We start from the raw sequence: 70,842 nt of genomic DNA on the forward strand, positions 1-70,842 counted from the left end.
TAGTGTGCATGCTCACTCACTTGCTCGGTTTGCTGAGATACTTAAATCTACAATGACTGATTTCTTTGGTCACGCGGGGGCAGCGGAAACAAGTTGCAAACACAACACTGACGTATGATTACCTTTTCAGTTGATATGGTGAACTTGTTTGCAAACATTTACAAAATTGTACACTTCCAGAAGTTACAGCACAACATTATCATACATTTGGAAGTGTGTCACTGGCTACCTGATGAATGCAAGTCCAGTAGTCACTCTCTTTTATCTCTGTTTTGGGTCTCTGCCAACCCCTGATGGAAATATCAGGCTTTTCAGTTGATAAATGCTCAACTATGTTCGCCAGATAGTTGCTAACTGTTTGGTGCTGAGCAGGTTTCACATTGTTTTCATATGGTTAATTGATACTTTGTTATTATAAAAATATCCATTATAGTTGCTCCAAGTGAAACAGAGACACCATTGATTAATAGTATCTTTACTGTTCATAAGATTTATAACAAAATGAGAACAGTTTGAAGAGCTGTGATAGACTGGCGAATGTCCATACCCGGCTAATTGCCCACTACATGCTGGGAAAGGCCTCAGCCCGCAGTGACCCTGAACAGGATCAGCAGATGTAGAATATGAATGGATGGACCAAACCTGACCTGCCAATGACCCACAGGAGTTCATTTATTAACCTGTGCATTAACCAGGCACACTGGTGTCGAGCATCTGGGCAGTATCCTCATTATTTCGTGTTATTCACTCCACACAGAATAGGCTCCAGCGTCCCAGTATTACTTTGAACTTTATCAGCAGGTGTAGTGAAACTGGAAAACCAAATCCATAATCTTTTCAAAGCGTAACAGGACTCAGCCAGGGAACACTTCACTTCTTATCCCAATTATTCACACCACTGAATATTCATGGCAAAACACTGTTCAGATCTTTAAACTTCCTCCTAAAAGCTGTTTAATTCACGGAATAAATCAGCTGTGGCACAGGCGTAATTAGTGTCGCACTAAGAGACTGGGAAAGTTGAGGGTCTGAGGTGGTTCATAGGCAGATACATGTTGACAAACACACACAAACAAACAAAATGCAGCAGATGAGACAGTTAAGTGTGGTTTCTGAGGGCAGTTCGCTGTAGGGACCACTGACACACATGTGGATGAGGTCCAGGGGCCACTAATGCTAAGTTGGGATCAGAGGGCAGTAAAAGCTACAGAGTCACATCACTTTACTGCGCGGTTTTGTTTATAATGCTGTACAATCTGCAGTTCATATGAAACCAGTCCCATTCTGTGGCCATTTCCTGATTATGATGTTCTTTAGTACTGAATATGCATTTATGTCCTCGCTATCTAGCATGGTTAGCAATTTATGCTCTCCTTATTTTAGCTTTCAAAGTCAAACGGCGTGATCCAAAGGCAGGACTTTAAGCACTGCTGGGTTTTAAGTGGCCAAGTGTGCCAGAATGACTGAAATCAGCTGTTTTAAAAAGGGATTCAGAGAGAGGAGAGTTAGGGATCAGCAGGGCAGCGGGGTTTTATCAGTCAAAGCTTCAGCCATAGTCTCCTTAGATCACGCTTCTGTCTGACCCTAATATCCTCTGCCCCTCATGTTGGCCTCTGGGCCACAAGCCCAAATGGACAAACATAACTGTCCAGAATACGCTGAGTCTCTCAATCCTCCCGCCACAGGACACTGTGGTTGCATTTGAAGCAAATTGTCAGACATGTTCTTCTCGCTCATCAGTGCTTCCTTGCATGTCTAACCTGTACCGCTCTAACCTGTTGTGTTTCCGAATCTGAATCTGTAACATAATGATTCACTGTACATTGGATCAGCTGACTTCACAGATGCAGAGATTTTATGTAAAAAAAAACAACAAAAAAAACCAAAAAAAACAAAACAAAACAATCAAATCTGTCAAGAACAATCAGGATGTTTACCTTTTTACCCATCTACTGCCATCTTTTCTGTGGCAGCAAACAAATCTGAGTCTGACCCTGAGTGGAAGTGACAACATTCTTTACTGCGTGTATCACTCTCAGCAAAGGCACACTGAATCACCCCGCAGAGCCTTACAAGTTGTGGCATTTAAATATAGGATGGTTGCTACTTGACTGTGGAAGCAGTTACAAATCGTAGCTTGACATTCCTTAACTAGTATTTGTATTCAGTGTATTTGTATTTATTTATTCATTACTCCCTGACATTTTTATTGATTGGGCTGTTTGTTATTCTGTCAAGCTCCCAGCAGAGATTCAAACTGAATGTAACTAGATAGGGGATTATCTCCTTTTAACCCTTTACTATGGTATAAATTAACAACTAGAGAATCATGTTTGTGCAACCTCCACTGTTTAATGACTGTTTGAGCTATATCTATATATTACAGTAAATAAAAGTATTCACACACACAGTTTAACAAGTGAACCAGATGCCCTTTATAGAATCTATTTGATGTTACCCTCGCGTAGTTGTGTGCAGGCACATCACAGATCAGGACTACAGAGTAAATTGTCTGTCTTACTGTGAGAAATCCCTTTTATTAAAACTGTCTGAGCCACATGAGGAAGTATCAAACCTCCTTGGATCAGAGACAAGGCTAATTGTCACTTGGCGGTTTTCGACAGAGGTGACTCATCTGTGGTGTTTGATTTATGGAGGGTGGTCCTTCCTCTTTGGGATAATAGACACGTGATGATTCTTCATCTGGAGATGGGGCTAAGATGTGATGTTGCTGGACTTATCTTTTGCCAAATTATTTCTGGTTTAAATGTTTTAGGACTCCCCTGCTCATTTATCAACCCTGATGTGAAACGGAGACTCCCGGACATACTGAAATGGCCCCACTTCTTGAATTAGATGGAGAAAGATATGAAAACTTATGGAGATGTATTTCGATCTAAAGAAATATCACAGAGGAAATTAGTTGCTTGAAGCATCTGTTCATATGCGACTGACTACTTGAAGCACCATGAATCACAACAGCCCTCATCTTCTCCCCTCTGGACATCGATTAATCACAAAAAACAATTTCCCATTCTGTATATTCTGATCTGCGTTTGAGACCACCGCATCAGCTTTGCGTTTGTTTGTGTTGGGTGGATTGCTAAAATGTTTGGAGGCCTCTCATGAATGGTCCCATTGAGAGAGAGCATTTAGCAGCTGAACTGTTTTGAAAGGTCAAAACAAATGCAGTGTACAGTATGGGCATCCTAATGTGCAGCTGTGAGGCAGAGACCTCAGCTGGGGAGGGGACACATTAGGTCCTCCTGTCTCTCCAGGTGCTCTCACTGCTCCTCTGTTGCTCTTGTATGCAGTGTGCCTCTGTCATTTCATCTATTTCATGCTTTCTGGAAACACACCACATGGCTGAGGATTGATGAGACTAGCCTTTGGGGAATTCTTGGAAATTGGCTGCATCCTTTAGTAGCAATTCTTGTGGCCCTTGCTACTATACACACACACACGCACACACACACACACACTCTCCATCCTTGTACATTCCTCTTTCCTCTCTCCTCCACTCTCATCTCCCACCACCATCACCACCCCTGTCTCTCCCTCCCTCCCTGCCTCTGCCCCTCGCTCTGGCTCTCTCTCTCTGCCTCTCTCCAAAGCTGTTGTTACTGTGTGGCTCCCGCACATCATTCCACCGCGATGGAAATTAAATGAAGGTGGCTTAACACAGCTAACAGAGGCATGCTTTGAAGGATGTAACCGGGGGAAGCTGCGCTGCCAGATCCTTTTCCATGGGCTGTGGATTTGCGCTGCTGAGGCGAGGACAAGCAATCACTCAGCCATGCAGAAGCCCAGACAACAGGACTAATCTCTCCACCTGACTTGTGGAAGCTCCACTTTTTTTTCTGAATTATTTATTCCCCGCTGCGAAAGACAGTGTGGGACAATGGGGCCGGAGTAAAAGTAGATGGTGAATTTGTAGCCTTGACTGCAGTCTGCAGCACACATGGATGTGTTCAGCTTTGTGAAGATGCCAAAGCTGTCAGGGTGAGTCCGATGGTTGCTGCTGTGTATTTGCCTGTCCGTGGATGTGCCTGCTTGTTCTTTAGAAGGGGGTGTTTGCCTATGCCCATGTTGAAAGGCAATGATTGAGAGAGTGACACGGGAGTAACGTGGAGCAGTGTGATTAAAAATGCTGAGTTATTGATTGCTCAAGAGAGCAAGTTGTGCAGTCATGTATGATGTGAAATGAATGAGCAAGTGGGGTAGAGAGAGGAGGGGGTGGATGCAGAAGCTGATGCGGTTCATGTATCTAAACTGTCTGTATCTACAGTAAGTTCATAAATTTATCATACTGCAGACAGTGCTTATCGTTTGTTGGTTTAAGTGTTTTGTAATGTCATGAATCCTCCATATACTGAAACACTATGAACCCCCACCCACCCCCTCGAGTTGTCTCAGATTTTAAATCATATCAGTCAAAAGACCGTGGGTTGTAAATCATTTTCAAACAACATATTTTGGTGAGAGATATAAAGATATTCTCTTTACATAAATAACAGAGTGTGATCTGTCATTGGCCATTAGATTAAATATAAGTGGACATTTATTATGAGTGGTCAGGTTCACATACCTATGGCCAAAACGGGAGGATGAATGTTTACAGCTGATGTAGAGAAAAGCTGAAACCTTGCTGTTAAAAACTAGAAATTGGGAGAAAAACCCACCACGTTGCAGTTTTCATGTTTATTTGTATGTTCTTCACTTTGTAAAATTTTGTGTTTGAGAGAATTGAAAATACAGTTTGTTTATTTTTTTTTTTACAAGAGGTGATGGGGACTACATGATATGTAAACTAACAGTCCCGAGGAATTCATTCATTGCCAGGGCAGGCACCTCACCTTATGCACCCTTGGGTCTGCTAGATTGAGTTGATCTGCCCCAGTGGACAGTAATCCTCCTAGGGGATTTGGCTCCACTGTGAACACTACAGACCACTGGTGTTGGGAACACATGATCATAAAGGGGAAATATTAAATCAGATACTGGATATGTCACAAGAATGCCCATTCAGTGCATTTCATTTCATTTATGAGTCATCAACAAGACTGCGTTAGCATTTTTTTTTTTTTTTTTTAGTTTTCTTTTCATTCAGGACCAAAAGATTGTGTGGATTGTGGCGTTCACTGTAGCTTGTGTAGCCTTCGAACATATTATCGTAGTCAGTATTCAGTTCTTTTCTGTCGTATGCAAATCACAGCTCCTTTTGATAACATTCCTGTGGGAAAGCCGGCAGGTAGCAGGGATTCCATCAGATTATAGGGCCGTTGTTTTCCAGTTAGTATCCCTCCATGGCAGCATTTATGATGCAGCTCCCAGTGGACCACCAACGTCACTGCATCCTGTCACTGTTAATAACGCCACACAATGCTATCCCTGATTATGAGTTACCACTGCTACAGTGGCGTTTTTTTTTGTTTTCTCCCTCTCAGCTGCCAGCAAGAATTAAAGTCAGCAGGATGCTCTTCTGCTAAGGTTGATAGAACATTTTACAGAGAAACCCACTGTATATATTTAGAGCTCTACAAGAAAGGGAACATTTCCCCTCTTTGTCTCTTCCTCCTGCCTCACAACGCCCCCAGATGTGACTGCTGTCAGAAACAAAAGCAGCCTCTTTCTCTCATTTTCTTCATTCTTTGATTCTAGCAAAGATTTTCACATTTGATGTTATTGAAAGATAACTAACTCACATCCTCTTGTGTTTAAAAAAGCAAGTTTGAGTCATTTGACCGAAGTTGTTTTAGCTGCTCTGTTTTGATCTTTGTACGTAGAACTTTGCTGGAAGTGCTGTTACACTTTTCCATACATCCTGTAGGGGTTGTGTATGGTTTGTTGGCTACGGCAGTGTGGCGATAATGAACATGAACATAATGTATTTATGTAGAAAGTGCCAATTATCACTCAATCACCACAATTCTCTGACTCAGTACGGTTGCTGAAATGTGTGTATGTGTAGGTGATTGCTAAACATGCTTGTATTGCATGTATTAAAGAAAATGTGTTATTGTATGATGATGTAACTGTTTTTTTTTTTTTAAATCTCCCTTATGTAGAAGATTGACATAGACCATTAAATGTGTGAGTGGAAATGTGTTTCTAGAAGGTGTTGGCAAGATTTTGCCTCTGCATAAATAATATGAAAGATCAGTTGAATGAAATTACATTGGTCTGCGTGATTTTCTGCTGCTGCTTGCTGGCTTCGTTCATTCCTAGCTGTATGATTTTTGTTTTATTGTTTGTTTTTCTTGTTTGTTTTTTTTAATCCATGATGCGATCCATTGTTCGGCATGTTTTAACTGCAAACTTTTTGCACAGGAAATCACTGGTCTGGACACAAATTGATTAGCCTAAATGTTCATCAGAGTACACAAACACCAAAAGATCTGTCATACTTACCCGTTCAAATCAGCAGCTCCCAGGGAAGAGTGGATCAGAAATGGCTCAGGGTCAGAAATGGGAGCCAGCTGGATGGCGGATGAGGTCTCAGGCAACCATTTATTTTGCTCTGTCCTTTAGAGCTTTTAGCATAAAAGCCGTGAGTAGCACAATGAGGTGCGAGAGAATCCAAGTCTAGTTCAGTGCCCACAGGGTAAGTCCATGACTATATTTGGTTAATGTTTTACACAGAGTTCTGTGAAGCAAAGGAGGCCTGGGGACAATGCAGTGTAAGAATGAAATAATAATGAAGACACAAACGTCTTTCATTAGTTTTGTGTCTCTTTTTTTTTTTTTTTTTACAGCTAGATATAAAATTATAAATAAAATGAATGATGTTATACACAAGGTCAAATGACAAATTTAATGTGTGTGTATGCAGTCATGCACTTTAAGTTTTTAAATTTGTTATTTACTATATGTCTTGTGTTGTAAATGTTGTATCCAGCATTTGAACAGTAGCTCTTGTGTGAGTTAGTGGTGTTTAGTTGTTTAACAGGTAAATTAGACAGCGGGACTCTGAGGCTCACTTACACACTGTAAAATAGCAGGAGGATCATAGTGGGTGGGCAGTTTCCCAGATGCTGTTTTATTCCCACCCAGAGGAGATTAACTAACCAAAAACCTTTCTATATAGAGGCACCAGAGAGCTGCTCAGGATTGTGCGGTTGCCCATGGCAACAATATCAGTACTTCCAAAGACAAACAGAAATACAGTATTCAGTTAGAATAATGGGGGAAATAGACACTCCCATTCTGAAGCGAGTGTCATTGTGTAGAAAATTTCAATATTACTGCATACTGCCACTATATAGGGCAAAGTACAAATTCTAGCCACCTAGACTGTCTGATTTGGTTATGTTGCTATGTTACATCATCACTGTTTGCTTCATATGAAAGTGGGTTCTTGCATGCAAAGAAAACCCAGTGTTTTCTTTTCTGATGTCAAATAAACAGAATGTAAAGTGGACAAAAAACAGTGAAGTCTAAGTCACAAAATGGACGAGAACAGCAGAATGACTGAGCAATTATGTGTAACTGCATGGTCAGCTTCACTTTCACAGTGACATAAAAATAGCAGACACAATATAAATAGCAGATTGGGCTAGATTTGAGTATACGTTCTGCTGGGCTACCATACTGGCCACAGGATTAGAGCCAAGGTGGTGGTTAGCGAAGTCAAGCAGAGGGCAGATGTTTTCTTAAACAAAAGGCAGCGCGTTTGTGTCTTCCACAGGACGGAGGCAGTCTAAAAGAGGCGCAGAAATATGAGGCCTTTAATCAGCGAGGTTCCTCTCTGTCTGTGCCACTTCTCTGCTCCACTACCGGGCCTCCTCCCAGGAGATGGTCATCTCATCTGCTGTCTCTCCACAGATTTCATATCCAAACAGATTCACATTAGTGGTCTATCTCTGCATGAATGTCTCTGTTTAACTCAAGAGCTCCTAGAAAGTAGCGTCAAGGACTCTTCACCATGTGCCTCAAGTCATACTTGAAGCATTTCGCTCCCTGTCACACAAGGAAAGTGAACAAGTGCCTTTTTATTTTTAACTTTTTGCAGAGTTGAGTATGTGTTCAGTGATCGGTAATGATGTAGATAGTGGACAGGCACAGAGATCATCACCGATTTCAGACCCACAGCATGCAGTGGACTGAAGAAATCCATGAAGATTTAAGTTATTCTGTCTTTGAATTTCTTTAAAACTCCCAGTAATGTAATCGTGACAGTGTGATTGTATGAAGTGTGTGTTTGAGTATGTATTTATGCAGCAGAATCTGTGTTGAGTGTTGCTCAAACATAAGAGAATAGCTTGTTAAGATCCTATGAGACTATTCAACCAGACACACCAAGCGGGCTGAGTAATGAGTAATGTGATGTTTCATTCACGATGACATATACAAAGAAAAAATTGGAGTAATATTGCTCTCTGGACATGGAGATACCCCCCTCTTCCTCAACCAGTGTATGATGGGAAAGCCGTAAGAACAAGAAGAAAATGCAGCGTCCTCTTGCAATCAGCACATAAATGTGGGTTTAATTTTTCTACCAAGTGCAAATGGGAATTGTTGACGCAAACATTTCTCAGAGGCAAAAAAAAAACAAAAAAAACATCTTTCATTCTCAATATGCATAATGGCAGGCATGTGGCACCAGAGCATGGTTTCATATAGCCCACCCTCATAGAGATTGTTGCTGTAAATTATTCAAACTAACTTGAGTGTCTATGTTGTAATGTGCTCTTCTTAGCTGTGGCTTGTCTATAATGCATAGTTCCTCCCTAAATTAACAGGATTTCAGCCTTCGTTTGACACCAAGATGCTTCTTCGCAACTTGCTTGTATTCAGTGAGATGAAAGCGAAAGTGAACTACTGTGATAAAGCAAGGATCACGTTGTTCATGCAATTTTTATGAAGGACTGAAAAGTGATCTTTTCCCCATGTCTCAGACAGTGCAATTAAAGTAATATCTTCCAAATTATAGTTGCTGATAAATTTGGATGACAGACCATTGCCACTGTTCATCCTAATAAAGATATCAAGATAGATGCACAAAATGAAGAAAAATGTGCTTTAATCTTCAAATTTAGATTAAAAAACCCCGTTGTTAGTTACTGTGGAAGCAAAGGCTTAGTGCTATGGCATTATATTGATTATATTATTAATTTTATGAGCTATAAATCCTTTTTGCTTTTCATTTTGTTGTTAATTCCTTTTAAAGATTACTTTTTGGATGCTACTGAATAGTAAAGTAAGCACAATCTAAACAGATGTGCAAAATACAAAAAAGTCATCATGCATTTTGTAATTTTAATGCAATTTTTCCTGCGAGAAAATCCTTTGGGAACCTGCTTTTGCTTCCAGCTTCTTGTTCTAATTGTCCTCACTCTGACTCTTGGGTAACCTGTTCATGAATTGTGCAGCATGGCTTGCCCACTTGGCGCTCGATTACTTAGTCCGATGTGACTGTGCAGGCATCATTTATTAATGCTAGCTGGGGAAGATCAGTTTCACTGTCCACCAGTGGGTGAACCTTTTCAGTCTCTCTGTTAAGCTGTGAGTGCTGCGACTCAATGGCATAATGCACCTCCCGCCTGCAGACAAAAGAAATCAAAGATCACAGCATCTGTGACTGTGTGGTTAATACAGAAACATTGCGGCTGAGAGACAGAAAATGGATTTTGTGGAACAATTTGTCAGTTCAGAAACATGTTTTGAAGGCACAGCATCCGAAACTGTAAGTACAAAATGCTTTATGATGTTGTGGACCTTTGGAGAAATGTAAGAAAATATCAGTGCTAAAGGTGTAATCCTGGGAAAATATAAAATATTATTCATGTGCTACAGTTCTTTGACCTTCTTTTACTATTGACTAAAAATCTGCGACATCACACACTGCTGGCGTTAACATGGCTGTTAGCTTAATCCCAGGGGCTGAAATGGAGGGTACAAGTAGGAGTCATCAATGAGGTGAATATGGCTCCCAAAGTGTCAGACAGTATCCAGTTGTGTCCACACACACCATTTTAGCTGCAGGGAACGTGTTCTAAATATACACCATCGAGGCCTGCCCCCAGCTAATGTACTGTAGGTCAGATAAATCCATATCCATGTGGAAACACTAATATCCCCCAAACACACCACTGTATTGGGAAAGAAATCAGGTTGCTTCCTGTGCTCAGAGACCAATTTAAAATGTAGTGCATAAAAGAAAAACACCATTTTCAGCTACGCTACTTATTCTTCTATGAATTAATTATGATTTAATGCATCCAGTAGCACTTAGGTGTGTTTTGTTTATTAGTTTAGGGTGACCTCAGAACTGTACTTTGGTTTAGGTTGCATTATTTTGTTGCTAACTGCCCAACTGTTTGCATTAAATAGCTTTGTGGTATTGTGTAACCCTTCTCTCTGTGTCTATATTTTGTTGATGAGCTGGCAATATTTTATTCATATCTCATGAAATGGGCACGTGTGTTCATACAGACGGACATGCTCATGGGCACACCCACACAAACACACACTCTCATACAGATACAAGCACGCTGCACACAATTTATTATCAGCAGTACAGTAACTGGGGAAACATTTAGAGGCAAGGAAAGAGGGGCTTTGAATAATGAATGCGAAGAGCCCTGTTACACGGCAGACAAGCCTTTGAAGTGACATAACTTACTGCCACTGCTTTCATAGCATCACCAGTGTGCAGACACAAAGACAGAGATAAAGGGAAGACAAGAAGAGGGGTGGGGGGTGGGGGGTGGGGGACGTTGTGGTGCCGACAAAAAGACAGATGAAAACATTTTAACCAATTACAGCTCTCCTGAATACTTCAACTCTGCCAACTTGTAGCACAGGGACATGATTTTGCAGAAGTGCGTTGGTAAAATCAGCGGAAATTGAGATTTAGATGGGTGCTGTCTTACATACAACAGGCTACAATAAATTGTTGCGTCAGTGGCGGTCTCAGCTATTCTCTGATAAACTTTATCAAATCATCTTGGCATTGAGCAAATCAAATAACTACTCTATAAGAGAATTCCTCCGGGCAGCTTTTATAAAGAATCTGCTGACATCTAGAAATAAAACCAATTTCATGCCTCTCAAAGCACAAGAGTGAGGCATGACAACTCTGCCTGTGTGGCTAGCTTACGTAATTAATTTGATTTGTATTCACTGACTGAACTGTGGCTATGGGACATTGTTCATCACGCTGGAATCAGACATTCTCTCATCAGGTTTGAATCACTTCATATCAGCTATACAACTTATTTGTTCCTGTTGTGATTTGAATATCTCACTGGCCAGATGGATTAACTGAGCGTCAGTGAGCTGGACACTGCAGATGGTGTTAAGCAAGTAAGTTTGACTAAAGTTGATCTATGCTTTACTTCCTCTGCAGCCACAGGACCAAATCCTCAGGCTGGCCGCCCCCTTCAGGGACCTGGAGTTCTTCACAGGGACCCCCCAATGGATGGGATATGGGCACCAATAGAGAGGGGCGTGACTGCTACATCAAGTAAGTGCCCTGTGTTTAAAGAAACTGTGGGGGAGCTTTCTCTGTCCCAGATGTTTCAGACGCTTTGCCAACCTGTGATTATTCCAGCCACGTCACTGCCTCCACACGGTCTCCATCTGTGCATTCAGAATACTGATTCTCTGTTCCCTCCACTGCTGCGCACACTCTGCCCCTGCCTACTCTCACTCTCTCTCACACTCTCACACACCCACAATACTCCTCATGCAGTCTTGCAAATGCAGGAGAGGGCTTTTCAGAGTGTGAGTGTGTGTACGCTGCCGCTGATGAAGAAATTCACCTGTGCGGGGACTTGTTTTGATCTGAGAGGCTGCACGTTCCTCAGAGGATGCTGGGACAGTGTTATCAGCGTAGTTGATCCTTCGTAATTGGCACTCCTGGATATCTGCACAGGCAGGTAAAAAGAAACTCTCTGTTGGTTCTTTATATATTTGTGAGCACATGTCCCACTGTAACAAGTGAGTGTTTGCTGGTTTCATCTGTTGTGTTGATTCAGCTGGGCTTTCCTCTGTTTTTTCACATCTATGTTGTGCAATATGCATCCGTATTAGATCTAAAAATATTGTTGCATATATGAGCCACTGTGAGATTCAGACTTGCTAATTTTTTGCTTCTCTCATCTGTTCACTAGATTGTTATCTCCTCCCATTGATATCTATTATGATGGAATCTAGCATGAACCCATGCACAGTCGTTTTTGTTCTAGATGCACGTCGCAAATGCAAAAAAAATCCGTGTATGTGCATGGTGTACTGAGTAGAAGGTGAGCTACTTGTCACACATGGGTTACAACATGAGAAGCGTGATGTCAGAGGAGTTATATAAGACGTAAGGAGCAGTGAAAGTGCTGGATGCGCAGTGTGTCTGGATGAGGCAGATCACGGAGGCTGTTTTGGCTCCAGATTTAGCTTTCTAAATTTGAGAAAGGCTCATGAATAATCAAATGACTGTTTCTATGACTGTCAGTGACCATCTGAGTTTATTAGGGCTCCAGGGTGCTGATACTAAATTGTTGTAATTCTCAATGAAACGCATGTTTAGTCTGCGTGACAGGAGCACATGAATAAAGCAGTAGCAATTTAATATTTACATTGTGACAGACAGTTTTTAACAGATGTAATGTCATTGAGGGACTGCTATGACAATATACTGGAGGAGTGTGTGACAGAGTGGCTCAGTGTGTCTGAAAAATACCAGATTTAACAGGGACTTCTTGTTAAATAAGTTAAATCAACTAATTCTTTCACAGCACACAAAGATGTCAAAGTAAAGTGAACAGTGAACATCATTACTTAAATTGATTTCATCAAGGCATTTACCACATTTAATGGACAAAGCTAGATTTCCATTTGGGAGGTTGATAGCCAGTCACCTCAAACAGAGTGCCACAGTAAAACATATGCCAATAAAAACTGGCAGAGATTACATAATTCAAAAAAGAGGCAGGACAAATATAACCCCCTCAGCGCTAGTGCTTGCCCAAAATTAACAGCTGAGTATTTTCTACTGGTATGTTTGCGAGTTCGATACAAATCGAGTTTAAACTGGTATGTACTGCCTCCAGGAAATAGCCGTATGCCCGCACTCTAAATCCAACCCTGACAAAAGCTTTCGTCTTCTCCCGCCTTCTCGCCCTTTATATGTTAGCAGACTAACTGCCAGCCTTATACTGAAAGCATTACAACCCTAGGTTTAAAAACTCGCTTGAGTACTGTGTGATAAAGCCTAGCTTTAAGCAGCGCAGTTAGTGAGTCACTGACACGTTTTTCCTTGGGATTTATCATTGCCGTGTGCACTCGCCGGCTGACACCATTTGGTACTTCAAACCCATATACTCGACCAGCTGTATACTGTACATACTCACTGCCCTCTACACTTCCCTTACATGCCGGACTGTCCAACGAAGAATGCCAAAGTCAAGAAACCGCTTTGAAGCTGAGGGCCTCATGTGTACCAAAGTCAGAAAGCAGACTCAGAACTTGTTAGCCTGTTAGCTTGTGGATATTATTCCCTGTGCCAGGAAAAGCACTTCTTCATTTCATAAGTTTTTAGCTTTATGTAACATGCTGCTTAATATTCTTTAATTTCCACTTGGTACCAACATATTAATGTTAATGTGCCCTGCACTCTTGTGGCCTGAGAGGTGGACAACACCCAGTATTGGAAAACTTGAAATAGTCCGTACATTTCGAAGTCTGTACCCAGAATATACCGTAGGAAAAAAAAACTATCCAACATCCAAGCACTACTCAGCACCAACAAGTTGTGAACTGTGTCACAACAGCCTTTCAGAACAAGAGTAACCGAATTTTGCTTTTGTAAATGAGCTTACTCCACTTTGTTCAAAACATGCTTTATAAAAACAACAGTGAAAACAGTGCAGTTACAGTCAGGCTAACGTTCTTTGTTGCTTATTTTTGTTCTTACAGTGTGGCTTGTGATTGCTGCATAAAGCCTTGTGGAGCTACAGGAGCAGCTAATGGGTATTATTAGGGACCATTAGATGCATGGCTGTCTGCATAATGGGAATCTAGCCATGTTTAGCAGGTGGCCATGCAGGGGAGGAGACAGCACTCTTCCTGAATGCACAGGTCCATATGGTTTTGATTTGTGCACAATCTGTTGAGACAAAACTGACTCAAATCCAAAATAAATGTGTCTTAGTATGACCCTTAGATATTTTAAGCATTTACAGTATGCAGCGACTGTTGCTATGAGTTGTTGTATTGACTGTCAAGATGTTTTTAATCAGTATGAAACAGATTCTGTGTTTTAATGTTGATGTGATAAAGATGATTATAAAATGCAGCACTGGAAGAGGAATTAGAATAAACTTTCTTTTTTTAAGAAAATGGGGAAGAAAACAAAAGATAAGTGGTGTTTGACTCTTGTATCACTGTAATAATTATAGCCTTCAGTGGATAATCATAACCACATTTTAACTGATACATTTGTAAAACACTCTGGTTAATTCATCAACCAAAATAAATAATATTTGTCAAAGTGCTCATTGCACCAATTAAAAATCCATTTGATATCCTGGCCTCCTGTTTGCACTGCCCCACACTGACTGGGTATAGTGATCCTGATGTGGGTATGTTATGAATATTCTGCCTACAATCTCCCATTATTTGGACAGCCCCGTGGGCTGTCACACGGACTTACAGTCCCTATAATATTATTGCAAAATTATGCAAGAAAATGAAAGTCACTGTTAGCTACAATAGAGTGTATGTTAGTTTATGATGTGCTTAATTAAAATTAAGATACCACCTGCAGCTTTTATGACAGATGCAGATAATAGAAAATTTTACATTTAGGATAATTGTTGTTTTTGCGTGATCAGATTTGTTGAATAAGCCGCCTAAGGATAGTAAACACCAACTAATTTGACAGTAAAGGAGACACATTTCCTTAATTTTCCTGTAAGATGACGCAGTGAGTGGTTTTCCTTGGATAACCTGCAGGTAAATGTGGTACAGGGAGAATAATCCAGGTCATTATTTTTGATTAGCTCCTCCAAGTCTCTGTTTGACGAATGTATTAATCAATTCTTAAACTGACGTGCAAAATTGTAGTCGAAAGGCTTGAAAAGAATTATGTTCTGCTCTGTTTTCTCCATAATTATTGGAGTAAATGCACTACGTTTGTGGCTTTGTAGATTTTGCGATTGAAAAGCATCTGAGAGAATCAAGTTATAAGATTAATGCATTTTGCCCTTAGCTTCCCAGTAGCCATTTCAAAGGCTGTCTTTACTGGCTTTTATAATACTGGTGCAGTAAGAGCAAATATTTTGCTTTACATAATTGCAGAAGAACAAATATTGGTTGACTGAGTGCATCAAGTAAGGACATTTTTCATTGACATTGTTTGAGCATCTGAACAAAATATTACTCAAAAAAATAGTAAGTATAGATATATATATGGAGAGTATAGAGTCAAATACAGTATATCTAACAAAACCGCCTCAAACATTGCAATGCACTGCTTGAAAGAGAGAAGACGTTCTCTGTCTTTCATTACACCTTAATGCAGATGTGTTGCCAAGCTCTCCAATGTAAGACTTGGGGCTATGTAATTTTTAATTGAAACAAATAGTATCTTAATTGCAAATATATGTATTATAGCCTCCGATAATACTCACAGTCCATATTATATTAGAATGTATTACCATTTCAATTGAATCACTAGCACATTATTTTTGAGGCATTTGTTTAATTATCATTAAAAGAAAAACAAGATTGGCTGCCTCTGCCAGCATCCGTGTGCTCGTTCAGATTTTTGCAGAATATCCTCTGGATTTCTTTTATAACACAAATAAATTTCTTTACCGTACAAAATGGAACTTTTAATTACTTTGTAAGTCAGCATGTGCATGTGAATTGTTGTTGTTTTGCAGAAAAAGGGAGTAGGAGGAGGGATAAGAATAAAGTCCTCATAATGCAAAGCATTTATGTAAAATGTCTGAGTTTTAAAGCATTCAAATCAAGTAGCTCCTTTTACATCTAGCCTGATGATCACAATTGTTCAGCTTGTACAGAAATGTGTCATAGACTTTATCTGAAACTAAACAATGACACGATATGATCCATTTAGAGCATCTTTGTACTGATTGACATAAATTGTAGCATAAGACTTAGGTGGTTAATTTTAAGCCTCATTTGACGAGAGTAGGCTTATAAAGTCAGTGTTTACAGACTGGTTGTAATATTTATCTTCCTTTTTTTTTATTCTTTAAAGGTGAATGTGAGCGCATCATGGAGACTGGGTTCACTCCTAGTTTAAGACTGATATTACCACTAAAAAAAACACCTCTGTTATCTTCTGTTTAGCAGTTTACCTCCTAATGACGGCTCACGTGTCGATCATGACGTGGTTGTTGACAGTCACTGAGCTTTGAACATCTTGTTGTTCTTGTTGTTGCTCTTTTTTCATAGTATTGGGATTGCGATTGACAGATCTCACTGTGTCTTTGTGCCATGAAAGATTAATTGTTAGTATTTAGTGGTGAATAGTACATGTGTCAAGAATAACTGTGAATTACACAGTCTGCCCACAGCTTTAATTAACCAACATTGTTGGCACCATAGGGAGCCGCTGCTGCCTTTGCAGCCAGGGAGAGACGAGGAACACTGCAAAAACTCACAGATCACAGAATGTGTGGACGCTGCACACAGTTTGTGCACGTCTTCTGAGCTCAAGACAAAGAAAAACACATTGATCAGGATAACTGAAGCAAAGGGACGAATACGGTTTCAATTCTAGAAGCTTGTTTGCAGCCACCTATTGATGGCAAGTCTCAAAGAGTCAGGAGATTTCAACATGATCCTCCACATTATACCTGTTCTGCATCCTTATTAGCGTGGCAAGGCAAAAGCCTGTTGTGTAACACATTACAGTATGAGTACTACAGAATACTGTAACTGCTTCTTGGTGAAGCACACAGTGGATATATCTGCAATGTGAGAATACAAACATTGGAGCTTGATTACCATCGCCCACATGATCTATTTTTGCAGCATTGCTCTTGTTCCTTATTTTCAGTTTCTGGCATCCTGTCTTTAAACATCTTGAGGATTTGGTCCAATGGAAAACAACCATTTTCTATACAGTTAAATTGTTACATTTACTGTTGTCCTGTTGTCCCACGGTCATTGTTTCTTGAAGGTGATTCTTTTTAGTGGTTAAATCAGTTTGGCCATAATATTGTGAAACTAGAGCTAGATCATTTTCATTAATCTGCCTGTTACTTTCTTGATTAACTGATTAATCATTTGTTCTTTGAAATATCAGAAAATTACCCATCAGAAATTTGCAAAGCCTTTAGGTATCCATCTATCTATCTATACAACGTTGATTAACTGTGTGGTGTAATGACTGAATACATTGTTATAATGGTGAAATTTATAAAATCAATTGTTTCTTTTCCCCAAACAGTGGTTTCACAGCTCCACGTACAAAACCAGTGCTTTACAATGTAAAAAGAGCAACCAGAAACATTTTCTTTCTTTCTTTTTTTTATCATTCCCACAGCCACGTCTCCCAGAGCAGCTCCCTTGAGGAGATTCGTCTGGACGGAGACAAGTTTGTGCCACCAGCGCCCCGGAAGGTGGAGATGAGACGAGACCCAGTGCTTGGCTTTGGCTTTGTGGCAGGCAGTGAGAAACCTGTGGTGGTTCGCTCAGTCACACCAGGTAAAGTGACCCAGCTGCGAAGTGAGCTCTTATACTGCAGTGACTCATTCGATCCGTATCCATTATCAACACTTTCGCAGAAAGAGAAGAAATACTCCTAAAATATATGAGAGGGGAGAGGAAAGCCACTCAGGCTGTAGTTTACGTTGATGATTCATTGATTTTAACAACCCCGAATGAGTAAGCATTCATTAGCGCCTCAAGCCACAAGACGGGAAACCAAGAAAATCAAGAAAAATACTAGTATTGTGCACACTTTGTACCACATCTTGTTTGGTGTGTGTTGGCAGGGGGTCCATCAGAAGGCAAGCTGATCCCAGGGGACGAGATCATCATGATTAATGATGAGCCGGTTAGTTCAGCGCCCAGGGAGAGGGTTATTGACCTTGTCAGGTATGACAACACAGTAAGGTGAGATGCTATTTGCCTGCTGTTAAACCTGTTGTTGGTAATTCTCCAGTGCCTGAAGAGTATTCATCCTTCTTGGAGGTTTTCATGTTCTACTGTCTTACAACACTGGATCAAAGTAGATTTAGTGCGGCTTTTTCACAAAAAGACCATTTAATATCGAGGGAAAAAACAGGTATCTATAATATGATCAAAATTAATTACAAATGCAAAAACACTTGTTTGCATTAAGTAGCACATTTCCTTTAATGGGCACGCCTGAATCATCACTGGTGCAGCCAGTTTTAGTTAATTGGAGACCACCTTTGGGTTGTCAAGGGCTTTCGGTTGATTGTAGCATAAGTGCACCTGGACCTGGAGGGTCCTACTTTTAGTGAGTCGGTATTGTGTCTGAACCTACGTCATTAAGACAAAGAAACAACTCAACAAAGAGGCGGCTGAAAAGCGCAAGTCAGGGGAGGGACACACCAACATTTCGGTGTCACATTACTTCCCCTTTCATTCGGTGTTGCAAAAACAATAAAACATGAAAACTTCTGAGGAGAATTCACTGCAACTCAACTTTGTAGTTCAGTGTGATCTTTTATTTATTTATGGTTTTACTCCCAGTTTGTTTCTAATCAAAGCTATTTAAATAAACTACATTTTCTTACAGTTTCTGTCTTCACTTGCTATCCAGAATAAGAAAACACTAGAATTAATCCATCACTGCATTTTGTTTTTATTTTCATTTTAAAGTTCCACAAAACCAAATGTTGCAGCTGAACAGATTTGGTACATTATAGTCGGCACCTGCTCTATTCACTGCGATTCAGTTTCAACGTTGGTGCTCACGTGTTTCATGCGGCCGTGAGCGTTCGGTCTTCATGCAAAGTGTGCGGCAGTCTGTAAACAGTACAGTAGTACTGGTAAAAGTGCCCATGTGGACACTCCTTCACAGTGGCCTTAAATGAGCCTCACCTTTGCAGTAAAAGTCTGCACTGTGGAGGCAGGACAGGGGGCTGCCTGGAGCATCACGTGGACACAATGTTCCTCCTGCTGTTGTCCACCATGATGTGTCAAAAACTGCATCCAGGAGAACTGAAATATTTCCAGATTTGATTTCCCCTATCCACCGCATTTTGTTTATTTGTTTTTTGGTTGCATCTTTTATTGAAAATGAATCTTTCATAAAAAAAAATGTTCTGTCTTTCCTGCAGGAGCTGCAAGGAGTCCATACTGTTGACCGTTATTCAGCCGTACCCGGTAAGTTTCTGCGTCCTCTGTGAATGAAATCATCTACATTCCATTCGTTTGTGTGTTTGGAGCTGATTATTTTGAAAGCTAGTCATTAATCATGCCATATGTTTGCGCTGGCACTGTATCACTAATGCCTTAGCTGAGTGTTACAGCCGGGCTAACTCAAAGTGAGTCCAATTGCTGCAGTCTTTCCAAGTCTTCTCATGTCGTAGCGTCAGATCCTTGCGAAAACCTCAGATGAACCTGCCACATCAACATTTACTCGAGTCACGGGGCACCAGATGGTGGTGAACACACAGCACCAGGAGCATATATTTGGCCTTTGTTTGCAGTTCACATAATAAGTCAGTGGAAATGGAATTATGCTTGAATTCCTTCCAAAAATAGACCAAAGCACCAGTGTGAGTTCACAGAAAACATACAGTATACAGTGTGGCAGCAACCGTATGATGAAATCTGGCTACTCTCCACACACTGTGGCAGTAATTATAAACTGAAAATGTAATGTCTAGGTACATCCATTCACGTTGCATTTTAATTAATCATTTTGTTTGGTGTCAGTGTTTAAGACTCTTTAAGACTCTCAGCATGATGAGTCACTTAACATGAGGCTAAACATGAATGATTTGCAGGAAAAGTGTAATTGTAATATTTCATATATACTCAGAGGACCAAGCAAGGCTTATAATCCATCCTGTAATTATTTCCTTTTACTAGGTGTTTCTTTGCAGGCTCAATGACACAACAGCAGTGAGCGTGTCCTTGCTCTTATGCTCTTATAAAGTGCCACCTTAATTGCATCAGCACAGAGTGGAGACATGGGATGTCATCATGTTTCAAAAGGGAAATGTCCTTGAAATTCGTGGAGATGAAAAATACATGACTCATCTCTGAAGGAACTGATTGTCCTTTAAACCTCTGGTTTTCTTTTTCTTCTTTCCCTCCAAAAGTCACCCAAATCGGCATTCATCAGCGCAGCCAAAAAGGCCAAGTTAAAGACTAATCCTGTTAAAGTCCGCTTCGCTGAAGAGGTCATCATCAACGGCCAGGTCCCAGTAAGTCACGTTGGACACTGATTCACTCTGTACACATCAAGGTTCTGCACAGCAAACGGCAGCAGCAGACTTGAACTCTTAAAGCTAGAGCACAGAGCAGAGTGAAGATATTAGAATTAACTGACTAAAATTAAGACACGCATGAGCAAAAAAGAAGAAAAAAAATGCACCTCCTCTTTCTTTTTCCTTTTTTCCTTTTCATCAACCTCCGTCAGTGGGATGAATTAGAGCGCATGTGGGTATGATTGACAGAAAAAGGGGGACCCTGTCACAGAGAGCTTCCCCAATTTGTTGGATGTGTCACACAAAGAAGAGGTTTTTAGGAAAAGAGCTGCAAAGTAAGGAGACTATCAGGCAGTCATACCCTCTGAGAGGAGGACAGCCGCAGAGAGTGATCATTAAGGAGGATGCATCAGTGTGTTACTTTATATTATTCTCACTACTGCGTTTACTCAAAAGAATGTCATGGAAATAGATGGCATTCGACATTTTGGATAATAAGATCGTTCATCTTTCTTGCTGAAAATTAGGTGAGAAGATGAACATTATTCTCATATAGTGCTATTGGAGATGGTTATCTTAGCTTAAGCTTAAGTGAAGCAGCTAGCTGGATCTGTCCAAGGGTAAAAAAAAATGATCTCCAACTCCTACTGATGCACTTAAACTACAGTATATAAACAACTTTCAATTAGAAAAACTGAGATTAGTTGATCCAACAATTCTCATTCCATCCTCAGGAAACAGTGAAGGACAACTCCCTTCTTTTTATGCCAAATGTTCTGAAGGTGTACCTGGAGAACGGGCAGACTAAATCATTTAGATTTGACAGCAACACATCCATTAAGGTAGGTGCTGGAAAGATCCCTGCTTCATTATGAAACACTGTTGCATAATCTAAAGTTTAAATGTTGAATGTCATTCACAGCTGCACTATACATAAAATGCCTACTCCTCTTTTCACTATGGCCTTCAGAACCTTCTCTGAACTTAATTGTGATTCAAGCAAAATGGAGCTTGATCTTAGTGAACAGGGAGATCTTGGTCAACAGTTTACATTTCATTTTGTTCATGTTTTTGTGTTTGTTCAATCGTGACAATGACTTATGGTTATGGTTTTGAGCTGAGCCTGAACACTGCTGCATCTGCACAGTTTTCACGCTGTATTAACTTTGACTTTGTTTATGTGAAAGGACGTCATCTTGACCCTGCAAGAAAAGCTATCCATTAAGAGCATTGAGCACTTCTCTCTGATGCTGGAGCAAAGAGCCGAAGGATCTGCCAGCAAACTCATGCTCCTGCATGAGCAGGAGATGCTAACTCAGGTGAGACAGCTCTCTCATGTGCCAATAAACAGGACAGACGCAAGTAAATAATAAACTTGATGGCAAAAACATAGAGAGGATACCATCCTTCTCTTCAGTATATAGTTAAGTATTTTTGTATTGATACTGTAATGTGCAGTACTACACTGTACAACAACAGAAGAAAATTCAGGCTTGTTCTCAGTTTGACCGAATGTGCATGAAAAATGTTAATGAAATAGTTTGTCATTTTGGGAAATATGCTTTGTCACTTTCATGCCGAGAGATAAGAGAAGATCAATACATTTATTTTACTTGCCTGTTAATTAAAGAGATGAAACCAGGAGACGTTAGTTTAGCTTGTAGCATAGCATAAATGCATAAACTTAAATCCTGGACTACGGGGAATCACTGCTTCCAGCCAAGAAATAGTCCAGGAAAACCACTACTTCTTGTTTTTACACTTTGGTTCTTGTATGGATTAAACAAAAGAAATACAAAGTGCTAATTAGTGATATTTAGAGGTGCTAGTAGGTCATTTTAGTTAACTGCGGCTAACTGTTTCTCCCTATTTCCAGTCTTTATGCTAAGCTAAGCTAACCATCACCTTGCTCCAACTACATATTTAACAGATCAAATGTTGCATGTAATTAAAATATCCCTGTTTCTAAACCCTGTTTATCTGTAAAAAAAAAAAAAAAAAAAAAAAAAAAAAAAGCTTAATAAATAATCATCTTGAAAAACGTGTAAGCACTAACGGGACCCTCCTTGTCTTCAACTTGTACGCTAGGTGACACAGAGGCCAGGGTCACACAAGATGAAGTGCTTTTTTCGCATCACTTTTGTCCCAAAGGATCCCCTGGACCTGCTTAGGAGAGATGCAGTAGCATTTGAGTACCTCTATGTTCAGGTGAATATCAGCAGATGCAGGTAACACATAACAACGTATTGTGAAATATGCTAGTCTGGATGTTAAACTATAGTGATGGAAAACACATGGTTGCTGTGGGTGTGTTGTTGTCTTGCATTTCATGATAAGAAGAGTGACTGAAGTGTAACCTTTTCCTGTCCTCTCTCTCTCTCTCTCTCTCTCTCTCTCTCTCTCTCTTTCTCTCTCTCTCTGACCCCTCCAGAGCTGTAATGATGTGGTATTGGAAAGATTTGGGTCAGAGCTGAAATACGACACAGCCCTCCGCCTGGCTGCTCTGCAAATGTATATTCTAACCATCAATACCAAGCAGTCCCAGAAAGTTTCCCTGAAGTATATAGAGTAAGTAGATTGGATTTCACACTGCGTCATGCTTGTTGGGATCAGCTTCATGTCTCCCCTCTACAGAGCCATTTTGTTGTTTCTAAGGACTTATTCTAGCTGTAGAGGATACCACGAGTCCACCACGCTGTTATTCAATAAAATAATAATGATCTCACTGGTATTATTCTGCTGCAATGCCAGAAGATACATCCCTGCTGGTTAGTTAATAATTCTGAATGTACCCAGCCGGTTGATCAATGCACCACCTCTAGGTGAAGTAAATCGATCACTGGTCAAGAATGATGACTTGACTGTTTTTCATAGTGATTGAGTGACCTTTTTTTTTTAATCTTTATGAAATGTGCGTATGCAGGAAGGAGTGGGGTCTGGCGTTGTTCCTGCCTCCTGCAGTGCTGTCTAGCATGAAAGAGAAGAACATCAAAAAAGCCCTCACTCACATCCTCAAAACCAACCAGAACCTGGTTCCGCCTGGTAAAAAGGTAGAGTCTTCATCTCTCTCTCTCTCTCTCTCTCTCTCTCTCTGTATCTCACACCATCTCCCTCTCTTTGCCTTGCACCACATATGAAAAGACTCTTGACTACCACCTAGTGGAGTGTTGTTTCAAAAGAATGTTGATGGGTGGTGGCTTGAATAGACAATATTTCACTTTTCTTTATCTCAGTTAAAGGACTTTCGGCCGTGAAGAGCTCATTAAAATTATTTCTTGTATCTTGTATCTAACCCTACATCTCTTGTTTCTCTCCTTTTCCAGCTGACTGCCTTGCAGGCAAAGGTCCATTATCTGAAGTATCTCAGTGACTTGAGGCTATATGGAGGACGAGTGTTTAAATCTACACTAATTGTGAGCAACACCATCCTGCCATTTCACACTGTATTCAGCTAGGGTGTGGCATTAAACATTTGACAGGCCATGTACTGTTCATTTGCATTCAGAAAGTGATATGAGTGTTAATACTCTCTTCCTGTTTACAGCAAGGCGAGAAGCACACAGAAGTGACATTGCTGGTGGGGCCTAAGTATGGCATCAGCCATGTGATTAACACCAAAACAAACCTGGTGGCACTTCTGGCTGATTTCAGTCATGTCAACCGCATTGAGATGTATACAGAAGATGAGAACAGGGTTAGAGTGGAGCTACATGTCCTGGACGTAAAGGTTAACAAGCCTTCTGCCCTTTTTAAAACAAAAGCATGTGCTGACTGGTTTGTGAATATTTTCTGTAGTTTTACCCAAACAACACCAAGTCTGTTCAGTATTCATTACAACCTCATTCTACAGACCCACTCTCCCATTTATTTTGCGCTAATTGTCATCTGCTTATCTGCCTTTTTTACAGCCCATCACTCTGTTAATGGAGTCTGTTGATGCAATGAATCTGGCGTGTTTGACTGCTGGATACTACAGATTACTAGTGGACTCTCGACGCTCCATCTTCAATGTGGCCAAAAAAACAGACAGTATGGAAACAAGTATGTCTGAAATTATCCCAATGACTCATGAAAAAGTTGTTTTATTTAAATAGATTTGTTTCATTTTTTGGTTCCTCTTTGCAGGCAACGCAGCGAGAATAAAGCAGAACTATCAGGCCATCGAGTGTACATACAGCACACCTCATAAAGGATATGAGGACAGAAACAACCAGAGGTGCAGCCAAGATTATTCGGACCAGGAGTGTGAATACCTCGACCATGGGAGATGCGAAGGCCAACCAGTTTACATAACTGAGATCCACCAGCCCCAGCACTCAATGCACATGTCAGAGAGAGCCGAGTGCTGCAGAATCCCTTGCTCCCAAACGTACCTCAACATCCCAAGGCCCAAATCCCAAGACTCTTCCAGGAGTGCAAAGGTCTCCTTCATATTTGGAGATCCCCCCTTAGACGGCGTAAACCCCCAAAATCTGGGCTACCAGCGACTGATGGATGAAAGCCCAGAGATTCTAGACAATCATAGCCCCATGTACAGGCGTCTCGAGGAGGACTATAAGATGATGGATGCCATAGAAGACGGGGATGGATATCAGTACTCCACCAAAATCTTTGGTCCTACTGAGTGCATCGAGGAGCCGCTGCTGCACGATATCTGCTACGCAGAGACAACAGATGACGCAGAGGATGAGGATGACATCAGCTGTGAGGAGGACATGGTGATAAGTGACATTGACAAGCCTACATTACTGTCACTCTCAGGATCCAGCGATGACATCATTGACTTGACCTCCCTCCCTCCCCCACCCGAGGGTAATGACGAGGAGGACAATGACGTACTGCTGCACTCTCTTAACCTGGCCATTGCTGCTCCTCCTCCTGGCTTCAGGGACAGCTCTGATGAGGAGGAGCAGCAAGGGGCTGGGACTCGGGCCCAGGGGGCCCGCAATGATATCCCAGTGTCTCTCATAGATTCAGTGCCCACCCACGGAGCAGAGGGCCATGAGGAGCCTCTGGACGATGCAGTGGTGTCCACCTTACAGGCACTCGAGGCCCTTGCTGCATCTGAGGAACAGAGTCCAGCACAGTCAGAGAGTAGCACAGGTTCTCCTTACACTATTGTAACGTTCATCCATTAACACCACACATGTTCCAGCCATTCACTTTTGATTTGTTGTTGTTGATTTTTTTTTCAATAAAGCCCATTTTGTTCTATGTTTCCATTTGTGTGAGTATTTCTTCATTCATTTGAGCATGCAGACAGCTGTGTTCATGACATTATCATTCATTTTGTCAACATTTGTTTTGTGGATCATTTTGTTCGTTTTCTCATTTGCACACTGCACAATGTCAGATGTTTGTTGCTAAAAATCTGAAAGCAAAAAATGTTTGTTGTATAGTATGCTGTTTTATGTCAACAACAGTTTTCTATCATTTTTTTATTGATGCAAAAAAAATTCAATTTCAAGTGGAATGTTATTATGTAGCGATTTATTTTGTTATTGTCAGTGTTATTCCAAAGTAATCATTCACTCGTTTTCTCATTCACTTGCTGATATGCATTGCCACTGCCATTACTTATATTTGACTAACTCACTAATCTGTGATATTTTCCATTTGCCTCAGATGGAGTTGTTAATGAGGTGTTTGTCTTTCTGTGATACACAGGTGTAGAAATATCACGAGCATTTAGTCCCGAGTCCTCCGATTCTGGCAACGAGACAAACTCCTCTGAGATGACAGAGAGCTCTGAGCTGGCCAGCGCTCAGCGACACTCAGACAACCACCTGAGGATGCATGTAGCCATGACAGAAGGATACCATACGGCGAATGAGGAGAAGACAGAGGTGACTGCACAGAGCGATGGTGGAGCAGGAGCAGTGCAGTACAACCCCCGGGAGCATCAGGAGGAGGAGGCGAAATCATCTGCTGTGGCCTCCTCCCAGATATTTCACTCAGATGGTGGTGAGATGGAGCCAGAGACAATGGAAATAAAATCTGTTAGTGAATACTTCACTAAGATGCACATGGGCTCAGTAATGAGCAGGCAGAGAGGAAAACAGAGGGAGGCAGAGAGCAGAATGCATGGAGATACCTGCGAAGCATCTGATAGATCGCACATGACTTCCCAGGACTCATCTAAAGAGGAGCCCCCTCATCTTGTTGGGAAGTATAACGCTTTCACTGTGAGAGATTCCTATTACATGAATCAACTTGATCTGGGGCGAACTCACTTTAAAGACAGGCATCAAAAATTGCAGCAGAGAGCGTCCGGAAACAAAATGGCAGACAATATCGCTCCAGAATGTGTGAATGACTCACAGGCTTCCCACGCAGACAGGTTGACAGTAAAGGGAGAGAAACAGGACTCAGATGAAAGAAGCCTAAAGTTAAATGCCCATCTCCGCTCTCCATCCAAAGCGCCCGTCCCTGTGGAGGGAGATGCCACTTCCCAGGATAACGAGCAGCAGCAAATTAAGATTCCAGCATCGGAGCAAGACGTCACACGGTTATATGAATACCATGTGAGCAAGCGCATGTCATCGATACAGAGTGAGGGCGTTCATTCCCTCCAAAGCTCACAGTGTTCCTCTATAGATGCCGGTTGCAGCACAGGCAGCAGCAGCTGTGCCACTCCGATGGATTCTCCTCTTTGTGCCACAGACAATATGCATGTACTGTCAGAGTCCTCGCTCAAGGGGCTGAGTTATGTAACAGCTGAGGAGAAGGCATATGGGCCTCTAGGCCACGGGAAGGCTGGCCATCCCATGGACCCCACCCTGCTGAGGAAGATCCATGCAGCTACCAGTGCTGAGCCTGGGTTCACAATTACACGGGATGGCAGTCACAGGATGCCCAAGATAAAAGAAACCACAGGTAAAACTAAACAGGAGGGTGCTCCCTCTCTTATGTATGTCTGTGTTAGTGGATGAAAGCGGCAAAAGGGAATTTTAAGAAAGTTGCTCATTATAAGAAAATAAGATATACTTCAAGGGGTCAATTTGCACAAATTGCAAGAATACATATTATCACTTATGTCTAATAGTATGTAGTTAAACGGATAGTTTTTTTTTTTTGTAAATAAATGCTTAATGCTGTGAGCACCACAAATGAAATCCCATTCACCTCTATCATATTGAGGTGGTGGTAGAAAGATATCTCAGAATGTGGGCAAATAAAACCAAAACTATCTGCATGCCTAGATGCCACGAGAGGTAACATTTTGGGAAATATTCTTATTTACTCTCTTGACTACTACTACTACTACTACTACTACTACTACTATTACATGTGTCCGTTTCATATGTAGCTGGAGCCACCAGCTAGTTAGCGTTGCATAAAAAACTGGAAACAGGGCAAAGTGTAAAAAGGGCAAGTTGTGGTTTCTCTGGGGTCATGTGTGGTGATTTCCTGCTGTATTGTCTTCACCGTGAGGTTGACAGGCAACCAGCAGAGTCTCTAGGAAGTTACTGTGTCCATCCAAGAAATTGTCCAGAATATAACTCTCTGTAAAACCACAGCTTCCGTTTTTACTACTTCAGTTTTTGTGCAGATAAAGCAAATGGAATACAACGTGCTAAATTGTGAGCTTTAGAGGTGCTGGTAGGATTTTGTAATCTTCAAACACAGGTTAGCGTTATACTGAGTGGACAGTTAGAGTGGTATCACTATCAAAGTGAATAAGAATATTTCACAAAATGTCAAATTATTCCCTTGAATGTCACATTTGCTGTTTTCATCCATTTAATCTTTCAGAGGTAAAGATATCTCCTTTTAACAAGTATGGGAATTCAGTTTGAAGAAAATAATTCTATCATTTTAGATTCATGAATACTTGAACTAGTAACATCTAATGAATAAAAATATTTTATTACATGTAAAGATATGCTGTCAGCGAGATGCTTAACAGTTCTCTTTGTTTTACTACTACCCCTAGTGTAGCTTGCACACAGCTGAAGAAGGCTGGGGAAGAGTCATCTTTAGCTCTCTGTAATGAGACCAGTACCACCACCAAAACCATGTCACCATCATCATTACGAAGTAGCACAGAGCCCAGCTGGCTTACACAGGCCAGCCCGGAACCCAACTCACACGCCCTGGCTTCCCCCTCATGCGGATCTTCATGTGACCCTACAACAGGCAGCCTCAGGAAGCCACGCAGGGTTCGGATGCTCAGGAGGAGCTGGAGTACCATGATGCCAGTTTCTAGGAGCTTAGAAGCACTGTTAGAGAAGACCAAAGCCACGCTCACCGGGAAAAGTGCTAGTCAGAATTTCCAGTCTCAAGATGCCCCAAAAGTACAGAGGAAATTCTCTTCCAAAACCTTGCCCAAAAGCTTGTCCCAGGGTTCAGTCGCATCTAATTCATCTGGTAGAGGGGTGCTTAGAGGAGCCTCCCTGTTGCTGCCAGACTCGACAGCACCAAGGCTGGATGCAGGTGCCTGGAGGTGTCATGGGCCGTTCAGTCACTGCTTTCTCAGGAGAAAGACAAACACCGATAGTGACGATGGAGGCAGAAAAATGCCCTCAGATGCTCTGTCTTCTGTCAGCTCAGTTTCTTTCAGCCGCGAGGAAAACACAAAGCAGAAAGCAAAATATAAAGCTGAGCAGAGTAATAAGGCCATTGCTACGAATGACATAAGTCTTAAAGCAAGGCTAGCACGTGTAAATTCAATGAAGGGAAAAACCTACAGTCTTCACACTGGGTTTGCAATTGCACGGAAGGATGCCTTAGAGATGATCGGCGTGCTGCGTTCCAGCGTGGGCCACTTGTCCAGAGGTGAAAGGCCCGAGGTCAACGAGGCTGACATGGAAACATATTCCCAGCTGCTTTTCATGCAGGCCAAAGTGCTGAGCAGGGCCTGCAGTCAGATGGCCGTAGAGTACAGCAGTCCAGAGGAGTTACTGCTCACTCTGACGCACAGCTTCCACACACTCTGCTGCCTGACACAAGCCTGCATGTCACTAGTGGAAGGCCTGAGCACCGAGAGGGAGCGGCGTGAGGTGGTAGCCAAGGTGGATGAGGTCGTCATGAACTACGTATGCCTGCTGAAAGCCGCTGAGGCAGCTTCAGGACGCTCCCCCAGTGACCAAAGTGTGAATGCATTGACACATCACTCTGCCACCATGTCTGCTATTATAAACGCACTAACTCACTCACTGACAACACTGCTCAACAAATAAACTGTTTGTCTATTTTGTCTCGATTATTGATTTTAAAGCCATACATAAGAGACATGGGTTTAACAACCAATGTGAACTGCTGTGAAAAGAAAAATCTTGCCTTGTGTATACAATATTTTATTATGTAAAGTAAAAATAAAATTATATGAATCATTAAAGTTTTAAATAGATTATATTAAGGCCTCTATGAAGAAGCATACAACCCTCCTCTAAAGTATATTATCTAATATTACATAAAAGGGATTATTTTAAGGATTTATTAGTTATATTAGGGGCTTAACATGTAGATTATTACAACCTTATTAGAACCTTGTTTATAAATTGTCAAAATATATATTATGTTGGAGAAATGCATACACTATATACAGCTGTAGACAAATCATTGCACAGGACAAGACATGATCAAATAAAAGTAACGCATATGACTTTTTCATTTGCTGGATTCACCTTAATTTAATGAATACTTTACACATGAACACTGAGTACTTTCCTGTTATTTTTTGTCAACATCATTAAAAAGATTAAAACTTTTGAAAAGTCTAATTTCAAATGCTTTTTGTCTATTTGTGTTTGCCTCCTGTCTGGTGTATAGTTCTGTTTACCATCAACCTCATACAATACCTCATTTTTCAAATTTTGCAGTGGTACCTGTAAGTTCCTTATCTTTACTTCTCATTTCAGTTGATCTCTGAAGCATTAAAACAGAATAACAGAGGCTGACAGAGTGACTTTTCGAGACTGTACGGTTGCTCATAAAATTGCATTATTCATACAGAAAAGTTGCTTGACCCATGTTTAGTTGTATAACTATGTTTAATAATTCATTATTTTACATTTACTCATGCCTGGGTGGTGGTAATGCTTTTTGCATTAATGATGATGATGGCCCATTTCACTTAAAGGGCTGGAAAGAATGTTTGCACAACGCTATGTGTGAGAGTAGTCAAGCACGTGTTGCATGATGCAAATGCATCTGAGTAGAACAAGAGTCTACAGTCATGCTAGCTACTTTGTGAGGCTTTACTTAGGCACAGTGTTAGCATGCTAACATGCAGATGTTTAAGCAGGCGATTGTCATCATGTTCACCAGCTTAGTATAGCGTGTCAGCATGCTAACATTTGCTAATTGGCATAAAACAGAAAGTACAGCTGAGGCTGATTGGATTTTTTTGTGTTTTGCAGCTGTTTGGTCTAAGTATTGGATAGATTCAAGTTTTGACACTTGAAGAAAGATCAGGGGATCACCAGAGTCTTTAGGATACATCCTCTGGGGACCACGAATATCTGTGCAAAATTTCATTGCAAGCCATCCCAAAGCTGTTGAGATATTTCAGTCCAAAGCTAAGTGGTTGAGCAACTGACAGGCCGACATTGCCTCTACCATGACTAACCAACTTTGTCATCATGCCTTTTTACTGTGCAAGAGGCTGATCAAATAAAAAACAAACACTCCAGTATCTATTCCTGCATTTGGTCTATCAAATAAAGGCCCAAACATACACACAGTACATACTGTCTGGCCACGGCGCGGGAGTGATGGTGAATGTTACTGTTAACCATAGTGACAAAGCAGACAGAGATAACAGAAGAAGATGCTACCGGGTGCCAATATAGCGTGTTTACCATGTAAACTGGTAAACCTAATCCCAAGCATGGTTTCAATTTCACCTGCAGGCTAATCAGAAATGAAACCACTCTTTTCACAGGTGGTGGCAACAACTCCCTCAGCTGTGCTATCATTATGTTGTATAACAGAAAGAGACTTCTGTTCTTAAGGCCACATCTTCATAGAAATCTTACCAAACAGCACATGTGTGGTCTGTTGTATAACAAATGGGAATCAGTCAACCATTATCAGTCATCATATTAGATGGAAGATTTGGATGTGTGTGGTTTGTGACAATAGGGAAGTGATGCCAGCTAATTATACACGCATTGAGCTAACCCAGCCACCTGTTACTTTCATCTTATTACCTAAAAACTGATCATCAATGTTTCACTTATTTCAGTGCTCAACGGGACTCATAGCAGGACCTCTTTTCAATCTCTCATGTGAACAATGTTCTTCCAATGGGTAAGTATCAGTTATCTTTGTTGATGTATTGGACAGTATCAGAATTGGATTAATATGTTGTGACATGGCATTTTAAATTTGATCAGACAGGCTGCCAACCACAAGAAGTAAAAAATAAAATGTTGGTAGCAATTCCTGGTTGTATTATGAAGTAAAATATGCTGTACATCTCTTGCTGTCATTTTCAGTACTTCAAAAATAACACTGCATGTCTTGCTGAATGCTTGGCAAGTGTAGTATGAGTGTTTTTCTTAGTAACATAACTGTATTATTAATTTTCCACCTGCACACATTTCTCAGAGAACCATTTCTGTTTCTGTACAGATGTGTGTGGCCCTGCTGGCCCTGTGGTGCTGTCTCTGCATATCAACAGCTACCGTTTCTTACCCCAAAACTCTGCCATGTGATGTTAGTGACCTCAACGGGAGTGCAGTGATAGTGGACTGTACCGAGAGAAGCCTCAAAGAAATCCCTGGTGGCATCCCCAGAGAGACTACTAATCTGACGCTCACCATCAATCATATTCCTGGATTAAACTCCTCCTCCTTCCACGGCCTGGAGAACTTGACTGAAATTGACATGAGGTGCAACTGTGTGCCCATCAAAATTGGCCCCAAGGACCACGTGTGCACTAAGAGTGTGACAATAAAGGAAAACACCTTTACCAGTCTGAGGAGTCTGCGCGCACTGTATCTGGATGGCAATCAGCTCTCTAGTATACCCAAAGGCCTGCCTTCAAATCTGGTCCTGCTGAGTTTGGAAGTGAATAACATTTGTACAATTTTTAAAGCAAACCTCTCTGAGCTCAGGAATGTTGAGGCACTTTACCTTGGTCAAAACTGCTATTATCGTAACCCCTGTAATAAGTCCTATGAAATAGAGAACGGTACATTTTCACACCTTTACAATTTAACATTGTTATCTCTTAAATCAAATAACTTATCTTTTATTCCGCCTCAACTACCCACAAGTCTGAAGGAGTTGTATCTCTACAACAATAACATTCAAAAAGTAACTGATGAGGATTTCAAAAACTTAACTAACCTTGAGATTCTAGATATTAGTGGAAACTGTCCTCGATGTTACAATGCCCCTTTCCCATGTAACCCATGCCCAAATAATTCACCACTAAAAATCAGTGAAGCCGCTTTTAAAATGTTAGCAAAGCTTAGGACGCTCCGCTTGCACAGCAACTCTCTGAGATGTGTGTCATCTGAGTGGTTTACCAACACAACAGAGCTGAGAGTGCTTGATCTCTCATCAAACTTTTTGGGAAAAGAAATAGGAACCACCAGCTTCCCACTTTTCCTGGGCAAACTGGAAGAACTGGACCTTTCGTTTAACTATGAGCTTCAGGAGTATCCTCGGACACTGATACTTAATCGTAGTTTCTCCAACCTCAGATCCCTTAAAATTCTCAGACTGAAGGGTTTTGTGTTTCAGGAGCTAAAACCAGGGAGTATTGCTCCTTTAAAACCTCTCGCACACCTGGAGGTTCTAGATCTGGGTACAAACTTCATTAAAATAACAAACCTTAGTATTCTGATGGAATTAAAAAGCTTTAAAATAATTAGTCTGTCAGACAACAAGATATCTTCCCCCTCTGAAGGCCAAGATGCTGTTGGTTTCTCAGGAGCAGAGCCCTTGAACTGGTCTCCAATGTCAGCTGCTGCTGAGTACCAAAGTAAGGAAGTGAGAGAGATTCATTACTTCAGATATGATGAATATGCACGCAGCTGCAAACACAAAGACAAAGAACTTGGAGTTGTTACATCCTTTGTCAAAAGACAATGCAGTCACTTTGGCAAAACCCTGGATGTGAGTAGAAACAACATATTCTTCTTGCATTCGAGATTTTTGAATCTCGGAGAGCTGAGATGTCTCAATCTTTCTGGAAATTTAATGAGCCAAAGTCTGAATGGTTCTGAATTTACCTATCTGACTAATTTAAAATATCTGGACTTCTCATGGAATCGCCTGGACTTGCTCTACTCCACTGCATTTCAAGAGCTGAAAAGTCTGGTCGTCCTGGATATAAGTAACAACAATCATTACTTTGAATCTGAGGGTTTGACTCATATGCTTAATTTCACTAGAAATTTAAAGAATCTCAAGATATTGCTGATGAATCACAACAAGATCTCTACTTCCACTAACACAGAGCTGGAGAGTCAATCACTTGAGAGGTTAGAGTTCAGAGATAACCGGTTAGATATACTGTGGAGAGATGGGGACAAAAGATATTACAATTATTTCAAGAAATTACTTAATCTGACTGTCCTCGACATCTCTCAAAACAACCTCAATTTCATTCCAGAAGAAGTGTTCAGCAGTCTGCCAGACAACCTGGCAGAGCTCCACATCAAAAACAACAAACTAAAATTGTTTAAATGGGAGAAACTACAACTAATCCATTCATTGAAAGTATTAGATCTCAGTGGAAACAGTTTAACTACTGTTCCACACATGCTGTCAGACTGTAGCAAATCTCTGGAGAAACTCATTTTACATAAAAACCAAATCCTAAAACTTGAGCAAGATTTCCTAAAGGGTGCCTACAATTTAAAATATCTGGATCTTAGTTTTAATTACATAAGGCACATTGAACAATCCAACTTTCCAGATGATGTTGTTAATCAGATGGACAAGCTGCTTCTGCACAACAACAGATTCTCCTGCACTTGCAATGCCACTTGGTTTGTGACATGGCTCAACAGGACCACAGTGACCATCCCCAGATTGGCCACAGACGTGACCTGTGCCGCACCAGGGGCACAAATAGGTAATCCTGTAATCTCAGTGGACCTGCTGGCCTGCCAGCACCACTACCTGACAATCATCCTCTACATCCTCATGACTTCCCTCGTCATCAGCTTCCTCACCGTGTCAATCTCCAGCCACCTCTTCCTGTGGGACGTCTGGTACATCTACCACTTCTGCAGGGCCAAGCTCAAAAACTACAGCCGTCTGTACTCCCAGAGCTCTGTCTATGATGCCTTCGTCATATACGACAAGGAGGATCCTGCCGTGTCAGAGTGGGTGATGAACGAAATGTGCGTTCATCTGGAGGACCGCGGAGACCACTGCCTTACACTGTGCCTGGAGGAACGGGACTGGATCCCTGGATGTCCTCTGATCGACAACCTCTCCCAGAGCATCCACAGGAGCAAGAGGACCCTGTTCATTCTCACCAACAAATACATTAAAAGCGGCAACTTCAAGACAGCTTTCTACATCGCCAACCAGAGGCTAATGGATGAAAAAAATGATGTTATCGTCCTGATCTTCCTGGAGAAAGTACCTTGCAACTCAAAGTACCTGAGACTGCGCAAGAGACTGTATAAGCGGTCTGTGCTTGAGTGGCCAACAAACCCTCAAGCCCAGCCATACTTCTGGTTCAGCCTGAGAAGTGTACTGGCGACTGAAAGTCACAAACAATACAACAATCTCTTCAAAGAGACACTGTAAATATAACAATATACTGTAATACTATAAAATAATGTACTCCTGTGTATGAGTTACAATGTGTGAATATTTCACCATTTAAATGTAAGCAAAAGAAAATTATGTAATATTAATGATTAAATAATGTGCAAATTTTAAATTCTGTTTACTGGAACTGGCTGACACTCCACAAATGATTAATATTTCCATTCTCTACATTCTCAGATAACAATGAAACTGCCAACATATCATGAAACAGGGAAATGAAACACGTACTTCCTCATTTCTCATGGTACTTCTGTCTGAGTCGTTGTGCGGGCTATCCAATTTGTTGGGTTTGACTTCAGTAACAGGGAGATTTGTTTTTCTGTTTGTTTGTTTTTTTATGTATATTGCATATTAGAAATAAAAAAAACAAATTAAGTAGGCTTTGACCTGTGATGAGTTGAGTGCACACGACGCAGGCACAGTTTTTTAAAAAATAGTTCATGTCATCTGAAAGACTATAAAGTACCAGATCTGAGGGATCAATACAATACATGCACAATGGTGAGTTTTATCAATAGCTTCTCTATATTTTTTAAACTTTGCTCACTATAAAGCGGAAAATAGATTTACATACTTCCGTTTTATTCATCAGACTTATTAGTCAACAGTAGTCATTGAGTTACTTGTTACCTGTGTGTGCTATAATTGAGTGTTTCAATATAATGATTTTGTGCTTCTGTGATTTTGTGCTAAGAACTTTATAACATCTGATAATACTTTGACTAACTCTGTGTGAATGTATTTGACCATTCATTTTGTCTGGCTATTCATATTATTAATTGAAAACTGTTTTGTATTTTTGATGAAAGAGTGTTCTATAATAATTACAGCACATTAAAGTTTCCTCACAAGTGTGTGGGAGAGAAAATGATACCATATCTTTCATTTTTTACTCTTACCTTTGATTTTTAGAGAGCAACAGTTAGACCCTGTTAGCAGTCACAAGATATTTAGAATATTTCAATTTGATATTTCACTCGCTGTTAACACCAAACAGCTTCAATGAAGAGCTGAAACAAGTCAATACAGAATATATATGGGGTGCTATCTCTAAGTGTCAAATTAAATAATTTTAACAACCTTAGAACTACTCATGAGTGAATAAAAGGGAAACAGGATGTTGAAGTATGACTATGAATATGACTATAATAAAAAAATACCTGTGCTTAGTTCAGTGCACTCAGGTGTTTTGCTGTTAGTCTTACTTGGTATGACTAGTAGTTTATGGTGGCTAATGTTAACAGATATTGTTGCAGTATCTTTTACAATTTACCATTATCTCCATTACTACCATTGATGTAACTTATAACTCTGACAAAATACCAAGAGCAGCTATTGGAGTGAGGGTTATTTCACTTACAAACTACTGCCACCTGATGGATACTGGTGGAACCATCAAGTTTTCAAAACTGGATCCGTTCACAATTTTTGAAGTCTGCCTTAAATAGTCAAATGTATATGACCATTGAACCTGGTTTTGTTTGCTGTAATCATACCACCTGATCAGACTGTAACTTTGGAAGATATCCATCTCATATGACTGGATTTCGTCTCCATCACTTTTGTTGGAAGTGCATTAGGAAGAGATCTCTTAATGTCCAGTATGCAGGAGGGATGATTACAGAAACTGCTTCAAGGCCCATATCAGCACCTGATTATTGTTTTAAGACAAGTAAAAATGTGAACCTATCCTTTAACATAACACAAAATTTAGGATAACTGTATTACAAGTTACTTCATTTGACTAATTCTGTTGTTTATCTGCAGGATGTCACATCTTGGATGCACTTGCTGCTGTTCTGCCTACATTGCCATTATGAGATCCAACCTGCCGCATGTAAACCTGTGTGGATGTTACCACAGTTCCCTTGTGATGTCAAGGCCTGCAATACCTCTGAGGTCGTATTTGACTGTAAAGGGCGCCATCTGCATGCAGTACCTGATAAGATAGCTAGTAATGCAACTGAGCTGGACTTATCAGAAAATTACATTAAGAATATTTCAGTGAATTCATTTTCAAAGCTGCTGAATCTGACTAAACTCGATCTCAAATGGGCAAACAAGAAAGAAGGACTGATCATTGCTGCGAATACTTTCAAAAATCTGACACAGCTGAATCATCTGATACTGACTGGCAACTGTCTGACACAAATTCCCAGCAATCTCCCTCTCAGTGTGGAAATCCTTGAGCTGAACACAAACAACATTACATTGTTGGATAACAGGAGCGTTGCTGGCTTAACAAATGTGACACAACTGTGGTTATCCAAAAACTGCTACTATTGGAATCCTTGTGGTAAATCTGTGACTATTACAGAGGGTATTTTTGCAGTTATGACCAAACTGCAGGTTTTGGATTTGTCCTTTAACAACTTAACTCACGTTCCCAAAGGATTACCTCCATCATTAAGAAGCTTAAAGCTGGGTTCTAACCAAATACAGTACATATCTGAATTTGATTTTTTTGGGCTATATAATTTAAAAACCCTAAAAATTCAAGGGAACTGTCCAAGATGTCAAACGGCTCCATATCCCTGTGTCTCTTGCCCAAACATTTCACTTGGTATCCATCCTCATGCATTTCACAATCTAACAGAGCTTGAGACACTACACCTGGGAGGAAACTCCCTGGATCATGTGAAACCTTCCTGGTTTGCAAGGATGAAGAAGCTTAAAAAATTGTACCTGTCATTCAACTTCTTGCTAAAAGAAATTACTGAGGAGGCAACATTTCTAAGATACCTTAACCGGCTAGAAAAATTGGATCTCTCTTTCAACTTTGCTAACAGACTCTACCCTACAACATTAAATCTTTCACAAGAGTTTTCAAATCTCGCGTCACTGAGAACTTTGCATTTGGAGGGTTTGGTCTTCCAGAATATTGGACGGGATACACTCAGACCTCTGTACGAGGTAAAAAATCTGTCTGCACTGAACTTAGGGACGAACTTTATTATTCAGTCCGATTCCACCATATTCAGCAAATTCACCCATCTGAAAATGATATACCTCGCAGAAAACAGGCTGCATCCCATTCCAGTGGAACAACCCCCATCTCCAAGTGACGGATACAATCAGAGGCCAGACCTTTCTATTTCACCTTTGAGGAAACCCCAACCTAAAGACTTTGCTTTTGAGATATCACACAGCCTTATCAAGGAAGAGTGCTTTGAATTGGGTCGAGTGCTAATCCTCAGCTCAAATAATCTGTTCTTCATTTCCCCAGAGCAATTTAACGGCTATGGAGATATTGCATGCCTCAACCTCTCAAGAAATGGCTTTTCAGCAGCACTTAATGGCACAGAGTTCTCTTTGCTCCCTAATCTGACATACCTGGACCTGTCATTCAATAGGATTGATCTGGCCTATGACAACGCCTTCAAAGAACTAAAGAAACTACAAGTACTAGACCTCAGTTACAACGAGCACTACTTTAAAGCATATGGTATAACGCATAATTTAAATTTTACAAAAAATCTGCCTGTTCTGAGGGTGCTGAATATGAGTCATAATGCCATTTCCACACTGACAACAAAACAGATGTACAGCGAATCATTATCAGAACTGCAGTTTACAGATAATAATCTTGGGACTCTTTGGAAAGAAAGGGATGGCTCATACAAAATGCTTTTCACTAATCTCATTAATTTGACCATTTTAGATATATCCCAAAACCACATTGCAAAGATTCCTGTTGATGTTTATAAATATTTGCCACGTAACCTCACCAAACTACGTATAAGCCATAACGGGCTTGCTGACTTTAGATGGGACTCGCTGAGGTATTTCCATCAACTTCAAATTTTAGACCTGAGCTTCAATTCTTTATCTGACGTGACAGGTATAAACTCAAACATCACTCAGACTTTGACTTTTCTTGACCTGAATCACAACCGTATTTTCCAGTTGGACAATGGATTTATAAAGGGTCCCAAAAGCCTTAAGACTCTTAGCCTTAGCAACAACAAACTGACCACCATCAATCAATCCACCTTCCAGTCCAGACCTGATAATCAGATTCAGACTTTGTTCTTGCAGGGAAACCCATTCCAGTGTACCTGTGATTTATTAGATTTCATTCTATGGATTGAAAAAAGTGAAGTAAATATCCCGAGACTGACCACTATGGTGACATGTCACACACCAGCAAACCAGAAGGGTCAAGCACTGATATACTTTGACATTAACCAGTGTGTAAATGACAGTCAAGCATTCCTGGTCTACATTGTCACAACTTCCTTCATTATTGCTTTTATGATTGTGGCAACTGTTGCTCACTTATTTTACTGGGACGCTTCCTATGTAATTCACTATATGAAAGCTAAGTTGAAGGGATACAGATCCTTGAGCTCACCAGACAGCGTTTATGATGTCTTTGTGACTTATGACACCAGAGATCCACATGTCTCTGAGTGGGTGATGAGAAATCTGCGGTTGAAACTGGAGGATGAAGGGGAGAAGCATCTTCCTTTGTGTCTGGAGGAGAGGGATTGGCCCCCAGGAGTCCCACTGGTGGAGAACCTCACTCAGAGCATCCGATACAGTCGCAAGACCCTTTTTGTCTTAACTGAGGACTATGTTAAGACTGGGGTTTTCAAGCTGGCAATGTATCTAGCTCACCAAAGACTTCTGGATGAAAATTTGGATGTGATTGTGCTGCTGATGCTGGAGCCTGTTCTGCAGCACTCTCACTTCCTGCGCCTGAGGAGGAGGCTGTGTGGGAAAAGTGTTGTAGAGTGGCCGAGAACAGCAGCGGCAGAGCCCTGGTTTTGGCAAAACCTTAGAAATGTTGTCAGAGTAGACAATCAGGTGATATACAACAAGACTTATTCAAAGTACTTCTCCAGCAGGTGAAGCAAGATAAAGATCAGCGATGACTGTCTGGGAGTAATCTGTGAATTTATTATATGGACAATGTTATGTTTTGGAAACATTGTTCTATAGAAATAAGTTTGTTCCTTCACAACTTTTATCAATAACTTTATGGCTGGGACTTAATATAAGACAACTAACGAGAGTTTTGCTGGTACAGATACAATGACAGATTACTGAATCTCTTGTAATTTGTGTGCAGAATAAATAAATAAATCCATTTCAATTATGTGCCATTTTGTAGAAGCAAATGTTTCAATCTGTTTTCTGGTCTCCGTCTAACCTAGAAAGTATTTTTGTCGTCAACATACAAAAGGGAAATTGACTGTATGAACAGAATGCACTGTAGGTTACTTCAATGCAAGCGTTTGCTGCTAGTTTAAAGACTATACTAATTTATTTCTTAATAAAAATGAAACTGGCAAGATTTACACATTCTTAATTTTCCACAGTCTTACAGAAATCCTGTATCCACGTTGCACGTTTGCCTACAGCTTCCTGCAGGTCCAATCTCTAACCTCTAAGTGAGTTTTCTATTGCATTGCATCCTGGTTATTACTTCAGTTGCCCACGTGGTGTCGCCACTGATACAGTTTTAATAGGGCACTGTGTGCAAGTTAAACCTAAACTTATTTTCCAACTCATTAACCACTTTGTAGCCTACATTTTGTTCGCTATGTGGCAAGTACAGGCATCTGGAAGCGGTGTAATGATATCCAAGCCTTCTCTCGGGAGAGGAGAAGCTTACTAGACTGATTTAACTCACCTAATCCGACACAGCTGGTCGCTGCTGACTAAACGCAGTTATTTTGGCTCAAATAAATGCCCAGACTCGCAATGCAGTAAATGTACATCCAAGGGTCGATCGCTTTTAGATTGTTTTTCGATTTTATCACTCTAAAACCAAAAACACGTTGGTACAAAAGCAGCGTTTAGACACAGTGGGCGTGACGTCAGGGGATTATTTGCATACTGCGCAGTATTTATAGTGTGATTGACGCTAGAGACATCACTCTGCCGCTGCGCCAACTAGACCTCCGTCCTGTCATTTCTCTGACCAAAAACAAAACCCTGGTGAGTGTGTATGTATGTGTGTGTCTCCGTGTCTGTTTAATCACATTGCGAGTGTATTTCGAGCCTGCTTTTAATTTAGCCTGGCTGTTGAATGATTTAGTCACGGTTCAGCGAGTTTTATTACATTTCTCCTCATCGTCTCACGTTGTCCTGGCTCAGCATCAAACGGTGTCAGCTGCGCAATAGTTGGGAATAAATGAGGAAAGACCGACACAAGAGCGTCACATTGTTGCTTTGTTGTGTGGTCTGTCACTTAACTGCATCAGTTTTTACTCGGCGTGTTTAATTTAATATAAAGTACGTGTTCCGCCTGTAATCTCAGGTTCATTGTTCTGAGGGGGATAAGTTAAACCCGGTCTGCTTGTCTAGGTGGCTTGAAAGGGCGGTGGTCCCTCAGCTGCACATACTGACTAACGAAGCGTTTCCCAAATCGGGCGATTTTTTTTTTGTGTGCCTAAATTTCAGTCTTTCTCGGCCCTAATAATTTTACATTTTGTAAATAGCCTGACAGGTTCTTAATTTAGACTCTTAATTTGTCCTATGTGCTCAGTGTGTTAATTGAACTCTATTAAAAGATGAACATAATTAACAAAAGTCTGATTTCTTGTCTGTTCAGAGCCTCTGGAAACATGGCTGACAAACCTGATGTCACAGAAGTCACAACCTTTGACAAGACCAAGCTGAAGAAGACAGAGACTCAAGAGAAAAACACATTGCCAACCAAAGAGAGTATGTGCTTTTCCCAATTGACTTAATCCAGAGCATTTTGTAGCTATGGTGGACAACCCTTAGAATTAATGACGGAAACTTTCTTCTTCCTCTTGCAGCCATTGAACAGGAGAAGACGGAGTCATCATGAAGACTGGTCCTCTTGTGCACTGTACATTCCACAAGCCTTGCCGTTTTTTTTTTTTTTTTTTTTTTTTTTTTTTTTTTCTTCAACCTTTTCAACATGTATTCCAAGCTGCAGAACTTACTAATTGACAAAACGTTGGCTGTGCAACCACACACCACTCACTTGCCTAGATGTCCCTCTGGTACAGTGAGGAAGTGTGGCTCAGTGTCGGTATGAGTTCCTGGTCACCCGTTTTACTGTGGCTGAATCTCAAGGTGTGTCATTCAACAACTGTGGGACCTACATTTCATGATTAGTAGTCCTGCTCTGGCCACCTGTGAATGCTCACAAAGCAAGCTGTGTTTCTTTTTGTAAAAATCTGGAATGCACAAGTTTGTTAAATATGCAAAATAAAAAATGTAAACTGACTTATGTGTCCTTGTTTATTCTATGCTGCAGGCTCTTGATACCAAAAAAGCTTGGATTTTTTTTTAAATAAAATATATTCCTATTTGTACATAAAATCCCCAACTGTGAGCCCTACAACTGTTAATGGCAATCCTGAGTTTGTTGCCCATCAAATGATATGATGGAATGGGAGCTATACAATCAGTTACTGATGTAAAGACATGAAATTTGACACACAGTTCTCTTGTAGACTATTAAACCCAAAATGGAAGTTGAGACTACATAGGTATGACTGAAGCCTGACAAAGCACTTGCTCACATCCTGGAATGACTACAGCTGAACCTCCTAGGATGTCTCCATATAGCAGACTGCATTGAACATATGTTTCTCTCTGGAGTCAAATTAACCTTTGACTCATCCTTCAAAGAAAATAAAAACAAACCTTCCCACCACCTTACTTTACATTAGACCAGCCATGCAGTCCCATATAATCCTGTACAGTACACTCAAAACTTCCTTCCTTGCAGCTGCACTAGGCCCATGTTCAGCCAACCCTGAGCAGGAGCACTTCCTCAGTCCCACCCCACTCTGCCTCCAGCTGTAGCTACAGCAGCTTCCCACTGTGAAACTGCGACAGAGGCAATTTTGAGAATTTCTCCTGCTTTAAATGGATCTCAGGTGCTGGATTAGGGCAGAATAGTGTATGTGTGCGGTAAAAATACTGTATAAAGCATGTGGCGGGTTATGTTAGAAACCCAATTTGCCATGAGAACTACTTGCATCTGCTGTCAACTGCGTGTCATGGGTGACAGGTACACACTGGATTTCTTTGCCTGAAGTAGGTTAAGGCTGATTGTTGTATCTGCCCTGAGGTCATGTGTGCATAAAAGACAGAAGCACCATAGCTTTTGCTGCTGGGCGAGACTGCAGACAGATTTATTGAATACATTCGGTGTACGCTCTGTTGTCTAAAGAGCTTTTTGCTGTTAAGTTTAATAGAACAAAATAAAGAAAATAATGTTAATGTAAATAAGTAAAAATTTGATAAATGACAACAAATTCACCCATTCAGGGCTGTGATCATTACATACTAGAGTGGAGTGAGTAATACTGCAAGTGACAGTTTTGCCTTAAAAAAAGCCTTGGTCTTGGTGACCTCACTACTTGGAGGCTGTCACCAAGTTAAAAAAAACAATTTTAATATCTATCTAAAGAGGAAAGAGAACCTGTTCTCTATCATTCTGCTTCAAACAGGCGACAGCTGTATCTCATGTGGGGAGAGAGAGAAAGAGAGGGGAGGGGAGCGATTACGTAACTGTAATGTGTCTATAGACCATAACTGCTGTGCTGAAACAACAACAATAGGCTCTGCTGAGGGACTGGCACAATTTCACATTCATCCTCTTTCCCATGAGGCTGCATTTAATTTGAAGTCATTTTTAGTATGGGAAAAGGGACATTAGTTTATTTTTTTATTTTGCCTTTTTCAGAAGCACCACAAGGCCCCACAATTTATACACTTACACACATCTGTGATATCAGCCCAAGTCTTCTACCATCCTTGTGAGCAGTCTGGTCACACAACAGCTGCTCATTGTCCTACAACAATGTGTGCTTTTGGGAGCACATTAGCCAGTGTTTCACATTACAAGACACTACCCTACACTCTTTGTTTAAATAGATTATTATCATCGGCATGGGCCTATGGCCACCCACCCAGAGCCCAGTTCTGCTCAAGGTTCCTACCTGTTAAAAGGGAGTTTGTCCTTGCCGCTGTTGTCAAGTGCTTTCCCATGGTGTAATGGTGGGTTTTTTTTTTAATAGTACAGTCTAGACCTGCTCTATAATAAAAGTGACCTGAGATAACTTCTGTTATGATTTGGCACTATATAAATAAAACTGACTTGACTTGACATTTCTAACCTCTTGGACAGGCTTGATAACCTTGCAATGAAAATATAGCTAAAGGGCACGGCATCATCCTCAAGAATACTTCAAGGGAAGAAAGGCCTGAAAGCTTAAAACAGATCCCTGAATGGGGGGCAGAGCATTAATATATTTACCAAGTTAACCTATTTTTTACTATTGCTGCTTGTATGGGTCTGCATTCAATGATTGTGTCAGGCCAGTCAAGAACTGATAACTGTCCATGATGCAAATGACACTGAAATGACACTAAGGGCTGATTGTGGTGAGCTTGGCTGGGGGCACCACAAGGCCATCTGCCAGTGTTGTGACGGGCACCCTCTGGACCAGCTGTGACTCGGACTGACTACAGCCCACTACGAAGAGCACAGACACTGTCTATGGCTGCATACGTAATGTGCGTTGAGAATGAGACCACACTGGAGCTTCTGCTGCCCAAAAGGGGTGTATGCTATATATCAACAGCCACATTGTACAGTTAAAGTGTTAAACTGGCAAAGAGGCTCAGACTTAACTTGTGAAATGATCTATGATGTGATCTGTGGTGTTCTTCTCGGCGTAGATTCCACAAGAGATTCTGCTCCATGTTGACATGATTGTCAGTCAGCTGCACATTTATGCTGCCAATCTCTTGTTCTACCACATCCCAAAGGTGTTCTACTGATTCAGATCTGGTGGCCAGTGAAGTACTGAACTCAATGTCATTTTCATGAAACTTTTGCTTAGAGACATGGTGCGTTATCATGCTGAGAGATGGCCATTAGAGGATGGATAAATTGCAGCCATAAAGGGATGCACATGGTAAGCAACAATACTCTGATTGAGACTGTGGCATTTAAACCATGATTGGTTGATATTAAGGGGCCCAAAGTGTGCCAAGAAAATTCCCCACACCATTACACCACCACCAGCCTGGATTGCTGGACTGCATGAAAATCCCAGGAGATCAACAGTATCAGAAATATTCAAACCAGCCGTCTGGCACCAACAATCATGCCACAAAGTCATGGAGATCACATTTTTCCCTCATTCTGATGTTTGATGTGAACATTAACTGCTGACCTGCATGATTTTTTATATATTTCTATGTAGTAGCATAAGCATAAGTAAACCTATTTTTTGTTCTTATGTAGAAGAACTTTAAAATATATCTGTTTTTTTTTGTTTGTTTTTTTTTTCGCCCCATTGTATTATGAGCTGAATCATCTGTCTACCTGTAAGATTTCTCTGCCGCCGAACATGGTTTCTTGCTGTGCACAGGTTGAGGTGATTGTCACTTGACAAGGGCTTTGGTCGTCATTATGTTTACAAGACATGTCACAATACGCCCTCTGAGCAGCGCTACCTCTTCAGGGCAGACTGGAGTCTACAGTGACTCGCTTTCGGAAAGTAACTAGATGGACCGGGGCTACCCGGTTAGCGTGCTAACTTCAGTAGAAGAAAAGACGGGATTGATACAAGAGTTAACACTGCTGGACACAGCTCTTGGCAAGTAAAGGGTTGAGGTTTGATGCTGAACTCGCAACGTTTCCTTTAGGACAGTAAGTAAACAGCTGTTAATGCTAACGCTGGCTATGTTGCAATAGCAAAACTTACAAATAGCAATACAATACAATACATGAAATACAACAAAATTTAAAAAGCCCTCCTTAATATTAGGAACGAATGAATGCACCACCCTAACCTCCCATTGTCTTGGTTTAAGAGGAAATGCTACAGGAGTAAAAACAAAGCATGTTCCCACAGGTTATTATTGTTACAAGCAGAAGGAAGTTACAGGATCTCACAGCTGCTTGCAGCAACATGGTGAGACTCATATCTGTCTCTGCCTCTTCCTCATGTTCAGTCTCAAACCTGAGCGCCCAGTCCATCTGTCTTGCACTCTGTTTCCATGGTAGCAGACGGGAGGTTTTAGGTTTTCACACATTATCAGAGACTGCAGTGTTGTTCAGAGCTATGAATCCATACAGTTACTTTCACTATATCATACTCATATCCAAATAGTGAGGCAAAAATCACAAATCAGTTTGTGCCTCTTCTTTTCTCATGACACACCTCATTGGGAAATACTTCCTTGTCATATTTCTGTCAACATTCCTCAACAATCCTTTGACATCTTTTGGCATTTAGTATTTCTATCTCTTTACATTAGTGTTACTACTCAAAATAAATGCAACACGCCAATGGTTTTATCTGGATGTGTTCTGAGGTGGTATGGGAAAAGCTCAATGCTCCACTGAACTATTTTCTGCTGGTTTGTTTCACACTGCTGCAGGTTAACAGAATGCTTGACATTTTCCCTAAGGGGGGAAATGTTTAAATTGTCTATCTGTTCAAGTGTGTTACTCATGTTTAGGCACAGCCTTGCCTTTTTTTCAGGTTAGGTATGCAGCACTATAAAGGTTGTTGAGAAATGTGTTGTGCTCTAATAGAACGGCTAATACATTGTTATTATAAATGAATCACAGCTACAGCATGGAGCATGTGAACAGAGGGGCTTTCTTTTTTAGAGTAACAACTGGCTGTAAATCAGCACTGATTAAACAAATCATCAGTCCTTCAGATGATCACACAGCAATAATAGCTCCAACTTTTGTTTTGAGAAGTTACAGTTTCTGGCAGAAACACATCTTCTTCCTCAAAGTCTAACAAAAGACATGAGATAAATAAGGAGTCCCTTTAAAACAAGTTGTAATGGCACCAAATAGGTGTGTCTACTTATCTGTCTAACAGAATAATATCAGAATGACCGAATAATCACAAATATTCATAGATACATTAAGAAGAGAAACATTATGGCATGTTATGGAAACAAAAAATCTATCACTGTCAAAATATATCTGAAATGAAAGTAGTTGTAGTAGTAGTGGAAGTAGTAGTAGTAGTGGTGGTGGCAGTAGCTCAGTCACAACAGAAGCAAACAAAAACTCCTTTGGAGTGCATCAAAACCACACATGATTCAAGGTGTTGAAATTTGATTTAAGATCATAGAATAAAAATAAAATCAGTGTTATTGATTTATTTGAGAAAGGTTTTCCCCTATTTCACCATTATCCGTAGCTATAATAAAAAAGCTGAAGCTATGTTAGAAAAAATGTTCATTCATGTGTATGGGGAGGTTCTGCGTCTTTATGCTCTGAATACAGAGTGCACCAAGAAAAGGACAATTCATCTTTGTCTTCATTATCACAACCATGGTGGGAAAAAGCACTGCTGCTATTGTGTGATAGGTAGACACAAAAGCTGAGGGTGTGAGCTGGCCAATCCAGTGACACACCATAATGGTTGCTATGTGTGACAAAGAAACTCCCAGAAATGTGCCTTGTGCTATACTTGAGATTTGTGGCAGAGGAGAAATATCTATCTATCTGGCTCACAAACTGGATCCCTTCGCAGAGATGCACAAACATTTATTGGTGTGCAGATTTTGATAGGAATCTCGCAAAAAAAACAAAAACAAAAGCTATTCAGAATTTAAAACAGCTATTTGAAACCATATTAACAGAGCAAATACAAAGGCAGAGTAAATACAAAGAAAGAGTTGCCTGACCTGTTCCTTATTCTCTCAAAGCTGTTAACCTTTAATTAGTGTAATGGACAGCTCCTTCTACTTGAATGTACCTTGCATTTATTGTATCAGTCCTATAGAATTACATAGCAAGGATAGCAGCCACTGAGAGAAACATACAGTAAGTATTTTCTAAATAAAGTAGATGTAGAAAAATCACACTGAGGAAAAACTGAATGAATCCAAAAATACAAATCATAAAAATCTCATCATTAGAACATTTAACAAGCATCAGTGAGTGTTTACTTAAAGTAATTTGATATAACAAGAAAAGTCTTCGGCAATAACACACAAGAAGCAGACAAAATGATGGAAATGCCCTAGGGAGAAAGTGAGAAGGTCTCCATCACAATGACAGACACTTGACTGAAAAGCCAGTTTGCAGAATTCGTCAGCTATAAAAGCATCCCAGCAATCAGCACCCAGCCTTGAGCAGCCTTGAAAACCAATCCAGCCAACATATGCAGAACACAGACAAACTGTACTGAAAAAGAGGAACAAGTTGAAGCTAAAACTAACCTGCAGGCAAGTATAGCCAGGATTTTAGAAATACTCAGGTCATAGTCCATATTCCTCGAGCAAAAATTCCAGAAGGCCATAATAAAAAATAAAAAAAAACTCCAAGAACAAAAATTTACATTTTATTCAGTCAGTTTTTATCTCTCTATAATTGTGTTTTCAAAGCTTTCTGCACATTGCCAGGTATGAAATATCACGGTTAAATGATCTATACACACTAATTTCAAGAGAATAGCTAGTTATTTCAAACACACATAAGGTAGGGCTCAACGACATTATTAGGAAGTGAGAAAATTTACAGGCTGTGTCAGACACAAATCAACCTAAATCCAAGGAGGAATATTTTACTATTTCTTTTGCTTGCTGGACTAGATTTTTGTAATCTGATTAGCTAGGCAGAAGAGTCCTGAGTGCACTGACAGAGATGCAGTGTCGTGTGATTCAATGTGACATGTGCATGCAACCTTAGAGCTGCAAAGAGTCACCCTGGTGTGCACAGTAGCTCTCCAGCTGTGAGCTCGGCAATTCAAACACTCCCCTTCAGCACCGATGTCCCCAATTACATTCGGTATTTATGTGTATGACCACGAAGAATTCACAGTATTACAAGCTATAATTTAAGTACTACAGCCTTTGTCATACAGAACACTGGGAACAAGGTTAGGGTTAAAGCCTGTATGATAACAGTGAACGTGTGTGACGGAGGGACAGGAAGTGAGTAAGTGTGAAGTGAGATGCCAGTTTGCATGTGTTTAAAGGGGAGACAGAATTTGTGGCAGTGGCAGTGGATCATGTGATGTAAGCACTGGAAGTGAGTGTTTTAGGTCGATAGGCACAAACAGTGGGAGAAAACGCAGAGCTCGGCTGTTGTAAAAAGGATGTATCTGACACAGCAGGAAAGGAAAATATCTGACCGCTGCAACTGAGAGTGACAGAGAGATTTCAAGAAAAACAGACACTTGAGATGAGCCTTCAAGTGATATATTAATCAGGATCGCAACTGTACATTGTTATACAAAAATATAATTGGTATTGTGTGAAAATCTGCATGTGTCTTAACATTAGTTCAAGCTGAAGGAAACTTAATATGTTTGAAAAGTAGAAGTGGACAAAAAAAACAAATTTGATGCAGGCAAACATGATTTGTTCTTTTGTTCTGTTACTTGCCAATGTCATACATAAAGCCATATATAAATGAATGAACATGACCTCTACAGGGACACACAATTATTAGGCCACTGAGTAGGATGAATTTTCCTGTCCTATTCTAATGCTTTGTCACAGTCACAAGTTTAGCCTGAAAAATGCTGTGCTGTATGCACTGCAGGAAAAAAAAGCAGTTCCCTTCTGAGAAAAGACTAAGTGCCTCTTTCTGTCCACAGTTCAAACTTCAGTTCAGTTTGGCACTGACTAGTTCCTCCCTGAAACATGCACCACTGTGATACAGAAAATGACATACACAAGAAAAGGACCCTTCAGTTTGGTTCTGTCTCAGTACTCCCACATTAGATTTCTGGCATTATTCACCACAAATAATAGGACAGGGCATTGACACATGACTGTTGTAATTGGTGTTATTAGACACAAAGAATCAAAGCTCCACTAATGATGTTGCTCTCTAGTTAAGTCCCTTGTATACATCATCGTACCAGAGCAGGATAATGCTGTTGACAAATCTTCAGAGCTCTACTATGTGTCAACTTCTCCTCCTCCCACTTCTGCAGTCACAGTGATGTTTCTCAACTTACAGTAACTGCTCTTTATACTGTTTGCATAGGATTAGCATTTCTCTGAAATGAACACTTATAAGTGTCATTTCTAATTTATCAAAGTATTTGCATTACTATTTGACAAAAAGAAGATTACTATTATTCCTTAGTGAAAATGGATCACTTACTACACTACTGTCGGCAAGAAAGTTTAACCGTGCACTGACTGTGAAATCTGTTGCAATTTACAGTTTCGCTGTGTGTTGCAGCAGCTTGTTTGTGAGTTTGTCTCAAAGAAGTCTCAAAGGTGTGTAACAGGATGTGGTTAAAGAGCTGCAGTGCCCTACTGTAGAAGCAAAACTCCACGGTGAAATGAACTGTACTGGTGGATTTACATTTCAACAGCCTTAAATAAAGATTTTGCTGATCTGATTCCTGATGGCTGAATTTGAAATTCTAGTTTGTAAGCAGGACAGAAAGCCAAGAACAAAATTATTCATCATTTTGCACATAAATTAACAGAGGGTGTTGGTAACCATCATAGCATCAACAAAATGCTTGTATATAGGTTCCACATGTGCTCAGCAATTTTTCAAGGCTGTGAACATCCCTGTATTCTGTTTATAAGTTGTAGGTAGAGACTTAAAATCACGTACAATAATGTCATCAGGATGTTATAGTGTGTGTAAAGATTTTACATTCACAGTTTGTTCTATTATGATCATCAGAATAGTCTGAAATGTGAGGCACTGGGTAAGGAACATTACATGGGAACTGCACAATGTACAGAACTGCATGATTAATGTGCCAAAAGCTGAACACATCATACTTGTCGGATATGAAACATTTTGTGCGTATGTTTCTATGTATGAGCTTTTTTGTGTGTTTTGTATCATACAAGCATGTACAATTCCTGCCATAATGGCTGTATTAACTTATTTAATGTTAGATTTATTTATCTTTTTAATCTTTCACTGCTATGCATCGTGGACCAGGGTGAGGTGAACTGAACTAGAGAGCTCTTTGGACAGAAACACACTGAACCTGGTGGATTTAGACAGCTTGATGAAAACTGTCTGAGGAATGTGCTTAGCTATCAGCGCTCCTATAGTCCTGGCCAGATACAGCATGTCTCAACATGAATGTAGAGTATATTGTCCAACCTGGGGATTCGCATGTTGATCCTTTGAAAAGACGCAGCTGCAGCTCTATTTACATTTGGGATAAAGCCACACACAAACTTCTACATCTAATGTGTTCTGTGCTCATGTCTGCAGCTTGTTGTGAAACAAGGCCACTAAAACTGTGGCATTCAGGTTCGGTCTGAGAATGGTTTAATCTCCCATTAATTAACGTGGATAAGCACTTGGCGGTGTGTGTGTGTGTGTGTGTGTGTGTGTGTGTGTGTGTGTGTGTGTGTGTGTAGCTCAAAGTGGGTCTGTGGAAGCCGTCAAGACAAAAGCATGGGCCGAAGCTTTTGAACTGGTACTTCCGACTTCTGCTGTTTGTGACATTTTCTCTCTTCCTTTTCTTGCAGGCTGTTTCAACTTCATGCTGTGCACCGCTACAGAGGAACCTGTAGGTGTAACACGCCTCATTCCTGTCTGCCCAGACCTCAAATATCATGCAAATATGAACCAAGCACAACTTGCATGTTCAGTCACCTAACTGTATACCTGCACATAGTATATAAACACCAAAACATACATACAGTCGTCTTGCATCTTAGAGTTTAATAATTTAGTACACCACCCCGATTTTTTTATCCCTGTCTTTTGTGCATCCCTGCAGCAATAGCTACAAAGCTCATTATAATAAGAAACAGGAAATGAAATCTGGTTGTTTTCATTTTCATAGACTTTTGCTGATAACCACGCAAGTCTGTAATAACAGCACAACCATTTTCAAATGTATTTCCAGGAGCCTATAATCCCTAAAAAAGTGCATGGACATTAAAGCTCTTGTGCATAGACATGGTAAGAGGTAAAAGTGATACTGCAGCATGTCTTATCGTGTTAGACATGCAGTTTACATGATCGCTGCACTACGGTGAGGTGGGTTTCTCTTCTGAGGGTACATAGTTGTGTAATTATACCCAGCATGAACCTCCCCAGTTCTTAAGAATAAAAGGCAGCTTTAAACTCTAACCTTTAGGGTCTTGCCACTGAAAGGTTAAATGGTAAATTTGAACCCCTACAGCCATCAATGAACAATTTAAAGTTCAGTTACAGAACAGTTACAGTTACTTCATTATCACAGTAACATGTTCCTTAACTAGTAGCTTTGATAATACTAACATGGAAAATATGCATGTCCATACTACACAAGTATAAGGACATACGCTTTGTGTAAAAAAATATAAACATATGCCAAGGCTTTAACTATAAACTGTTGGCATGTACCAGGTACCAACATACCTAGAATACAATACAGCAAACAGGATGAGTAAGAGCATTAGTGAGAAGATTACATCCTGATGTAATGATACAAGTGTAAAAAGTGTGTAAAGAAATTTTTTAAGCACAACCTCTTTTGAAAACAAGGTTAATAAAAAAAAGGCTCTGCGAAAGGGAAATGTATTTAGATACAGTCATGTGGCAGGAAATGCAAAGGGGAAGTTCCCCATTAACCAGCCACAGATTTGAAGAAATGGAAGTCAAAAAACAACAGCAACAGCAATGCCTTACTGTGCAGAGTATATGGAATGTTTTTTAGTGTTGTGCTGGATATAATCAGGATCCACGACAGAGGATGATTCGCAAGAAAACATTGTGGCTATGCATCACTTAGATAAACCAAACTGAAAAAGTCAGCATTAATGGAGCAGACAAAGGCTAGTTGCCTCCTCTAATACAGGAAGACAGTGACGCACCATCATCAGCTCTGCAGCAGAGTGGGAAGCATAAGAGCTTTGTTTGAGACTGACAGACTTAATAAGCCACTGTAATGTCTCTGACCAGGCAAGCCCATTAATAAATAATGGTGGGGGCACACATAAACCCTCTTGAGAGGTCTGGTGCTTCCCCATCAAGCCACCCTCACAGCATGGCACAACCCTGTCCAATGCTTTATTATTAATGAGAGGAGAACGGGTGTCCAGCTGAGGCCAAAGCCTGTGTTTAGTCTGTCACACCCGTCATGTTGAGGGGCGAAAGTGTCTGTGTGATCTTGCACACAGCCTGAATCCCCCAAGGTCTGTCTCTCTGGTTACATTGGGTTCAACCCTACTTAGCAGCATGCCTGTCATTGTGTAATCTGCAGGCAGCAGATGTTCCAAGAGGAGCACCTGGACTTATCAGATCTTCTGAGTGTGAATTACAGGAGCTTTCTTTTGGGTCACGAAGAGGACAGAGCCATAAAATTACAACAATAAACACAAAAACGAAATATCAGGGTTAAGGCCTCCTTTGGACACTTAATGTAGAAATTATAAACAATATCATAAAGTTACCCTGTATACCTGTATACAGCTTGTTCCTCTTTCCTAAGCTACCATGTGGCATTAGACCATCACCAGTTCTTCAAAGATTTGATGTGTTACCTTTCATACAACATAGTGTGTGCACAAACTCGCTGTAACTTTGTAATCACTTGTTTGATCCTCTGTCTGCAGTTAATCATAATAATAAGTTAAGAGGTAGGTATGATACTCCAGTCAGAATTGCACACACCCAGCCAAAAAGATTTCTCAAGGTCACATTTATTATTGCAAGGGGGAAGTCACGGCTGCCTCCCTGCACCACTGCAAGCTCCGTGGAGTAATACGAGTGTCCACACTGCAGTGAACAGAAAATGTTTTACTTTGAAGAAGCTTAGATGTCAGATTTTTTTGTTAAACTAGTTAAAAAGATTCAAAAGAAAGTGCAGAAATAATTGTTGCACACAGCCTTTTTAACTATGACTCTTATACAGACCCTGTAATGTATTTAAACACATTACCTGAAATAGTGTGTGCCACAATATCTTTGATGAGCAGTGGCCCATTTTTACAGCTGTCAGTATCCTCTGCAGTGCACTCACTGCTCATGTCATCTCCCACTCAGAGCAGGATGTGGTTGTGTACGCTCATCACTTTCAAAATAACTTTTCAACAGCCTTGTCTCTCCTTTTATAGTAAAAGTCTTGCTCATTGTGCCATGGGCCACAGTGACGGACTCTGAGTGGATGAATATGTGTACCCACATAGAGGCATCTGATTTTATCAAAAAGGAGCATGCACTTTGCAGGGCGGATCACCTAGGATTTGTTATGCCCAGTATGAGCTCCATTATCAAATTACAACTTGATCGACTCTTGACTGCAAGCTTGCAATCAATTAAAGTAAGAGGAGAGTGAATTCTAGGAAGTGGGCAGGCGTATGTTCTGAAAGTTGCTAAATGCCAGAACAAAGTGCTGTGCCACTAAGGAAACAAAGACAGACTAAAGTAGTACATGAAGACAGCCAAAATGTGGAATATGGAAGTCTGGAACTAACATTTGCACTAAAAATTATAAAACTAACTCCACACTGTTTAGATGTCCATGTTAATAACTACAGGAAACTGCAAAGTAAACCACCGACTAATCAGTGGCCACCTCTTTTTGTAGGCCTAATGTGTCTCAACCTGCATTCTCATTCAGGATATGATGCAGCCTTCTTCAGTCCATGAAACATCTAATGCAGACAGACATGGACCTCTGGTGACAGAAAAGTGACAAAGCACACAATAAATCACCAACGCTGGTAAAATTCCACTCACAAACAGCTGAGGTTTCTGTTCAGATCTAGTCACAGCACATTAAACCAGAGACATGTTGAGCCAGACCTACTGTAAGAAAAAAAACAATGAAGTGAGATACATTGTCAGTAAAGAATGAAGGTGAAACTCACATTACAGTCAAAGTCTAGAGCAACACACAGCCTTTTGTCTACTTGGCTCTATATTATTGGCAAATGCTGAACTATGTCTCCCCCTCCTGGGACAAAGCTTAATTGAAGAAAATAAGAAAAGACCAATTGAGACTGAGGGAGAATTTGCACTAGGCACAAAGCAGACTCAAAATAATTACAACACATATACTAAATAATAAACAGTATACACCTGTAATGTTAAAAAAGAAACAATTTGCAACCACTAGCACTAAAAACTGCTAATTTTGTCAGGCCTTTGTAAAATCTCAATAGTACATATGTGCTTTATCACCAACAGCACAGTGTACTTTATAACTACCATACATTGAAGCCATATTATGCAATCCTTGTGTTTTGCACTCATGCAAAATATTGCAGTATTTCAGCGTAGAATATTTTCAAACTGAATGCTTGCTAACTGAAGCCAAAAAGTCACTACGCTGCACTGAAATCCTGTTTGATTGAAGTGTTAGTCATGGTCTAAATGACAGGGCTTTCCTCTGGACAGATGAGGGTGCTGTTGTTGTGACAATAATGGCTTCCTCAGGTTCACGTGACACCTACAGAACCCACACACTCAGTCCACACAGAAGCACCAAGGAGACAGCTCTGATGTACTGTATAGTACACATGACCCACATGCTTGAGGTGTCAGTAATATAGAGTCAGGTTGCAGACTAGAAATGGGACACACAGGGAAATGTGTGTGTGTGTGTGTGTGTGTGTGTGTGTGTTGTTTGTGTGTGTGTGTGTGTGTGTGTGTGTGTGTGTGTGTGTGTGTGTGTGTTACTCTGAAGGACATACTCTTCCAAGGATTCAAGTGGTAAAGATATCAAGCATCAAATGAAACTAACCTAATGGTTACTACAAAAAGTGCTATATGAGATTGGAGAAACAGTCACTAGTACAAATAATATAGCTGTAGTATTTAATACCATGCACTGTACTTGCAATAATTTACTTTCTTGTTTAATGCAATGCCACAGACTACAGCCTGACACACAGAAAACAACAACACAACAATACTTTGTTTTTTCAGAACAAAGATCTTATTTCTTCTCCTTCACTATCATTCCATCACACTGTATAATATACAGTATGTTGCAAACCAAAATGAACCTCATAACTGTCACTGAAGAATTCAGCATAATGTAATGTTGATATCCCTGAATAATTCACTGGACAATAACAGTGCTTGTGTAAACCTACCTATTTTTTTAAAAAAAATACAAGTTTTAAAAAGTAGTTGACATGATCTTGTGAAAGTTAGACTTTCCAAATGATTCAATAAACTTAAAACTACGTGGTGATCCAGCTAAAATAGGTCTTTTTCGTGGAAGACATTTTGACATGTCATTGTAAAGCATGAGCATAATTAACGTTGGGGTAAGTGATTTACTGTACTAGTTGTTCTGTAAAGAAGTCTGCTTTTCTTTCTACAATTGCATTTCGGACAAATATGAGAAGACTGGATGTTGAATTTAACCTCAACGATCAACCATGACAGACTGCGGCGCATCTTAGTGACATTAGGTGTAAACAAGTCTTGTAGCCCTATTTTGTGCGAGCTGGAGTTTTTTGATATCTTTTTTTGCTGTGTGTGACCCCACAATCATGCAGTACTCTAGGTGTGAGAGAACAAGTGCCTGTGTACCACTGTCTACTTCTACCTAACCTGCTCTGCTTCTCAAGCTTCCTCCTGGATTAGCATTTATTGTTCTGTATCACCCGCTCTGTAAGGGAACGTTTGGGAGCTCACAGACATGTCTATGTTTGCACTGATTTGTTCTGGAGCATCACATGAGAAGAGCCACACCGAACTCAAATATGTATTATTGTTGCGGCAAACGGGTTCAACAATGGGAGTGTCCAGAATGACTTTGTTTTGACCTCTTGCTATTTAAACAAAATGAGATATAACCAACATTTAACGAGCTGAAACATCTCTGCTTCCTGACATGAGTACTGGATGTCTGGCAAAATAATCACAGACCTATATTGCTGAGCTAAACTACAGTGTTTAACGTCAGACTTCCCTCTCATCCGACAGCTATTTCCACTGCACTTTCTAAATCATCATTTTAAGCCTCTTTTGGTGGTGTGGCACTGGACAGACATTTATAATATGAATGAAACAGATTTTGACTCCAGTGGATAAATGACCTCTGTCATCCAAAACATGAGAGACGTATTTCGACAACAAATGTAAACCAAACCCTGAAGCTCCCACAGAAAACATCACCTGTCCATTTCTGAGGGTACAGAGGAACAGCACCAGATGTTGGAGCCGACTTTGAAAGCGTGAAACCTCATTAAACATTTTTATGGCCAAACTTGGAATTAGCATGTGTGAGGGAGCAAAACTTTATGTGCTACCTGTGAGCAAGACATCAAAGAGCACTGCAGCTGCTAATGACAAGTCTAAGCATGTCTGAGTTCCACAATTAGCCAATACAGCTAATTATAAAAAAGATACACATAGGCAGACCATTGAACTGCAAATGCATGGAACATGTTATTTCAGAAAAGCAACAAAATGAAACCCTGCATTTCACATTTGTGCAACAGAATAATTTCTCCTACTCCACGGGAAGAGTTTCATGTGCCCCTGTATAGGGTTTCACTGAAGAGAGGAGCACCCCTAAACATAATCTCCTCCCCCCTTACAAACACACTCCTACCTCCAAAAGTCACAACCTATCCCTCACAGTGTAGTGTCATTTCACAGTGTCAACCCACCTCTGAAATTTCAGAGAGGAAGAAGAGGAAGCAAATTATGGGACACAGAGTTTAGCTGCTGCACTGAAGAGAGTGAGAGAGAGCTTTTTTTTTTTCCCTGGAGGAAACTTTGACTTTGTGCTCTGGAAATACATGCAATCCGGCGTGCCTTGTGTAAAGGCTCAACCAAGACCTGTCTAAGCATTTTAATGAGTGTAAGCCCCCAGGAGGAATAGTCGGAACACACAGTAACCAAAGTCAGCCCCGTGGGAAACAAAGCGCTCCGGCTGCTCATAGCCACAGACATGCAGTCATTCACCTGGGTCGGTGCTCTTTTTCTCCTGATCTACATCTCCTCTGGTGGTGCAGAAGCCCATAGGTAAGTAAGTCAGTGAAGTAGAGCCACAGAGCGTTAGATATTGCATGGTGTGTTTAGAGACGCGCAGCAGGTGTAAAATTTACTTGGATATTTGTTGAGTTAAGAGTCAAAAAGATGCTCCCGTATAATGTCAGACAGATTTCACATTGCACTGAGTCTGAAATGCATTGACACCAATAAAAAACCCAAAATGTAACCTATGGCATTGACTAATATACAATTTGGCTTATTTCCTGAGGCCAAAAAAGGGAATTACTACCACTTTAACTGCTAGTTCCTCTACATGCTGTAATTTTAAGTAGAGTTTAATGAGTAACACGAAACCCCCTACTTTGCACTGAAGTATGTGGTTTAAATCTTTACAGGGAAAACTGTTGTTTTGATGGTATGTGGACACTGCTGCCACTGTCAACAGCGGACTGCGGGAGCTATGACAGTTTGTCAGCTAAATGTGGCACAGCAACTGTTAATAACTGAAGAGCACCTGTCACACTTAAGAGTTCCCTCTCCTGTGAGCTATTCTGGTTGATTTTCTATCAAGTCTCAGATTCCTCCAGTCCCACTGGAGCCAAGGCTGCTTTTAGGATGCTGCCCCTGCGACACCTCAACATCTGGGATATTAGATCTTGGCACTGAACTTCAAAGATAAGATTTTAGACAGAGATGATGATGCTGAAAGCTGTAAAGTTAGATTTGGATGTGTGATTCTAGCATGAATTTACTTATTTACTAAGTCAATAGCAAATGGCACATTAACATCTTAATCTAATTGACAGGTTAAAAATACACACATGCAATGTAATCTCTATAGGATATTTTGAGAGCAACGCTGACCCACCGAACGCAACTGAGAATAACCTTACAGTAGATTCTCATATGATTCCAGTAACTAGAGTCAGATGAAGATCAAGGTAAACAGAGGAAATAGAGCCATGCATTAGGTATCAATGTGCAAAGCAGGAAGTGTCTGATTAGCATGTTTTTCTCCATCTGTATCCAACATCCTGTCAGCTGGCTGTTGCTCCACAGGAAGCCATACTTTTATAAGGGAGCTTGTGAGGGGACACTTTATTTAGGTTGTTTGTTTTTTCACACCAACACCACTGGGACCATTAATTAGAAATGGATGCCTGAAAGCCTGAGCTTGAGAGCTTAATTAGATTGTGGATGTGTGGACCCTATAGGAACATGAATCTGTAATAACCTAAACTTGTCCTCTGTGTTTCATTGTCATTATTGAGACAACATTTTTGCTTAAAAGCCAGATTTGCAGTTTAATGTTCCATGCATTACCAGGTTGGGCTATAAATACTGCTAAGGCAGTGAAATTACAGATCTTACCTTCCACTCCTCTCTTCTTCTACAAAGGCACTACCGACAAGTCCTTACTGGAAGCCAACCAGGTGTGTGTCGCTATGGCAGGAGACTGGAGTGTTGCTATGGCTGGAAGAAAAACAGTAAAGGGCAGTGTGAAGGTAAGAACAGACTAATTCAGAGACTTCTTCATAATCAGTGAATAATAGTTCTGATATAAAAACATTATTCTCTTAATATCAAGCAGTACGTTAACATTCCAGTTTGCACACAAAGGTTTTTTAATTAGGAAAAAAAAATAGAGAGAAGAATATAAATTTACTGCCACAATACACCGTTTCCAAATAATTGTTATTCTTTTCAAGAGAGATATTTTCCTAACCCAGAAAATGTGGAGGGCAGTCTAGATTGAAAAAACCTTTTCTTGCACAATACAATGTGTGGTTTAACTATAACGCACCATTCTCAAACCACTGATATTTCTGATGGTATTTTCTTCATGTTAAATGTTTTACCAGCTCAATGTGAGCAAGGCTGCAAGCATGGAGAGTGTGTTGGCCCCAACAAATGCAAGTGCTTCCCAGGATACACCGGAAAGACATGTAATCAAGGTGAGTATTTGGGGTCAGGCTCTGGAAAAAACATGGGTCAAACTGGGTAGGGTGTAATCTAATTTCAAGCTGATAACTCGCTTGACTTGCTACTTTTACAAATGTTTTTTAAGCAAATCTTAATCTGCTGTGTTTCAGTAAATGACATGACTCGTGACTTACAATTACATGGCTCTTATTTCTAGATTTGAATGAGTGTGGATTGAAACCTCGTCCCTGTGAGCATCGCTGCATGAACACTTACGGCAGTTATAAGTGCTACTGTCTCAATGGATACACCTTAATGCCCGATGGATCATGTGCCAGTGAGTCCCACACATACCCTGAGTGGAACCATAGAGAATAACGCATTTGAATTATGAGTTTGCATATTTGCAAATGTGTATTTATTTGTTTGTGTCTATGTGTGTAGATTCCAGGACGTGCTCTCTTGCTCATTGTCAGTATGGTTGTGAGGAAGTTCAGGGGGAGATTCGCTGCCTCTGCCCATCTTCAGGGCTGCAACTGGGGCAAGACGAGAGGACGTGTGTAGGTGAGCAACCACACTCACACAGCGAGATTATTAACACAGTGACTAAATGTCTTTTTAGGGACATGATGCCATGCGCGAAAAAACCTATATGAAATGTAATACGCAATTAGAATAAGGCCTATGCAAGGAAAGTAAAAAATCAGATGGAGAAATAGCCCTTATCTAAATCAGGAATACTATACAGAGTGAAGAGGAAATGACTTTGGCTTGGATTAGGATTTTTTTTGCTTAGTGGAAAAACTCTGTAAAGACCCCATTATGTGGCTTTTGCATGCTTGGTTTGTAAATCAGATGGATGCAATTAAGTCATATTTCTTCCCACAAAACTGTTTGAGTTGTGACAGAGCCAGTCTGACATACTGATCACACAGGAGGAAGTAACATAATAGCTTCAGCGCATTAAATCTCATGACTACTATGGATCCAACACACTCAAAAATAGACTCAGAAAATGTACCAAAAACTACATTTTTCCCAGACATACCATAACAAGACAAAGACAAATAAAAGACTCGCACGAGACAGATGCATATTTACTCTACTCTATCCAACATGAAAGAATTAAGTAGTCTAATATCTATAATCTTTTTAAAATAAAGTAAGTCTGTACTAGATATAACAGACTCTGCAGGCTCAGCCTTTAAGTTTCAATGTGAAACCATGAATACATGTAATTAGATATAAGTATGATAATGATATGACTGAATGAAAATACAAAGTTACATTTATTTATCACATTACTGTATACAGTGATAGGCTGGCATTGTATCATGTTATGTTCAAAAGCATTACTAATGGTACACATTTTACTCCTGTGTTACATTTATGCTAAGTAGCAGCCACAGCAATATCAATAGCTCCTTCCTTCCTGCCTAGGCGCCAAATCAAACAAATTAGCAGTGTTGGCTAGTGGGGAGCCGGTGAGGGATCATGTTCATGATGTATGCATTACAACAGGATGGTGAAGCTCCCTGCTGGAACAGAAAAAGAGCAGCTGATGACTCAATGTGAATTAGAGGAAGCACACGGTTGGCTACACCCCACCCAGGTCAATAGTCAAGGAAGTGTCAAGGATTTGGAGCAGTGGGAATAAGCCATTATGAAAAATACAATAAAAATGCGATAAAATAAAAACAAGGGAACTGATTTTCCTAATATTACCTGATGTTTTGTTACCTGGTACATACTATAATTGCACTTTGCACAACTTTTGTAGTGCCATATTACAAAGTACAAAGTTTTGTACTAGGTACAGGTGTGTACAGGTAGGTGATGATTATGAAATCACAGGCTCTATAATTTATCCCCTATTTTGTTTCCCTTCAGATATTGATGAATGTGTTACTGGGAAGAACCTCTGCCCATACAACAGACAATGTGTGAACACCTTTGGCAGCTACTTCTGCAAGTGCCAGGATGGCTACGATCTGAAATACGTTGACGTCAAATATGACTGTGTAGGTAAGGTATACGCGTTTATTAATGGGAAATATCTATGATCAGTTCTGCTCCTAAAGGTACAAATAGGCTTCTTCCAATTCCAGACCTTGATGAGTGTGCAGCCGGCACCCACAAGTGCAGCCACCATGCTGTCTGTCTGAACACTCAAGGATCCCACAAGTGCAGGTGCAAGTCTGGCTTCAGAGGCAATGGCTTTGAATGCTCTGGTGAGATCCGAGATCTGTTTCACAGAATTATGAATTAATTGATGTTAGGGGTGTATTTTAATATGTACTAAAACTTGTCAAATAAAATCATTCACAAAAGCCTTTGTCTCGGGCCTTTCCCAGATGAGAGCAGTCAGATAGGTCAGGAGTAGTTTTACAGCCACATATTTCATTTGGACTCTTTAAACATCAGAAAACAACAGTCCTGCCAAAGGTAGTTTCCTGCTTTCAGACTCCACTCCTCTTTGCAGATGTTAGGAAGGGAGAGTCACAGATTGAAAACACACCTGTGTAAATATGAGACCGTATGGTAGCCAAGCATCTGAAGAAGAAGAAGAAGGGGAAAGACAGCTTGTGTTGTACTCTTTGATCCAGGCCCAGATAACAACAGGTGAAGCTTCATGTAGCCAAATCACAAGAAAAGTATAGGCCAGGGGTTTCGGCGTAAATGAAGATGCCTTTATTTTTTGTAGTCAAGCCGTTTTATCAGAGGTCGTGGGATGGAGACAAAGGCAGTGCAGATGAGTTCCTCAATGGTGAGACTGTGTGGAATCTGAGACTCTGCTTCCGCTGCTCACTCCCTGCCCTGCAACCCCATTCATCCCCTCCTCTTTCCTGCTTTTAAGAGCACCTCCCCTGAATCTCCCCCTTGCTCATGGCTGGAAATGTTGTACGTCCACAGCACACACAGCTTGATGTGAGACCTGGAATCCTCAGCATGACCCTTAATATGCAGAACGTATGTGATGAAAAGCTTGTGCATAAGTCTGTGTTATGTGCAATGAATGTCACTTTCATGCTTCACCTGCATGGAGTAGGATATTCCTACCTGTTGTTTTAGCATGTTCATTTGCTATAGAACTGCCTTAGTGGAAAAGTAATGTATTTCATCCGTGAACTGGTAAGTAACTGCAAGGAAGTAATTAACAAGAGCAGCAGCTGCAAAATACATGACAACAAACAACAAATGCATCTGAATCCTGGTAAAATACTGTGTTTCTAACTCATGATTACAGTTCCACATGTCTAAGCTGATTCCTCTTCCTGCCTGCAGCCATCCCAGACTCCCAAGTGAGGCCTGGCATTCTGGGAAGTAAGCTGGAAAACGAGGACATCAAAAACATTATCCCTGAACCAGTCGCAACGCCACCCCCTAGGATCCGCCAGCAGCCTTTTGACTATGATGGAGAAGTCTACATTGGCACCCAGACAGAGCAGAGACCAGTGGATGAATTTCCCGAGGAAGAGGAGGGGGAGGAGGAGGAGGAAGAGGAAGACAACCAGCTCAATCCAAGAGGAGATGTTTTCAGTTAAGTGTGGCTGTCTTGCAATAATTCTGTTTCTAGTATTCTGGGTGGTTTGCAATGCATTAATCATATAGACTAAATAAACTCAGTATGTTCCTATACAGATTTTGCTCTTGTGTCTACACAGTTATAAATTTTCCAATAGGCAGCTGAAATAAGTAGAAAATAGTAGGTCTGGTCTAAGCATGTTCCCTGTCAACCTCAGGCTCCTCTGAGACCTAATTGACTCTTCTTGGAAAGTCTGATGTTACTGACAATGAAGAAATACATATTTCCTATATTAGAGGCACAAAAGTAGACTCTTTCTAGGGAAGAACATTGAATCTGATAGGTCAGAGACATCCCAGTCAGGATAATTATTTCAACAAAGAACCGCAAGCATTGTCCATGTCATGCTGTCATGTCCTTCAGAACTGGAAAAAAAAAGAGTCACTAATCCTTCAGTTCAACTGAACTCCAAGCGCACGTTTTTCAAAACTCTTTCTTTACGTTAAACCATTGGCTAAATCAAATTAAATAATTGCACAGGCCATTCACACCTGCGTATATACACATTCTGGTGACAATGATAAAAAGATTACAGTGGGCAGTGTGACCATGCAGTGGTATGCATCTCACCGAAACACTCGATAAATGTGGTTGTCTTTCACCACCAATTGTGATATTTATGGGAACACAGAGTCTGTGTAAGAAGTCAGATAGCAAGAGGAGACAGGCCCCAAGACATCCATCACCTCCAGGGAGGAATGTTACTCTGTCGGCATGTGAGAGCCCAGGGATACAAGTCATCCTGGGCCTGCTTCCCATCTCCTGGGAGGAGGGTGAGGAAGGGAGGGAGGTTACGAAGCCCCCAAGCCTTTTATTATGTTTTTCCCAAAACAGCTGTTGTGCAAACAGACTTGACTCCAAGTAGGAAAGTCTGTCATCAGCACTCTAGACCTCTCTAACACTAGCCCACTCAGGGTGAGCAGGTTAAATAACCCCAGCTGTCACTCGTCTGACAGTCTAAGGCTGCTTGCCATGGGGGTGGTTTGCTGCAAGAGCTTTAAAATGCTTGGGGGGGGGGGCTGCATCCTAAAGTTGTAGTTCCATCTCAAGACATGAGTGACAGCAGGGCAGGTCTACACCTGTTGGTTAAAAGCCCCTTTCTGGTGTATGTTTCATTGGGGAAAATCTCTTTGCTGCATAATTTTGGAATGTTTTTTTTTTTAGATCACATATTTTCTTAGGAATTCATAGACAAAAAGTTTTATGTTATTATACGAGTGTTATTCTGATGCAGTTGTGTCTGCCTTTATTCATTTACTCATCGTCATATTTGCTTTTTAATAATTAGAATACAATTCATGTGTTCACACTGATTTTTTCCTTTCTTCCTCTCCATACACAGTATCAGAGGACTTCGAATCAGTATTTGGCCCAGCCACAGAAGTCAAAGAAATCCCAATAGCACCAGTTCAGGAGGGTAATCAAATATCTGTATATGAGCCATTGTTTTATAATGTTATAATGTTTATATGACTAATTTGCCCATTTTTTCCTTGTTCTTTCACCTTGTAGAGTTTATCATGGATTGCAACTTTGACCAGGGAGCATGTGAGTGGGTCCAAGACAAGGCTGATGACATGGACTGGAGTGTAGCCTACCATGATACTGGTAACAAAATGCAATCTGCAGCAAGATACATTTTTTTACATTTTAGTTTAAGAGGAATTCTTTTGTGCATTCAGACACACTTACTTACAACAGCTACAAATTCTCTCAGGTGCTGAGTACTACATGGCTATGAGTGGGCTTCTAGGGGAGCAGGGGGACATGGCCAAGCTGAAGTTGCTTCTCAATGACCGGGTCCAGCAGGGCAGCTTCTGCCTCACCTTTGACTACCATGTGGTGGGACATAATGTGGGTGCTCTCAGGGTGCTGCTGGATAACAATGCTTACCCAGTGTGGGAGCAGAATCAAAGCAGAGACCAAGGCTGGCAGACGGAGCTCCTCGCTGTGGCCTGGAAAGAGAAAGCCCCAGAATCTGTGAGTCATTTATTCAATTCATAAGACATATTAGAGTCACATCGTTAAACCAATGCAGTAACTACTAATAACACAATACCTGTAATAATAACTATCATCAGCACTGTGCAAATGTTATACTTATATGACTAGCAATGATGGATTTTTCTCTATAACGTTAAATTAATGTGGTTCACAGTATGTTGCTGTTCACTTATTACTTGAAACTACAAGCTAAAGATGCAATGGTACCACTTAATGTCTTTCAGATTATCTTTGAAGCTCAGCGTGGGACAGGTGTTGGAGGAGAGATAGGGCTGGACAATGTGGTGCTGACCTCAGGGCCCTGTCAAGACGATGTCAGTCCAGTCTATTAGGGATCTCCACCTAGGATCAACACTTTGAAAACCTCCTCTAAATGACACATGTCAGAGATTCCTGTTTCCTGCCGGTATTATGGTCTCCTAATTGTGGAGTTTCTCAGTGTTCTTTCATGGCATAGCCTCAGGACATTCACACAAAGAGACACATGGCCTCAATGGGAGATTAAGTGCTACCAGTGCATGCATGTTTACTTTATCACCATGCTGCTACACCAATACATCCTGCTATCGTCTCTACCATGATTTTCAAAATGGTCTCTTACAATACAGATAACTCAGATCTCAGGAATAGGTGGAAATGCTAACTGTGTCTGTTAGTTATGTTTAACAGTATTGTACTTAGTCCTGTTGTGTATGTGATAGTGCATTGCTGAAGTTAACTGAAAATAATCTATGACATGTAATGTGAATTCTTAGGTGAACTGTTGCTGAAATTCAATCTTAGATGAGTAACTTTTTTGAAGGCTGGTTAGTTTTAATGATAAAAAGTATCAGTGCATAACTGTTGTAAATTTTGCTTTCATATTATACTGTACTATTACATTAAAACTGTTTTTTTTCTAACTCTGTCTGACTTTCCTTTTTTCTTCACATATTGTACGATTGTATACCTGGATGGGTAGCAATATATCATAAATCAAAGATTACAAAAGTCCAAAAACTTAAATCAGATTTATGTATCAGAACTTTGTTTATCTCTTCTTTTTCACCCATTAATCAGGACCCCTCAGATTTATCTGGTCTGCATTTGGAGGAGACCAAGCCCTAGGTTGAGAACCACTGGACCAAGCAACCACACTGTGAATAAAGTAGTCAAAACTAGCTCCATATCCAGCAGCTGCAACAATAAAGCTGCTTAAATAGGGAATGCATCAGTATTAACAACATCAGTCAGAATCAGATTTCAGTCATAGTGGACATTTATCCACAGAACTAGTACTTTTACTTAGGTAAGGCTTTGAATGCAGTTTTTTTATTATGTTCACATTGTGGTAGTGGTACTTTTATTTAAGTAAAGGATCTAAGCTGTGGGTGAGGACTTTTTCCACCACTGCGTTATGAAATTGCTGTGTGGTGTAAAGTTATTTCAGCTGTTTCCATACCTTCAGTGGACATCTCAGTGCAAATCTGGTGCAGCAAGCTGTTAGGTGGTACAGCATCTACTTCGTTTTTGAGTGGTTTTTAAATTGTAACAGTGTGTAGCTAGCTAGGATGTTAGCCGTCAGATAAATGTCGCTCTCTGGTGGTGGTGCATGAATAATACAAAGTAAAAAACGGTATCAATGCAGGCTAATTTCTGTTGACGAAAAAAGCAGAAAGCAAAGTCTTGCTCGATTTAAAAGTAAATGTTTTTTTCCAAGCCTAAATGTATACTGTGTAAAATATCCTATGTATAAGTTGCAAGGGCTTGAAACGTTACCTCAACACTCGTTGGTTGTTTCTGTCAGACAAGATCACATGATCGGCGACTCTCCGTGTAGCTGTTGTTAGCTTTTTAGCAGCTAGCTGTGTTAGCACCGAGGCTTTGGAGCTGCTCATCAGGAAACGGTGCGACCTGTTTCGAGCCACGCCAAGGCGTTTAGCTGTCAAACATATGCATTGACATTATTTCAGTTGCTTCGTGTTTTACTTCTCATTTACTCCGCAGCTGCAAGGCCCAAACTGTAAGGTACGTTACTAGCTATCTTTCCTGGTAGTAAACCTGAGCTAGCGTAATTAGTATATTACATTAATTCCAGCTGTGTTCCCTTGTTTTCTTTTTTTCATGTTCGCCAAGCGAAGCTAATACTTAGACCTAATAGACCTAATTCAGGGACTCTATGCCAGCCTATTACAGCAATTCATTTAATGTCGTGTACGTTGTATGCCACGAGTTGTTTTAAATTGTATACCTTGTTACATTGGCCACAAGCAGTGTTGTGAACGTTTGGTGGTATATAAGGCTTCTTTGCAACGGGGCCTCTCAGTTGTAACTGCTCTCCCGGCCCATCTGTTAATGAGGAAACTGATAATTTGTCACTGTGTTACAGCTGGTTGAACATTACCTACATGGCTGTTCACATCAACATCAAACAAATGAGCATGTGACCAAGGACAAGGTTCTACAGCACATGATCTGGACCGGTGGAGGAGGCTAAATCAATCAGGGGTGAGCCAAAAAGCACGAAACATCCACCAAAAGTTGTGCTCCTGCACTAAAATGTGAAGTAAAGTGGTGATTAGTCACAATATTTATTTTCAAGTTCATATTATTCTGATGTACAGTTGAAAATATCTTTGACACTTTGCATCTCTCTATCAGGTAAATTATTATTCAGAGTGGTCGATTAGGAGTGAATAGCCATGACAACAAAGACATCCCTGTTGAAAGTCATTCTGCTGGGTGATGGTGGTGTAGGGAAAAGCTCCATCATGAACCGTTACGTGACCAATAAGTTTGATGCACACCTTTTCCACACCATCGGTGTTGAGTTCCTCAACAAGGACCTGGAGGTAGATGGTCACCAGGTTACCTTGCAGATCTGGGACACTGCTGGCCAGGAACGCTTCCGCAGTCTGAGGACTCCTTTCTATCGTGGCTCTGACTGCTGCCTGCTCACCTTCAGTGTAGATGACAACCAGAGTTTTCTCAACTTAGGCAACTGGAAGAAGGAGTTCATCTACTATGCAGATGTCAAGGAGCCAGAGAAGTTCCCATTCGTAGTCTTGGGCAACAAACTGGACGTGACGGAGAGGCAGGTGTCTGCTGAGGAGGCTCAGCAATGGTGCCAGGAGAATGGTGACTACCCCTATTATGAGACCAGTGCCAAGGATGCCACCAATGTAGCGATAGCCTTTGAGGAAGCAGTGCGCAGAGTGTTGGCAATGGATGAAAGAACGGACCACCTCATCCCCACGGACACAGTCAAGCTTCACAGAAAGCCTCGCTCTGCTACCACTTGCTGTTCATAACGTCCAGGAGTTATCACTAACATTAATTTGCTGTTATGCCTGTTATGTGACGAGGCTGTAGGTGTACAATGCTGTAGTAACATCTTATTTAAACAAACTATGCTACTGCCTTTGTGATTTATTATTCTGTTGAAGGTTTGATCATGCTAATAGTTGAACTTCTGTTTAAAGAGAGAGATGAAACACTAAATTCATCGCAGTCTAAGTACAAATAAACATGAAAGCACTGAATCATTCACTCAGCTGTGCCACAGTTTAAATGCCAGGCTTTTAAAGGAAAACAGGAAAAGAAACAATATTTTGTTTTGGCCTAAGACTACCTGTGGTGAACTAAAATATGTCATGACAGAACAAAGGCAATATATTTGAAGTTTCACTTCCCTGTAAAGTGGTTTAATATTCCATTCTATTACAAAGGCTAATTATAAAGTGACTCAATGAAATTCACTCCAGAATGTGACAATGCAGATAAAGTGATGACCTGTATATTTATATTTAGAAGATAACAGCATAACTAAAATAATTTATACAACCAATGACCTTATTTCTGAGGATTATAAAGTAGCTAAGGCACTACTTTGTGTAACTAACAAATTGAGGCTTGTTGTGATTATTGCACCTTTAGGTCTTGTTTGTGCACATTCTACATAGTAAATAGATCATGGCTATGTGCTAGGAGCACTGAGGGGCAAGATCCCTGACAGAAGATAAATATTTGAGCAAAATTAACATGCATGGCATATGTTGTATTTAAGTTTCTGGAAACTTTTGTATTTTGTAAACTGTTTTTACCTTAAAATCACTGAATTCACCACAGTATTCCCTTGAGGGAAGTTAAATGAAATAATGGTCATGATGGAACCTTATGTTGGGATTATTGTTTTAAAGAATGATTTTGATCTTTGAAGCACTCTATAAACATTTTTCGCCTTAAAGTTAAAAGTCCTTCCCCAATATTTAAAATGGTGAATCATTCATTTACCTTAACTGTTTCTCATCCAGATTTCATTTATATTCAAAGTTGTACTACTGGTATGCCAAATGATAAATAAACCCTCTTGAGAATTGTCGCTTGAAGCATGTTTTGTAGCCTGAAAAGTTGGTTTATTATTTTACTTTTTACTTTTAACAAACTGCAATGACAAAATGCCTAAACCGATAGATGACAAAAGTAACTACGTTGGAGCACAAGATTGTGTCTGTTAATCTGTATGTTTTATTCATTATTGACCAAGCTCAAACTTATTGGGGATAAATTTGACTTTTTGAGCCTTAAAGTCAAATGTTGATCATCAACAGAGTAGCCATTTCCACAGCCCATCCCGTGCAAGAAATCAGCTAACAAACATTACCCTAGAAACTAGATCAGACAAGAAAATGCTTTATAGAAAATCCATGTGTTAACAATTGTCAAACAGGAAAAGACAAACATACACACATCAAACAAGTGTTAGGTATATGTACAACAATAGACAAGATGCATTCAAATCCCTGCACATGTCATGTGATTAACTCAGGAGATGTTTCTTTCCAAGAAACTGGACTTTCCTCTCGAAAGCTGTCGAGCGGATCGGTGCATTGATTTCATAGAATGGATTCATTGCAAACTGGAAGACACAATAAATGATCAAATCAAAAACCGAAGATAAAAACTGACCAAATGTTACATCATGCTAAGATTTCCTCATTATATGGAAGGCAACTTACCTTAATGTATAAATCATATACGTCATTAAAAAAGTTTTTTATTCCATCCTCTTGTCGCACATCATGCAGCATGATGAATCTTATATGTATGGCAAATAGTTAAAGAAAATAACCAAAACATTACTTGGATGTGACCATACAGAAAAAAACAACCATGTGAATGACTTCTGAAATAATATTATGCTACAAACTAACATGTTAGATAATGGCAATGAGGCTATAATTAACAATTATTTTCATTACCAATGAATGATGTTAATAATTTTTTCCATTAATTGTGTAATATATAAAATAAATGAAAAACCCATCAAAATTTTCCTAGAGCCTAAG

The 70,842-nt window shown here is 40.4% G+C and overlaps 7 protein-coding genes across 7 annotated transcripts in view; 6 read left to right on the forward strand and 1 right to left on the reverse strand.

Moving 5' to 3' along the window:
* The first annotated feature begins 3,961 nt into the window (after positions 1 to 3,961).
* LOC111218902 (FERM and PDZ domain-containing protein 4-like) lies at positions 3,962 to 30,044 on the forward strand. Its single transcript, XM_022741387.1, has 17 exons — positions 3,962 to 4,002; positions 11,351 to 11,467; positions 17,519 to 17,679; positions 17,970 to 18,072; positions 19,287 to 19,332; positions 20,277 to 20,381; positions 21,119 to 21,226; positions 21,572 to 21,703; positions 22,473 to 22,592; positions 22,816 to 22,952; positions 23,308 to 23,434; positions 23,708 to 23,797; positions 23,929 to 24,111; positions 24,293 to 24,425; positions 24,510 to 25,478; positions 26,052 to 27,260; positions 28,326 to 30,044. The coding sequence occupies exons 1-17, from the start codon at positions 3,962 to 3,964 to the stop codon at positions 29,564 to 29,566; spliced, it is 5,022 nt and encodes a 1,673-aa protein (XP_022597108.1). The 3' UTR covers positions 29,567 to 30,044.
* A 1,920-nt stretch (positions 30,045 to 31,964) lies between these two features.
* LOC111218812 (toll-like receptor 7) lies at positions 31,965 to 35,125 on the forward strand. Its single transcript, XM_022741289.1, has one exon. It carries the CDS (start codon positions 31,965 to 31,967, stop codon positions 35,106 to 35,108), a length of 3,144 nt encoding a protein of 1,047 aa, XP_022597010.1. The 3' UTR covers positions 35,109 to 35,125.
* Positions 35,126 to 35,174: 49 nt separating this feature from the next.
* On the forward strand, positions 35,175 to 40,365 carry LOC111218814 (toll-like receptor 8). Its single transcript, XM_022741290.1, has 2 exons — positions 35,175 to 35,633; positions 36,900 to 40,365. Exons 1-2 carry the CDS (start codon positions 35,631 to 35,633, stop codon positions 39,984 to 39,986), a joined length of 3,090 nt encoding a protein of 1,029 aa, XP_022597011.1. The 5' UTR covers positions 35,175 to 35,630; the 3' UTR covers positions 39,987 to 40,365.
* Positions 40,366 to 40,974: 609 nt separating this feature from the next.
* tmsb4x (thymosin beta 4, X-linked) lies at positions 40,975 to 42,109 on the forward strand. Its single transcript, XM_022741291.1, has 3 exons — positions 40,975 to 41,078; positions 41,695 to 41,807; positions 41,906 to 42,109. The coding sequence occupies exons 2-3, from the start codon at positions 41,708 to 41,710 to the stop codon at positions 41,935 to 41,937; spliced, it is 132 nt and encodes a 43-aa protein (XP_022597012.1). The 5' UTR covers positions 40,975 to 41,078; positions 41,695 to 41,707; the 3' UTR covers positions 41,938 to 42,109.
* A 15,820-nt stretch (positions 42,110 to 57,929) lies between these two features.
* Positions 57,930 to 66,315, forward strand: egfl6 (EGF like domain multiple 6). The gene is made up of 13 exons (XM_022741123.1): positions 57,930 to 58,032; positions 59,401 to 59,507; positions 59,865 to 59,957; positions 60,143 to 60,262; positions 60,370 to 60,489; positions 61,816 to 61,950; positions 62,034 to 62,156; positions 62,630 to 62,692; positions 63,211 to 63,465; positions 64,854 to 64,928; positions 65,024 to 65,119; positions 65,229 to 65,491; positions 65,740 to 66,315. Exons 1-13 carry the CDS (start codon positions 57,959 to 57,961, stop codon positions 65,845 to 65,847), a joined length of 1,632 nt encoding a protein of 543 aa, XP_022596844.1. The 5' UTR covers positions 57,930 to 57,958; the 3' UTR covers positions 65,848 to 66,315.
* An 833-nt stretch (positions 66,316 to 67,148) lies between these two features.
* rab9a (RAB9A, member RAS oncogene family) lies at positions 67,149 to 69,875 on the forward strand. Its single transcript, XM_022740516.1, has 3 exons — positions 67,149 to 67,522; positions 67,884 to 68,002; positions 68,156 to 69,875. The coding sequence occupies exon 3, from the start codon at positions 68,197 to 68,199 to the stop codon at positions 68,803 to 68,805; it is 609 nt and encodes a 202-aa protein (XP_022596237.1). The 5' UTR covers positions 67,149 to 67,522; positions 67,884 to 68,002; positions 68,156 to 68,196; the 3' UTR covers positions 68,806 to 69,875.
* Positions 69,876 to 70,170: 295 nt separating this feature from the next.
* Positions 70,171 to 70,842, reverse strand: part of trappc2 (trafficking protein particle complex 2) — a 2,027-nt gene continuing 1,355 nt past the window's right edge. The window contains exons 4-5 of the mRNA XM_022740517.1: positions 70,513 to 70,598; positions 70,171 to 70,412 (exon numbers count right to left, since the gene is read on the reverse strand). Of these exons, the coding sequence (XP_022596238.1) occupies positions 70,314 to 70,412; positions 70,513 to 70,598 (185 nt within the window). The 3' untranslated portion in view covers positions 70,171 to 70,313. The remainder of the gene's footprint in view (positions 70,413 to 70,512; positions 70,599 to 70,842) is intronic.

Source organism: Seriola dumerili, unplaced genomic scaffold (assembly GCF_002260705.1).
Source record: "Seriola dumerili isolate Sdu_G_001 unplaced genomic scaffold, Sdu_1.0 BDQW01000052.1, whole genome shotgun sequence".
Classification (NCBI taxonomy): domain Eukaryota; kingdom Metazoa; phylum Chordata; class Actinopteri; order Carangiformes; family Carangidae; genus Seriola; species Seriola dumerili.

What these genes read in the sequence shown, in the direction of transcription:
- LOC111218902 (XM_022741387.1), top strand. Translation starts at nt 3,962, where the DNA reads ATGGATGTGTTCAGCTTTGTGAAGATGCCAAAGCTGTCAGG. An exon ending in TGTTTAAATCTACACTAATT is followed by an intron (nt 23,798 to 23,928) that starts GTGAGCAACACC and finishes TCCTGTTTACAG; the next exon opens with CAAGGCGAGAAGCACACAGA. An exon ending in TACATGTCCTGGACGTAAAG is followed by an intron (nt 24,112 to 24,292) that starts GTTAACAAGCCT and finishes CCTTTTTTACAG; the next exon opens with CCCATCACTCTGTTAATGGA.
- LOC111218812 (XM_022741289.1), top strand. Translation starts at nt 31,965, where the DNA reads ATGTGTGTGGCCCTGCTGGCCCTGTGGTGCTGTCTCTGCATATCAACA.
- tmsb4x (XM_022741291.1), top strand. Translation starts at nt 41,708, where the DNA reads ATGGCTGACAAACCTGATGTCACAGAAGTCACAACCTTTGACAAGACC. An exon ending in CACATTGCCAACCAAAGAGA is followed by an intron (nt 41,808 to 41,905) that starts GTATGTGCTTTT and finishes TTCCTCTTGCAG; the next exon opens with CCATTGAACAGGAGAAGACG.
- egfl6 (XM_022741123.1), top strand. Translation starts at nt 57,959, where the DNA reads ATGCAGTCATTCACCTGGGTCGGTGCTCTTTTTCTCCTGATCTACATC. An exon ending in AGACGAGAGGACGTGTGTAG is followed by an intron (nt 60,490 to 61,815) that starts GTGAGCAACCAC and finishes GTTTCCCTTCAG; the next exon opens with ATATTGATGAATGTGTTACT. An exon ending in AATAGCACCAGTTCAGGAGG is followed by an intron (nt 64,929 to 65,023) that starts GTAATCAAATAT and finishes TTCACCTTGTAG; the next exon opens with AGTTTATCATGGATTGCAAC.
- rab9a (XM_022740516.1), top strand. Translation starts at nt 68,197, where the DNA reads ATGACAACAAAGACATCCCTGTTGAAAGTCATTCTGCTGGGTGATGGT.